Source organism: Patella vulgata, chromosome 9 (assembly GCF_932274485.2).
Source record: "Patella vulgata chromosome 9, xgPatVulg1.2, whole genome shotgun sequence".
Classification (NCBI taxonomy): domain Eukaryota; kingdom Metazoa; phylum Mollusca; class Gastropoda; family Patellidae; genus Patella; species Patella vulgata.
The window spans coordinates 13,118,260-13,183,867 of record NC_065887.2 but is presented as its reverse complement, the minus strand read 5'-3'; the positions used below and the strand labels follow the sequence as shown (position 1 = coordinate 13,183,867).

Genomic DNA, 65,608 nt, shown 5'->3' with positions numbered 1-65,608 from the left:
TTATACAAAACATTGTTAGAACCCAATTACTGTATTTATTAGTATGGGATGTTTCTTTTATGCGTATTGTAAATGTCTCCAATTAAAGGTGTTAAGTTTTAATTGTTTTCCTGTTGTTATTGCTGCATATTCTGAATACAAAGAGTTACAATTTTAAGGATACACAATTACTGTATTTATTAGTATGGGATGTTTCTTTTACATGTGTAGTTTTAATTGTAAATGTCCCCAATTAAAGGTGTTAAGTTTTAATTGTTCCCCTGTTGTTATTGCTGTATATATTTTTGTTTTTATGGCCTGCGAAGCCACCTTCAGTTGAAGCCGGCGTTAACTTTTATTTAACAAACGGTATATATTGATCTACATAATGTGTGCGATACATAGTCTACGATATCACCCTAGGTGGAAGTGAACGAAAAACCCAACGAACGAACGAACGAACGAACGAACCATTCAGATATCTATATTGTCAGTGATATTACATTGGGTGGAAGCGGACGTTAAATTCAACCCTACAACAACCAGATATCTCTACTATTTACTTGATAAAACGAAGTGAATATCCTCACCGGAACGTTACTAAAAGCGTATCAAAGAAGTTATATATTTATTTCGTATGTAAGTAAATCAGCAGTAGTCGAGGATATCGCAACGGCCTTAACCTACGATATCACTCTCGTTAAAGCGGACGTTAACCACGACAGGACTGATAGCAATCTCCCAAACAGACTTGTGAGGAGTGTGATAGAGGTAAGTTATTTGTGTCATCTTTACAAAGTGGATCATTAATTATTTATCACCAATTTATAATCTGTCAATTTTTATGAAATCATTTAAATTTTGGATATGACGCGTAGCATGCTCATATCTATAACACACCTTTCTCCGTAGGTTAGTTTTTACAATACTTTGACAAAAATAAAAACAAAAAAATTTGTTAGTAGAAGCAGCCATGTTTTTGCGGAATGTCTGAAAATTATATGTTGTTTAATTCATTGAAAAGCGATAGTACAAAATCACTAATCGCTTTCAAGGCTATTCCATCGTTGAAAAACTAAATTCTGGAGTCATTGTCTTGACCATAATTAATTTCTTAAACAAATATGTTAAGTTTATTTTATTTATTAGGGTTGGGAAGATTTATTGGCGAGAGAATATTTCTTTAACTGGCAACATGAAAAATGGGATTAAAAATGTTTCAATGCCGAGAAATTTATATTTGTATTCATCTAAAATATTACTCAAGGGCAGACAATAGTAACAAATGATTGTTTATGGTATAATTTGAATCTATCATCTTTTTTTAAAAGGGGGTCACATTCAGTTTTTGAACAACAAAATTTCGAAATTTTAACAAAGAATTAATCAGATGAGAACAATTGTTTTATGTCCAAGGGAAATTTGACAATTAACACTGGAATACAATCGCACGTACTTTATAACACACCTGTATAAATAAACTACTTTCATGAACCCGACAATGTTGAAATAAATGTGATCCTGTAAGATAGTCTTTCTGAGCATAGAAATACGCTCATATTGGCAGATTTGGTCTTTTCTGAACAGTTCTAATTAACCAAGTCAAACAACGTGAAATTAAGCAACTTTGGGAGAGCGCTTAAAGTCCACTGGGTTATTTTGGGACTAACATTATGGTACATACGGGACTGACATAACTCACTTACGCGTATGGGTTTTTAGCATTGATTTTATTAATTTTTTTAAATCTCGTCTGATAGCTACTGACCTTAAAATAATACCGAAATCAATATTGAAAGTAAATAGAATTGGAAAATAGAGGTCCCAATGTTTATCCGATTTAAGAAATAACGTTCAAATATATCACTTGGGTGTAACAGCGATATATTTGAACGTTTTTTCTTAAATCGGATGGTTCGAATTTCATGAATATCGGACCTAAACTTTCCGACAGAATGGTCGCTCCTCGTACGCAAATTGTGTAATAGCATGTAAGTTCTGGACCCTCTAGAGGTCACGATATAAAAAAGACGGACATACGCAGTGCAGTGAGTTATGGGGAAAACTCTGCCCTGACAGCATACTCTTCGTAGGTCATTGCTTGAAGAATATGCCCCGATAGCGGCCTCTCTGCCTAGCCTGGTAAAATTCCAACAGCTATATAAATGGCTTTTCACGTTAACGTTAACGATCGAATTCATAGAGACTGTTGTTCAAATGTATGAAGCTGGTGTGAAAGAAAAGTTCTATAATAATTTAATATCTCTGTAATCGATCGGTTATCAATGTATACGGGTATCTAACTGATGAATTTAAAGTTCACAGTGGTGTAAAACAAGGCTGTGTCCTATCCCCTAGTTTATTCTCTGTTTTTATTAACGATTTAGTTGAAGACATTAATAACCTTAAATCTGGTATTGAAATTGATAACAGTATAGTTAGTTTATTATTGTATGCAGATAACATAACTCTTTTAGCCCCAGACGATGACTCGCTGCAGTATATGCTTGACTGTGGTAATAGAGCTCTTTGTACTATAATTAGTAAATTTAAATGTGTCGGTGGCATGTCATATGATGTTTTTAATACTCTGTATACTAATTTTGGTCGGTGTTAAACTTTTTAACAACCATTAACAACCTTTAACAACACATAACTTTAACTTTTTGCACGCATAAAGTGTCCAACATAGTCCAAAAATTCATTCTTCCTTGTTCACATCTATGAAGTGCAATTCTAAAGATGCTTTTTATAACACAGTTACTTACTTGTATATTGGAATGGGCTGGTGGGTGGATGTGGTCGACGTATATTCTGCTAACTATATCGAAAATGGTAGATGCTGTGGCCCTACATCCCTTGCTTTTTTCACAGCACTGCCATATCACTAAGTCTATACTTAAAACCAGAAACACATAGGTATCTGCCACCTTTTGCTGTAGGAATAAACTTAGATTGTAACTGTGCATTAGCCACCATAGAAAGAAATGAATATAAAATGTCTTGTTGTTTATTAAAGATTTAACGTCCAATACAATGAATATGATGTTATTGACAGGTTGATTTAATTAAATTATTTACACTTGAAAATTGTTAAGAAATGTCTTGGAATGATTTACGTATTCAACTTATTATGAGAAATAATCACAATGAACTAAATTTCGATCACCTGTCAGCTTTATGTTGAACTATAGCCTATTATTTTATTAATTAATGAGTGAGTTGCATTCTGACAAAATTCAAGTTCATGTAATTTAAGTGAACTATATTCATTTTATTAATTAGTGAGTGAGTTGAATTCTGATAAAAATCAATTTAAGTGAACTAATAACTAATAATGACTGGCCCCTGCCTTATTAACGCTTTTAATCCGTTTTTAACCAACCAAAGAGTGCCGCGGTCGACTTTCCAAATTCTGGTGAGTCGGCGATATGGGAAGACCCCACCAGGGGCTATGGAATAAAAAGGGGTTAATTAATGGTAGCAAATTAAGAACATATAGGCTATTTAAGCACTCATTGTATGTCGAACCTTATGTAAAATATATACTCGACAGATCGCAACGTAGTGTTTTAGCAAGACCAATGACATTATTAACAGACAGAAAATGTAATTATTGCCACACGTCAAATATAGAGGATGAGACTCACTTCTTGTGTACATGTGATTGCTAATTTGACCCGAGACGAAAGCTATGGAACGCCACAGCCACCATAAACCCACGTTTCCGAACACTGACACTAACTCACCAGCTATGTTCCCTAATGATCAATTCGCACCTGGTAAAAATCCTAGCTGCCACTGTTAAAAAATGATTTATCATAGAAAATATTTTAACATATGATGACATTTTGATTACTATTATTTTATATGCCCATTTGTTTTTAGCTGCTTAATGTTTTCTTATTCTAAACGATTTATATCGTGATTGCTAACATACTAAAGAACATGTAATAGTAAAATGTTATTTTTAGTACGTTTCAAATTTTATTTTTATCTTTGCTACTACATGTATTTATTTTTTATCTTCGAATGTAGATGATTTATCATGCTTGTTGTGTCTCGTAGGTCTTAAATAAAACAATTCTTCTTCTTCTTCTTCATGTACACAAACTTATATTTTTCGCATCATCCATAGGATTTAATATAATTTGATATTTTTTCAGCCACGTGTCCTACATCTAAGAGATGAAGACTCGCAAGTCAAGACTGAAGCCGAGACTGAAGGCAAGACTGAAGAAATTTAAAAATCTGATAAAGTACACGCCACATAGAATAAATGACCCTTACTATCCCCCACTCGTTAAGGAAGCTGGTCTCTGCAATACCGAGTGTGTTAAAGCATTGTTATATGCTGGGGCTGATGTAAATCTGAGGAAATATGATGAGACAGCCATGGCTAGATGTTTAAAAGCACGCGACGTGTCTTCAAAAGACAAACTGAAATGTGTGAGGTTATTGCTAAGGTTTGGTGCTAATTTGTATGTAGAACAATCAGATGAGGGGATGACACCATTGATGCTAGCTGCGTATCATGGCGAAACAGAGTGCTTAGAAGAAATACTGAAAGTAGGCTATCTCAATGGACTTACTCCAAGTCAGTACGCGACAAAGATGTCAATGTCGTCGGGATCAAATGACGGTGGGTCAAGAGCGAGGTCCGCCAAATCACAATCTGCTCTCAGATTTCCTAATAAATTTGAACCTTTGATTGGTGTACAGAATTTTAGAGAATATGAGGAGGTATATAAAATTCAATACGACCCATTTGAAGAGTATAACCGGCGAGTCGGAAGAGTTTACAGATCACTGTCAGACGAATATTTAGATTCTGACGATGAATCACTGTCAGACGAATATTTCTATTCTGACTGCGAATTACGGTCAGACGAATCATTGCTTAGATTGGGACTCCGCCCCCCATCCTACGGCCTACCATCCTACGGAGAATATCAGGAGGCATATAAAAAAGATGTAGATTTTAGAGATGATGACGGTTTTATGGCTTCTATGTATTGCTTTGAGAAGAGAAAATCGCCTGCCAAAATGATAGCTTGCCTTAAATTGTTACACGATTCTGGAAGTGATTTTTATCTTAAAGCAGGCGATATCAACGTAATAAATCAAGCTCTGAAAGTAAATAGTTCTGTTTTTAAATACTTAACGACTTTAGGCTATAAAATGGACCTGAATGATGATTTATTGAGAGCCGTGGGTCTTCTAAATATTAGTACAGTAGATTTTATGATCAAAGAGGGCGCCAGTTTAACCATGGTACATCCTCTACGTGGTACCACACCCCTCCATATGGTTATTTTGGGACATCATAGAAATAGAGCATTACTCCGCGACGAAAGACACCACAAAATGAAGGAAATGATTCGATATTTAATACAGAATAATGTTAACGTTTCGTTTCATGAAGATGGTAGATACTCTGCTCTGGATCTGTCATTTCTTAAATTAGACGAGTTCAGTTTTGCGCGTGAGTACCTTTTGTCGGAGAACCTTTCTCTTGGGCAAACATCGTACCGATCCCTGAAATCATGTTATGAATTATGCGAACAGGCTGAATTTTTCCAGGGGAAGACAAAATTAGATTTGTTGAAATTTTTACATACATGCGGTTTATCTACCAAATCCTGTCTGACATTTAAAGAAGATGAAGATCCTGGTTCAGCAGTAAACCAATGGTTGGATAAAATGGCGTCTTCAGCACAATCATTGTTTACGATCTGTAAACATCGAGTACGTGGATTATTGGGACGTGACATCAAGAACAAAGTTCCTGGTTTAGACATTCCCACTCACTGTCAAGATTTGCTTCTTTTAAAGGACGTCCTATCTTCAGAATGTTTTGAGGCCGAATTTAATTCGTGCGAATTTAGTATTTCAGACTGAGTTCAATTCGTGCTAATTTCGGAATTGTGGCCAAGTCAAATTTGTGTGAATTGAGGCCGAGTCAAATTGGTTTGAACATTTCGTAATCGCGGCAAATCGCAATTCTAGTGATGCCAAATATAACACACAGAGTACGATAATTGTGTCTCCAACATGGGATACGTTTCAGACATTCTATTGCCTTTGCAATGTTTTGAGTAACATTCATACGAGGGACTCGAATTAAACATTTATTGTGTTTTGACTATATAGAAGTGTTAGTTTTGTATTTTTTTTTAGTAAAATTCATATTTGGGTGAAGTGAATTAATTGGATACTGGAAATACGGGGATACGCATGACTTAGGTTAAAGTCAACACTGGTGAGGCCTGGCGATCATTCCTTGCGGCCATATGTACGCTCCATTTTATAATATTTAAAATTCAGAGGGTATACAAATATAAAACACAATGTACAGGAACTGATCCTCCTACAGAACGGAGAGCCTGACACGATCCCGTGAGCACGTTGTCATGCACCTAAAAGATCCAGTTAAAATTCAAATTAAATATATGGATCGTAGCGACGCTGTCCGAGCAAGAGTTCCCTCTAGCACACTACATGGCGTATGCTGTATTCATTAGCCTGGATGGAGCAATAAAAGTTGAACGTTAAACGACCATTCAATTTACGAGAAACGATTGAGTGTTTAAGATGTTCGATAACTGCGGGTCCTTGCTTTACAGAAGGATTTTGAGTATTTGAATTTCGCCATTGGTGAATATTGTAACTTTTGTATAAATGTTTGAATATTATTATTTGATCATTTAGTGCTTAATACAAACGAGGTAAATGACATAAAGTGCTTTATTTTTAGAGGTAAATCTGCCTATAGCAGACTATTCCTTTAGGCCTGAAATTTTATCTTAATTATTAATTAGACATTTATTTATATGTCAGGTCCATAATTAACTCTGTAGAAATTTGGATGATTTTGATTTTCAACAGATTTAAATACGATTGGCGGATACTGGCTAGTCGCGACTTTGTTTGCGATCGTAACAATGATAATCGAGACTACTCTATTCTCTAAGCAGTCCTAACATCGCTCAGAATGAAGTAATTTGACTGAAATGTTCAAAATGTTCCCTGTTCACTATTATAGCGAGAATTGTCAGCTCTTTATCTTAATGGGGGTTGGATGGCTGAATGGTTAGCGTGCGCGCGCTGTATCATAAAGTCTGTCATTGAGTCGACTGGCGTGGTTTCGAATCGCCTGTCCAACCTCGTGGGTTTTCTCCGGGTCCTCCAGTTTCCTCCCACTGCTAAAGACTCCTACGCGCAAGCGAATTATTGAAAGAAAATTAAAAACCATATGTTAGTCCCGAAATGACCTAGTTTGTGTCGAGTGGACGTTAAACCCCATTTCTCTCTCTCTCTCTTTATCTTAATCTTACATAATGCATCTTTAAAAACAACAGCTACCGATATGTAATACAAACAAATAACTTTAGTTGTTCATAAATGTTGTTTTGCTCCATTTTCAAGGCAACAATTTAAATAAATATACAATCAGTCCAAATATATCCAGAATATTATTCAAAGTTTATAAGAATAATCCGTGTGGAATTAGCCATTTTGTTCATAATAGATTGGCACAGTTCTGTCAGTTCAGTTTTGAGTTAAAAGGGTGATATATACCAGTCATTTGGTTCACAATATCCATAATTATCGCAAAGTTCTGTAAAACTAAATCCATATTTTACAAATTCAGACCATTTATTGCTAGACATTTTGTCAATTAATGACACTCATTTGAGTACACTCACATTTAGATTTAAAAAAAAACTCTTTCGGCCCTTCGTATCTCGAGATACGCGATGGTGCTATTATAGCTATATACAAAGACAAGGCATAAACACGTTAAAACATAAAAAGTTCTTGAACATAAAAATGCCACTGTAATATTCACTGTCACCTTCTTCCTTCGTAAGAATAAAATAAATATAGCAAGTCCAGCTGACTAATGATTGTTATTCTCAATGCTTGTTTAATTGAACTTGATCAACATTTACGTGTTGATTCCATTGAAAAATAATTGTTATTTGTTTAAAAGCGGAAATTCATTACACGAAATCCGGCAAAATTAAACCAGGTGTGGTAATTGACTTCAAGGAAATAGATATATTGTGACAGTGATTTCATTTATCATAACATAATAAACTGCCTTATATCAACTGTAGGATTTCAAAGAACAGTTTATACAAAACATTGTTAGAACCCAATTACTGTATTTATTAGTATGGGATGTTTCTTTTATGCGTATTGTAAATGTCTCCAATTAAAGGTGTTAAGTTTTAATTGTTTTCCTGTTGTTATTGCTGCATATTCTGAATACAAAGAGTTACAATTTTAAGGATACACAATTACTGTATTTATTAGTATGGGATGTTTCTTTTACATGTGTAGTTTTATTTGTAAATGTCCCCAATTAAAGGTGTTAAGTTTTAATTGTTCCCCTGTTGTTATTGCTGTATATATTTTTGTTTTTATGGCCTGCGAAGCCACCTTCAGTTGAAGCCGGCGTTAACTTTTATTTAACAAACGGTATATATTGATCTACATAATGTGTGCGATACATTGTCTACGATATCACCCTAGGTGGAAGTGAACGATAAACCCAACGAACCAACGAACGAACCTTTCAGATATCTATATTGTCAGTGATATTACATTGGGTGGAAGCGGACGTTAAATTCAACCCTACAACAACCAGATATCTCTACTATTTACTTGATAAAACGAAGTGAATATCCTCACCGGAACGTTACTAAAAGCGTATCAAAGAAGTTATATATTTATTTCGTATGTAAGTATATCAGCAGTAGTCGAGGAAATCGCAACGGCCTTAACCTACGATATCACTCTCGTTAAAGCGGACGTTAACCACGACAAGACTGATAGCAATCTCCCAAACAGACTTGTGAGGAGTGTGATAGAGGTAAGTTATTTGTGTCATCTTTACAAAGTGGATCATTAATTATTTATCACCAATTTATAATCTGTCAATTTTTATGAAATCATTTAAATTTTGGATATGATGCGTAGCATGCTCATATCTATAACACACCTTTCTCCGTAGGTTAGTTTTTACAATACTTTGACAAAAATAAAAACAAAAATTTTTTTAGTAGAAGCAGCCATGTTTTTGCGGAATGTCTGAAAATTATATGTTGTTTAATTCATTGAAAAGCTTTCAAGGCTATTCCATCGTTGAAAAACTAAATTCTGGAGTCATTGTCTTGACCATAATTAATTTCTTAAACAAATATGTTAAGTTTATTTTATTTATTAGGGTTGGGAAGATTTATTGGCGAGAGAATATTTCTTTATCTGGCAACATGAAAAATGGGATTAAAAATGTTTCAATGCCGAGAAATTTATATTTGTATTCATCTAAAATATTATTCAAGGGCAGACAATAGTAACAAATGATTGTTTATGGTATAATTTGAATCTATCATCTTTTTTTAAAAGGGGGTCACATTCAGTTTTTGAACAACAAAATTTCGAAATTTTAACAAAGAATTAGTCAGATGAGAACAATTGTTTTATGTCCAAGGGAAATTTGACAATTAACACTGGAATACAATCGCACGTACTTTATAACACACCTGTATAAATAAACTACTTTCATGAACCCGACAATGTTGAAATAAATGTGATCCTGTAAGATAGTCTTTCTGAGCATAGAAACACGCTCATATTGGCAGATTTGGTCTTTTCTGAACAGTTCTAAGTCAAACAACGTGAAATTAAGCAACTTTGGGAGAGCGCTTAAAGTCCACTGGGTTATTTTGGGACTAACATTATGGTACATACGGGACTGACATAACTCACTTACGCGTATGGGTTTTTAGCATTGATTTTATTTATTTTTTTAAATCTCGTCTGATAGCTACTGACCTTAAAATAATACCGAAATCAATATTGAAAGTAAATAGAATTGGAAAATAGAGGTCCCAATGTTTATCCGATTTAAGAAATAACGTTCAAATATATCACTTGGGTGTAACAGTGATATATTTGAACGTTTTTTCTTAAATCGGATGGTTCGAATTTCATGAATATCGGACCTAAACTTCCCGACAGAATGGTCGCTCCTCGTACGCAAATTGTGTAATAGCATGTAAGTTCTGGACCCTCTAGAGGTCACGATATAAAAAAGACGGACATACGCAGTGCAGTGAGTTATGGGGAAAACTATGCCCTGACAGCATACTCTTCGTAGGTCATTGCTTTAAGAATATGCCCCGATAGCGGCCTCTCTGCCTAGTCTGGTAAAATTCCAACAGCTATATAAATGGCTTTTCACGTTAACGTTAACGATCGAATTCATAGAGACTGTCTGTTGTTCAAATGAATGAAGCTGGTGTGAAAGAAAAGTTCTATAATAATTTAATATCTCTGTAATCGATCGGTTATCAATGTATACGGGTATCTAACTGATGAATTTAAAGTTCACAGTGGTGTAAAACAAGGCTGTGTCCTATCCCCTAGTTTATTCTCTGTTTTTATTAAAGATTTAGTTGAAGACATTAATAACCTTAAATCTGGTATTGAAATTGATAACAGTATAGTTAGTTTATTATTGTATGCAGATAACATAACTCTTTTAGCCCCAGACGATGACTCGCTGCAGTATATGCTTGGCTGTGGTGCAAATTGGTGCGGTAAATTGCGAATCCAAATCAATGCTTTAAAAACGAAAATCGTTCACTATCGCCCTAATTCAACCAGCGGGTCATGTAGAAACTTTACTTGTTGCAGTAACATCATAGATTACTCACATGCCTATAAGTACTTGGGGTTATGGTTACACGAATCAGTTGATCTTATTTACACTGCAAAGGAGATAGCTACATCTGCTAATAGAGCTCTTTGTACTATAATTAGTAAATTTAAATGTGTCGGTGGCATGTCATATGATGTTTTTAATACTCTGTATACTAATTTAGTCCAACCCATCTTATCCTATGGATCGGCAATTTGGGGCACTAGAGAATTTAGACGCGTTAATAACGTCCAGAATAGAGTCTGTCGTTTTTTCTTAGGCATGGGAAGTAAAACACCAAATTTGGCAGTCCGTGGTGATATGGGTTGGACATCAAACTTTACAAAACAGAAAGTAGAAATTATTAGATTCTGGAGAAGTTTATCATGTGTAGAATCAACACGCCTTGTTAGTAAGATTAAGGTGTGGTCTTTTAAATTCAGGAAGTCCTGGAATAATACTGTAATAAAGTTAATGGTCAAATTACAAATTCTGATTTATTCAATATACTCAAAACTGATTTTTTATCTCTAAAAGAAGCACTAAATGCGTTAGATTGTAGACCATGGTATCAGAGGGGGGGGGGGGGTAATTCCCATACCGCCGACTCACCGAGTTTTAGGGGGAACATTTTGGTCGGTGTTAAGGGGTTGAGTGGCCAAGAACAATAGACCCAAGCTGAAGGATAAAACTAATTAAGCAGATAATTTTGGGAGCATTTATTTTTTTAAACTTTTTAACAACCATTAACAACCTTTAACACATAACTTTAACTTTTTGCACGCATAAAGTGTCCAACATAGTCCAAAAATTCATTCTTCCTTGTTCATATCTATGAAGTGCAATTTTAAAGATGCTTTTTATAACACAGTTACTTACTTGTATATTGGAATGGGCTGGTGGGTGGATGTGGTCGACGTATATTCTGCTAACTATATCGAAAATGGTAGATGCTGTGGCCCTACATCCCTTGCTTTTTTCACAGCACTGCCATATCACTAAGTCTATACTTAAAACCAGAAACACATAGGTATCTGCCACCTTTTGCTGTAGGAATAAACTTAGATTGTAACTGTGCATTAGCCACCATAGAAAGAAATGAATATAAAATGTCTTGTTGTTTATTAAAGATTTAACGTCCAATACAATGAATATGATGTTATTGACAGGTTGATTTAATTAAATTATTTACACTTGAAAATTGTTAAGAAATGTCTTGGAATGATTTACGTATTCAACTTATTATGAGAAATAATCACAATGAACTAAATTTCGATCACCTGTCAGCTTTATGTTGAACTATAGCCTATTATTTTATTAATTAATGAGTGAGTTGCATTCTGACAAAATTCAAGTTCATGTAATTTAAGTGAACTATATTCATTTTATTAATTAGTGAGTGAGTTGAATTCTGATAAAAAATCAATTTAAGTGAACTAATAATCCGTTTTTAACCAATCAAAGAGTGCCGCGGTCGACTTTCCAAATTCTGGTGAGTCGGCGATATGGGAAGACCCCACCAGGGGCTATGGAATAAAAAGGGGTTAATTAATGGTAGCAAATTAAGAACATATAGGCTATTTAAGCACTCATTGTATGTCGAACCTTATGTAAAATATATACTCGACAGATCGCAACGTAGTGTTTTAGCAAGACCAATGACATTATTAACAGACAGAAAATGTAATTATTGCCACACGTCAAATATAGAGGATGAGACTCACTTCTTGTGTACATGTGATTGCTAATTTGACCCGAGACGAAAGCTATGGAACGCCACAGCCACCATAAACCCACGTTTCCGAACACTGACACTAACTCACCAGCTATGTTCCCTAATGATCAATTCGCACCTGGTAAAAATCCTAGCTGCCACTGTTAAAAAATGATTTATCATAGAAAATATTTTAACATATGATGACATTTTGATTACTATTATTTTATATGCCCATTTGTTTTTAGCTGCTTAATGTTTTCTTATTCTAAACGATTTATATCGTGATTGCTAACATACTAAAGAACATGTAATAGTAAAATGTTATTTTTAGTACGTTTCAAATTTTATTTTTATCTTTGTTACTACATGTATTTATTTTTTATCTTCGAATGTAGATGATTTATCATGCTTGTTGTGTCTCGTAGGTCTTAAATAAAACAATTCTTCTTCTTCTTCTTCATGTACACAAACTTATATTTTTCGCATCATCCATAGGATTTAATATAATTTGATATTTTTTCAGCCACGTGTCCTACATCTAAGAGATGAAGACTCGCAAGTCAAGACTGAAGCCGAGACTGAAGGCAAGACTGAAGAAAATTAAAAATCTGATAAAGTACACGCCACATAGAATAAATGACCCTTACTATCCCCCACTCGTTAAGGAAGCTGGTCTCTGCAATACCGAGTGTGTTAAAGCATTGTTATATGCTGGGGCTGATGTAAATCTGAGGAAATATGATGAGACAGCCATGGCTAGATGTTTAAAAGCACGAGACGTGTCTTCAAAAGACAAACTGAAATGTGTGAGGTTATTGCTAAGGTTTGGTGCTAATTTGTATGTAGAACAATCAGATGAGGGGATGACACCATTGATGCTAGCTGCGTATCATGGCGAAACAGAGTGCTTAGAAGAAATACTGAAAGTAGGCTATCTCAATGGACTTACTCCAAGTCAGTACGCGACAAAGATGTCAATGTCGTCGGGATCAAATGACGGTGGGTCAAGAGCGAGGTCCGCCAAATCACAATCTGCTCTCAGATTTCCTAATAAATTTGAACCTTTGATTGGTGTACAGAATTTTAGAGAATATGAGGAGGTATATAAAATTCAATACGACCCATTTGAAGAGTATAACCGGCGGGTCGGAAGAGTTTACAGATCACTGTCAGACGAATATTTAGATTCTGACGACGAATCACTGTCAGACGAATATTTAGATTCTGACTGCGAATTACGGTCAGACGAATCATTGCTTAGATTGGGACTCCGCCCCCCATCCTACGGCCTACCATCCTACGGAGAATATCAGGAGGCATATAAAAAAGATGTAGATTTTAGAGATGATGACGGTTTTATGGCTTCTATGTATTGCTTTGAGAGGAGAAAATCGCCTGCCAAAATGATAGCTTGCCTTAAATTGTTACACGATTCTGGAAGTGATTTTTATCTTAAAGCAGGCGATATCAACGTAATAAATCAAGCTCTGAAAGTAAATAGTTCTGTTTTTAAATACTTAACGACTTTAGGCTATAAAATGGACCTGAATGATGATTTATTGAGAGCCGTGGGTCTTCTAAATATTAGTACAGTAGATTTTATGATCAAAGAGGGCGCCAGTTTAACCATGGTACATCCTCTACGTGGTACCACACCCCTCCATATGGTTATTTTGGGACATCATAGAAATAGAGCATTACTCCGCGACGAAAGACACCACAAAATGAAGGAAATGATTCGATATTTAATACAGAATAATGTTAACGTTTCGTTTCATGAAGATGGTAGATACTCTGCTCTGGATCTGTCATTTCTTAAATTAGACGAGTTCAGTTTTGCGCGTGAGTACCTTTTGTCGGAGAACCTTTCTCTTGGGCAAACATCGTACCGATCCCTGAAATCATGTTATGAATTATGCGAACAGGCTGAATTTTTCCAGGGGAAGACAAAATTAGATTTGTTGAAATTTTTACATACATGCGGTTTATCTACCAAATCCTGTCTGACATTTAAAGAAGATGAAGATCCTGGTTCAGCAGTAAACCAATGGTTGGATAAAATGGCGTCTTCAGCACAATCATTGTTTACGATCTGTAAACATCGAGTATACGTGGATTATTGGGACGTGACATCAAGAACAAAGTTCCTGGTTTAGACATTCCCACTCACTGTCAAGATTTGCTCCTTTTAAAGGACGTCCTATCTTCAGAATGTTTTGAGGCCGAATTTAATTCGTGCGAATTTAGTATTTCAGACTGAGTTCAATTCGTGCTAATTTCGGAATTGTGGCCAAGTCAAATTTGTGTGAATTGAGGCCGAGTCAAATTGGTTTGAACATTTCGTAATCGCGGCAAATCGCAATTCTAGTCATGCCAAATATAACACACAGAGTACGATAATTGTGTCTCCAACATGGGATACGTTTCAGACATTCTATTGTCTTTGCAATGTTTTGAGTAACATTCATACGAGGGACTCGAATTAAACATTTATTGTGTTTTGACTATATAGAAGTGTTAGTTTTGTATTTTTTTTTAGTAAAATTCATATTTGGGTGAAGTGAATTAATTGGATACTGGAAATACGGGGATACGCATGACTTAGGTTAAAGTCAACACTGATGAGGCCTGGCGATCATTCCTTGCGGCCATATGTACGCTCCATTTTATAATATTCAAAATTCAGAGGGTATACAAATATAAAACACAATGTACAGGAACTGATCCTCCTACAGAACGGAGAGCCTGACACGATCCCGTGAGCACGTTGTCATGCACCTAAAAGATCCAGTTAAAATTCAAATTAAATATATGGATCGTAGCGACGCTGTCCGAGCAAGAGTTCCCTCTAGCACACTACATGGCGTATGCTGTATTCATTAGCCTGGATGGAGCAATAAAAGTTGAACGTTAAACGACCATTCAATTTACGAGAAACGATTGAGTGTTTAAGATGTTCGATAACTGCGGGTCCTTGCTTTACAGAAGGATTTTGAGTATTTGAATTTCGCCATTGGTGAATATTGTAACTTTTGTATAAATGTTTGAATATTATTATTTGATCATTTAGTGCTTAATACAAACGAGGTAAATGACATAAAGTGCTTTATTTTTAAATTTGTTTGTAATATCCAAATCTTAATTTTTTTTATAAATTTGTGTACAATATACATATAAATCTGAATGTTTTGTGTTTATAAATTTGTGTACAATATCTAAATGTTTTGTGTTTTTAAATTTGTTTACAATATCCAAATCCTAATGTTTTGTGTTTATAAATTTGTGTACAATAACCAAAGTGTTTTGTGTTTTTAAATTTGTGTACAATGTCCAAATCTAAATGTTTTGTGTTTTTAGATTTGTGTATACTTGCTAAATCTAAATGTTTTGTGTTTATAAATCGGCGTGACACTATGGGGACAGATAATCGTCTAGGACATGCTTGGACTTCACGTTGTTGGATCAATTATTTCAATCATCAATTAATTGACTCTTGAACACCGTTTATGTTGTTACTAAGTTTATGTAACGAATACAGCAAACTACAAAGGTTATATACACGAAACTACAATATCTATGATAGTTACTTTTTGAGTTATTAAATTATCCACGGTCTGTGTTTAATATCCTTTCTAACTCAGACCTAACGGCTTAAACGTGGCAAGAGCCACATACTTCTTGTTAGTTCTACATAAGGTTCGCGCTAGGATGATGTGTTCGCCCTAGCCTCTAAGCCGAGGAGGCTATAGGTATATTCCCCTTGAGCTCCGAATGATTGTCTGAGGGTAAATCAAACCCGCTCTTTCCTATATAGAAAATGTAATGCGTCATCTATTAGGGCGGGACAATTACCATTTTTGGGTAAGTGTTTCATATAGGCACCGTTTAACGTCAACATCATTCTATTTAATTGGACTAATCCGTGCACGAGGTGACTGGACGATAGTACCCTACTTTCCAGAAATAGGTACTGACATAAGTGTCTGTGAGTTAGACTAAGAAGTAGCAGAGTAATGCAAGCTACTTAATTACCCTAGTTTTCGTCACACATCATGTAGGTAAAGATTTCAATATTAAACAGAACACTTTTCTTAGACCTAAAATAATCCTATAGTATTGGTTCAACATCTAAATCTGAGTGTTTTGCGTTTTTCCTCTTATCAGAACGGGACCTGCGGCAAGGATAAGATGAATAAAACGAGATCCTAAATTATCGAACTGTCATACTAGTTAACGAACAGCCATGTGTATATTTCAGCCGCCAGGAGTAGGTATTTAGTCGGAACTGGGCTAGTGAAGACGGGCATACGCCATACAGTGTGCTACGAGGGAAATTTTGCCCGTAAAGCGGCACTACGGCCTGAATGTTTTGCGTTTTTCCCCTTATCAGAACGGGACCTGCGGCAAGGATAAGATGAATAAAACGAGATCCTAAGATTATCGGACTGTCATACTAGTTAAGGAACAGCCATGTGTATATTTCAGCCGCCAGGAGTAGGTATTTAGTCGGAACTGGGCTAGTGAAGACGGGCATACGCCATACAGTGTGCTACGAGGGAAATTTTGCCCGGAAAGCGGCACTACGGCCTACTCTTATATCGGATTCCAACCATGTGATCTTACACGTGCACGCCAATGTGTACACGGGACCTCGGTTTTATGTCCCATCCGAACGACTAGACAGCTGTCATTGTCAGGCCCTCCGTCCTGCATCACTGACAAGGTGGAACCACGCCGGAAAATCTGGATAAACTTTCCAGGCCAATGCAGGGACGAATAAAACGCATTTTTTTATCCGGCTAATGATGGTTATAAGTTCAAATTCCGGACCGTAACTTCCTGGATTGTGATCACTAACAGAACCAAAAGTCGCATTTTCTTTAGTATGTTCTCTATCCATCTCTTACCTTATGTGGGTAAATCTTGCCTGGCAACCACTGGTTAATACAATATGTGTGAGAGAGAGAGAGAGAGAGAGAGAGAGAGAGAGAGATTGTGTTTAACGTCCACTCGACACAAACCAGGTCTAACATATGGTTCAATTTTATTTCAATAATTCGCTTGCAGGTAGGTGTCTTTAGCAGTGGGAAGAAACCCGAGTACCCGGGAAAGCCCACGAATCGACCCTTCTCCTTGTCACATACAACCGGGGAATTGTAACCACACCAGTGGACTCAATGGCAGACCTTATGATACAACGCGCACGCGCTAACCACCCTCACCCGGGTGAGTGATAGTGTAAGCATTTGTGTTATAACAAATTGGTGGACAGTTTCTGTAATCTTTGCTGGACTAATTCGAAACATTTAATCAAATTCAGAACTGGAGTGAGTACAAGTATTGGACGGACGGATTGACAGTCTGGGTGACCGCATCATACAACATGTTAAAATATCCAAAAATCTAGAAATACACGACATCGTCAGCCGAATCCTCCAAAGAATTACTTGGTAACTGGTAGTGGATCCATAAACACTATGAAACAATTAATGTAGAGTTAAAATTATATAAACTGCTATTTTAAACCGCCATACATGTCCACTATCCTCACTAGTTTCGGTATCCCCAGTGGTTTAATTCTGTTCTACTCCACTAAACCCTGGGTTAATTTATGGGGGAAGACACGTTTTCAAGTTATCCGCCCTTGATGATTGTGCTATTTTTATCGACCAATCTCATAAATCGTTAATTGAAAAGGAAGTTTGCAAAGTTAAGTAACTCTCATCTGATAAGGTTAGGAATTGGCCTAAATTAAAAGTCCAAATTATTCTAATTGCGTATTTATTGACAACAAATTATATAATATATTAATGAACACTGTGGAGTTTTATGTAGGTTTAAGAGTTTTATTGAGAATTGTTCGTTATTGAGAGTTTTACGTCCACGTGATATTGCAGACAAGTTCCTGTGAATCAAATTGCAAAGTATAAGTTCAATAATAATAAACATAACAGAATGAAACATTTCAGATAAGAACGAATATTAATAATAATAACAAAAGCAAAACATATAGATGTTATACATATTTGAAATCTGCGAAACATACTACAGATTTTGATAATACAATTAAATATAAACGAATTAGAAATATATACATTATTTACATAAATCATTCAGTAAATGGACATGAATATGATTATCTACCCTTATTAAAACAAAGGCGAAAAGACAGGTTTGATTGGATCGTAGACTATAGCTACAATCAAGGCCAGGGCAGATAATTTGAAATCGTGGGAATCCTACGGATTAACCATGTGTATAGTGGAGTAGTACGGAATGAGCACACTGGGAGAAAGGGGTTAAATATGTGATTTGTACAGCAATTACACAGTTTCAAAGGGTGATAACTCTGACTAGTAGAACAACTACAAAGTTTCAAGAGGTAAAAAATCTGAATTTTTTTAGGGTTTGGGTTTAAAGTTTGGGGCAAAAATAATCCCAGATTAAAAATTCAACAAGAATCTTTGTCAATTTAAAATAATATATTCACCTCAGTCTTTTGAGTTTCACAAGGAAATAAGTATGATATCCTATCAACAAATCAACAAAATACATTCAGTGTAGACATATAAAAAAGTAAAAACATAGCATCATGGACAAGCCTGGGAATAAGGTACCGGTCACAGTCTTTGTTATACATAAAATATCACAGAAAGTATATACAATGTGATAGTTTGTGCCTAACAAAGTTTGACAGATGCCTCATGTCCAGACTTGTATATATACGTTATGTGATAATTTGTATTCAACAAAGTCTGTGACAGGTTCTTTATGTTCTAGTTTGGTCATGACATGTGGTATCGGAGATTAAATATCTAATCATCAAAGCAGTCACTAGACAATATATCTTTCAACAGTACTGTATTCTGTGCTGCAACGGGTAGGCCAAGATGTAAAACTTTGTTTTTGATATTCCTACCCAACAACTCGCGTACCCTGTGTTTACACATATACATTAAAGATGGCGGCATGGCAGACATATTGTCTAACCATTCACAAATCACGGAATCAGGCTCTTCTTTAAAGCCTGACATTGCACAACTCGCTACATCATCAGGATTATGTTCTCCTTTAAAAGTCAGACATTTTTTTCTAGAGAGGCCACAATCATACAAAAACTTCAATAATTCCAAATTCTTCTCAGTATCATAGGCTGTACACACATCATCACCAACCCAAAACTCATAGCACCAGTCTAAATTACCATATGTGAATTTCTGGATGTAGACATTCTCTGACACGAAATAGTCTAAAGGAAAACGATAACCATACCATCTGTACCAACATGAATACAGCAGAGGTGTACCTCCACCATGGCATACTGTATTAGGATCTAAATTGTTTTCCAACAAAAACTTAAGCACTGGTTTCATTTCGCTATGTGGATTAAGATCAGATGGAAGGCTAGTTAAGGTATAAAATTCCCTCTGAAGTAATTGTAACAAAGCCATATGCAACAAGCCAACAGTGAGGCTGATGTCCCCCGCCGAAATTGCAAAATAAATAGATGACACATATTAATTAATCGCACATTTATTTTTTTCACTAAGTTTCATCACTCTCTATCAGATAGAATCAAGATTATCTTGTCCCAAACCATCGACAAATGAAATCGATTAGCTCTGCTTAGCTTCAGCTCGAAATGTTAATTATTGAACTCAGTCAAGACATTCACCTAATGAACATCTACATATACATCAAGTTTAAACATTCACCTAATAGACACCTATGCCAAGTTTGAACATTCTACCTCAATTAGAAGGAGAGTTATTGTGTTCCAAAGTTTCTACCAATCAAATTGCTTATCACTCTGCTTACCCTCAGCAAAAAATATTCATTATCGAACTTAGTTAAGGTATTCATATAATAAATCTATACACCAAGTTTCATCAATCTCACTTAATTAGAACTAAAGTTATCGTGTCCCAAAGCATCAACCAATCAAATTGCTTATCTCTGCTTACCCTAAGCGGAAAATGCTCATCTTCGAACTCCATCAAGGCATTGACCTAATCAACACATACACCAAGTTTGAACATTCTAGCTCAATTAGGAAGAGAGTTATCGTGCCCCAAAGTATCAACCAATCAAATTGCTTATCTCTGCTTACCCTAAGCGGAAAATGCTCATCTTCGAACTCCATCAAGGCATTGACCTAATAAACACATACACCAAGTTTGAACATTCTAGCTCAATTAAAAGTTATCGTGTCCCAAAGCATCAACCAATCAAATTGCTTATCTCTGCTTACCCTAAGCGGAAAATGCTCATCTTCGAACTCCATCAAGGCATTGACCTAATCAACACATACACCAAGTTTGAACATTCTAGCCCAATTAGGAAGAGAGTTATCGTGTCCCAAAGCATCAACCAATCAAATTGCTTATCTCTGCTTACCCTAAGCGGAAAATGCTCATCTTCGAACTCCATCAAGGCATTGACCTAATAAACACATACACCAAGTTTGAACATTCTAGCTCAATTAGGAAGAGAGTTATTGTGTCCCAAAAAGTGTGACGGACAGACAGACGGACAGACAGACGGGACAGACAGACGGACAGACAGACAGACAGACAGACAGACAGACGGACGAACCCATTTTAATAGTCCCCTGCTTTCTTCAAAAGGCGGGGGACAATAATGTGCAATTGTCTTGTTTATACCTTAAATCAGCCCCAGCTTCTAGCAAAACTTTCATGGAAGATTAATAGCTGCTAATTGTAAACATTCATTCAAGTTAACCGTAATCCCCAAATCTATCAAATACTTAACAACAGGTGCCACTGAACCAGCTCGTAAAGCTTGTTCTATGAAACAGTCAAATGAAAAATTTGATTTTAGAGTGAAACTACAGCCTGCTTCATGTAGATGATGTATACATGCGATGACCCGTGACGATGATGTGGATGTATTTTTTCTAATACAATGATGAAGAGCGTTTCTACCATTTTTATCTCTGTAATCTACAGTGGTACGATATTTCTGATTATAAATATGTAACTTGTTTCCGTGTCCCCAATAGTCTCCACGCCTGTATTTATAATAATTATCATCAACAACTCTCCATTTTACATTCCGTCGACTGAGATAACCCAATTTTAATATTTCCTTTAAACAAAGATCATACCAAACACTTGCTGCTATCATCAGTGGTGTCATACCATCTTTGTTATGTCCAACATATAAATTGGCACCAGCTTTTATTAATAACTTTAAACAGTTCAGTTTGTCATCAGCACTTACATCATCACTGGCTTTTAAACAGCGGCAAGTTGCTGTTTCACCCTCACTATCTTTTAAATCCACCGAAGCTCCAGATTTTAACAGAAAATCCACACAATCAACATTTCCCTGACCAGCTTCCTCTCCTAACAAAGTTGGATAACGAGTAGTGTTGTTAATAATGTTTGGATCTTGTGTAATTAAAGTTTTCATTTGGATCAATCTTGGTCCTAGAACATTCTTTCTGTCAATCCTGAACAGAAAAACAAATCACATGTGAAATAAATTAGAGAGAGAGAGAGAGAGAGAGAGAGAGAGAGAGAAAGAAATGGGGTTTAAATCCACTCGACACAAACTAGGTCAATTCAGGACTAGCATATGGTTTAATTTTCGCTTGCAGTGGGAGTCTTTAGCAGTGGGAGGAAACCGGAGGACCCGGAGAAAACCCAGGAGGTTGGACAGGCAACTCTAATCCTTGTCACGTACAACCGGGGATTCGAAACCACACCAGTTGACTCAATGACAGGCCTTATGATACAGCGTGCACGTGCTAACAATTCGGCCATCCAACATCCCCTGAAATAAAATAACAATAACAAGTAGATTCATGCTGAAGCAATAGTGTTCCCTACAGTACCCCAAAAATTGCAAAAACGGATTTTTCACTAAACTGATCTTTTAAGTCTGCTATATACAGCAGTGTAAGAATCCTCAAGGGGGGTGGGGGTGGTAGATGGCCGAATGGTTAGTGTGTGCGTGTTGTTTCATAAGGTCTGTTATTGAGTCAACTGGCGTTGTTCCGATTCCCCGGTTGTATGTGACAAGGAGTAGGAATACCTGTCCAACCTCGTGGGTTTTCTCCGGGTCCTCTGGTTTCCTTCCACTGCTAAAAACCCCTATGTGCAGGCAAATTATTGAAATAAAACTGAACCATGCTAGATGTTAGTTCCGAAATGAACTAGTTTGTGTCGAGTGGACGTTAAACCCCATTTCCCTCTCACCAACCTTCAATCAAATGTAATTAACAGAATCCGTTAATATCTGTAAATCATTCTTCTTAAAGATACATTATGGGAGATTGAATAAAGAGCTGGCAGTTCTCACTATAATAGTTAAAAACTAGATAATGTAAAGGGAATTTGCTGAAAATTTCAGTAAAATTGATCCTCTCTGAACCAAGAATTTAGCGATTGAATTTTCAGCCTAGCCTCGATCATCATTACTTAAGTCGGTACGATAAAAAACCTAGTCTTGATTATCCTTTTCATGATTAAATCATGAATGAAAGTTAAGCAGCAAATCGGATCATAATCCAGTAAATATTGCAGGCTAGCGTTGACATTGAGAGTTGATTATGGTCTGGATAAGTTAATTAATGTCAAATTAATAATTTAGATAACATTCCAGGCCTAAAGAAAGACATGCAATAGGCAGATTTAGCTCTTTCATAATGCATGTTTAACCTAAGCAGAAAATTCGCGTTATCAAACTAACTAAGCAAATCGGATCATAATCCAGTAAATATCGCAGGCTAGTGTTGACAACAAGAGTTGATTATTGTCTGGATAAGTTAATTAATGTCTATTTAATAAATCAGATAACATTTCAGGCCTAATGAAAGACATGCAATAGGCAGATTTATCTCTTGCATAATGCATGTTTAACCTGAGCAGAAATTCTCATTATCAAACCAAGGTGTTGATGTAATGAAACTACATGTATACACCAAGTATCACCACTCTCATAGAATTAGAATCAAGCATTGACCAATCAAATTACTTATCTCGGCTTAGTCTAAACAGAAAATGCTCATTACCGAACTCCAACAAGTCATTCACTTAATAAACACATACACCAAGTTTAAACACTGTAGCTAATAAGCGGCAAAAAGTGTGACAGGCCGATTCTGCTTCCTTCAAAAGGCAGGTGACAAAAAATCATTTCGGAAAACAATCTAAATACAGACATATATTTTGTTTCGTTTTTTTATACTTTCGATGGCCTACACTACATGTACATGAAGATCTGACCGGTTGTAGTGGAAGGTTTTGACCCTATGACGTCAGACATTGGTTTACCCACAGTTCTGTGCATCACACGCCAAGAACTCGCCATAGCAGACAGTTTATTGGCTTATCCCACTTCAACCAGAACGCCGGTTATATGACAACTCTTCCAGATCCTAGTGTTGTGAAGACAAGTAAAATGAAATTTTGAAGTATAAAAAATAAAACGAAACGAAATAGGATCTGTATTTTAATAAGATGACATCCTCTCCGGTGCAGGTGTAATGATAAGATGACATGTTTTGACTACTTACATGTGTATTCCTCTCCAGTACAGGCGTAATAATCAGTCATTGTTTTTAAGGTGAGCGGGGGATCACGTGGCTAAGTGGGTAAGACGCTAGCTCGCTAGCCTGGAGGTCGGGTGTTCGATCCCTGCATTGGCCGAGAAAGTTCATCCAGATTTTCCGGCGTGGTTCTCCCTTGTCAGTGATGCAGGACAGAGGGGCTGACAAGGAAAGCTGTCTAGTCGTTCGGATGGGACGAAAAACCGAGGTCCCGTGTACACATTGGCGTGCACGTAAAAGATCCCTTGGCAGTTGGAATTCGATATAAGAATAGGCCGTAGTGCCGCTGTCCGGGCAAAATTTCCCTCATAGCACACTGTATGGCGTATGCCCGTCTTCATTAGCCCAGGTTAGGAGCAGAACAGTAGGACGTTAAACTCCATTTCATTTCATTTAAGGTGAGCGATCGCTCTATCGCAGCGCAATTTGCGATACATATTTTGTCCGTTGCTAATCAAAAATTAAAATCTAACGTTTTTGATTCGCAGTAACTGCGAATCATTAATATGCCTGTCATTTGGGATATTGACACAAAGATTTATCCACATTTCTCAACACTTTCAACGTGTATAAAATATCAAATAAATTTTATAAACAAAACGGAATTCTCCGTGTGACATTTTCTTCTCGAACTACCCAGATTCAATTCATTATACTATATAATACAGGGACATAACTCTATGAATCGGGACGATTAAACCGGAAATAGGGAATCAAGTAGTACCACTCACGTTGCGAGACATGCCAATTTCGAGTAATTATATCAGTATTCAATTTGAAAAAAAATAAATTCAGTGTATCCCCCACGTATTGTAAATAAAATATAAAAAATAAATACGTGTAAACGTATTGTAAAATGAGAAATCAAAGTAAGAATTCCCGTAAACTATTATTGTTTATATCGCGTGCGTCTAGTTAATCGAGATTATTCGTAAAATACCGCGTGTTTCCGATTGAACAAAAATAATAACACACGATAAAAAGCAGACGAAATTGTTTTTTAACGAAGAAATAAGAAGCCACTGCCAAGAATTTGCTTCAGATATAAGGCCTAACCAAAAGTCTACATTCATTCAGAAATGTTCACAGCTACCTGTAGAAGTTCTAAAATTCTAAAAAATCTTAAGAATGAAATATAATCATTTGTTATCAATTAAAATTAAAATAATCTTGTTATTTAGGTGTTTTATGTTGAAACTGAAAAACTGCTAATCAATTTTTAAATTTGCTAATCAAAATTGGCAAAATTGGACTTTTTGATTAGCAGTGCTGCTAATCATCTGTGAAAAATTACCGACAGCCCTGCCCCTAACATGCAGTTATTGATCTTCAGAACCATTTCCAATACACACAAAACTAATCATTCCCCTTGATGTCAGATCACTCTCCTTAATTTCTAAATCACTCTTCTCATCGAAACTGGGAGAGCTTTTTAGGGGAGCGATTTTTTCAAATTGTTGATTAAGGGGAGCTTTTTTCGGCACTCTTCTAAAATACAAACAACAACAACTGAATAATAAGACGACAAGTTTTAACTACTTACATGTTTGTCTGTCGAGAATCGTATCTAATATTTCCATGTTCATTATATTCAAAAGATCGGTCATCATCAGGTTTATAGTTACTCAAGGTTCCTCTATTTGATGTAATCTCAACCCTCTCACCACCTTCCCTTAGACATGCTTTATTCTTTACTGTTCCACCAGTTGAATGTTCAACTCGTATCCTTACTCCACATATAGATCTACAAATATAAGAATATTTATTATATGACAAGATATTAACTATGCCAAAACAATAAAAAAAATACAGTTTTATCTATGACTTCTACTTCATGCAAAAAAGTAGGATGTTAAACCCCATTTAATTTTAGAGTGCTGAATTATGAAAACTAATAGACCGCATGCGATCCAAAGACTGCATTCATTCATGCTATATAAATAAGCTTTCATGTAGCTAATAACATACCAGTAAATGGAAAAATACATATTTGACCGAGTTGGTCCATACCCTCATGCTGAAAGGGGAGAGAGAGAGAAGGGGTTTAACGTTCACTCGACACAAACTAGGTCTTTATTAACAGTTGGAGGAAACCGGAGAAAACCCACCAGGTTGGACAGACGACCCTACTTATTGTCACGTACAACCGGGGAATCAAAATCCTGCCAGTTAACTCAATGACAGACCTTATGATACAGCGCGCACGTGCTAACCATTCGGCCACCCACCCTCCCCACATTCTGCATGGGATTAGGGGGCTAGATTACCTTGAGACCAGTGATTCTCAACCAGTGTGCCATGGCACACAGGTGTGCTGAGAGATCTTCCTAAATGTACCGCGAAATTTTGAACGGCACACTAAGAAAATGTGAAAACCCACGTGATCCCAATTGAGTATTAACTGATGCCTACTGATAAGTTCATAGCTGTGTTTTTCTTTATTTAGTTTGAGTCATTCTATGTGTCTAATACTAGTCTCTGTCTACAGTTGTATGCCGTCTGACTTATCATGTTTTTATTTTGCAAAATTCAAATATTTTTCATATATATTTAGTCAGGTGTGCTGCTATTTTTTCATGTATTCCAAGGTGTGCCGTTGGCAAAAAAAGGTTGAGAACCACTGCCTTGAGACACCCTGGAGTAGCTTCAAGCGAGCTACTCTGATGGCAAACATTCAGCCTGATAAAGATTTTGCACAAAATTTTAAAATGTAACAGGTGTGACGTCTTAATGTCATGAAGGCAGGGCTAAACATAATATGCTGTGTACAACAAGAAATCAAAATAAAATAAGACAATTAAAATCGCAAGTAAGTAGGGATCCTTATGGGTCGCGCAAAATGCACGATTAATCTATTCAATTCTATTAAAGTCCTGCTTGATTAACTTTACTGATAATACTCAACCATTTTTTTTTAGCTACGTTCTCGAGTGTGGAAGATTACATGACATTTCGGTCCCGCTACATTTCAGACTTAGACCTTTCAGACTAAAAAATAAATATGGCCTTAACGTTTCGGACTCGGGCAGGTGACATTTTGGAATAAGTTGAAAGGAAAGTTGATCACAACTGTAAAATTTATAATAAGCCAAAAAGGATTTTATAAAAATAACATGCAGGTAAAATTTTACCGCTCACCATCAAGTACGTACAGCACGTGGAGTCGTGGATTTCGCACTGTATAGACCACATTTACTATTCGATAAAAGAAAAACAGCGAAGTATTACTAACACAGATTTTCAACAATATTTTAATTTTATTGTCAAGTCGCTGATCAAACAAAACTAAAGAGAACTAGCAGTGTTATTCTTTTATTAGCGGTCTCAACAATCGTTGATCAATCAAATATAAAAAAAAAAAAAAAAAACAACTATCAGCGCCACATATGATAAAAAAAAAACCCATCTGTTACTAATATATCAATCTTTTAATTATTTATCCGAGTCCGAAACGTCGTCAAACTGAGTCCGAAAGGTTGTCTGTGTTGAGTCCGAAATGACGCGAGACCGAAATGTCGCGCTACTGTGTGCTCATGACAAACCTGAAGAGACCTCGGGGATGCTTGATTCATTCACAAACAGTGTCAATCGAGTAAAAAGTTGAATTCATTAGCAAAAATACCCAGTTTTATAAGAAAGCTTTGTTAATACGTGTATATTCGTTACAAATTCATACAGGAGAAAATTAATAATTGAAACTACCACTCTTTTTTTTTCCGATTTTACTAAAGGAGGGATAACTCTCGCCGACAGCCGAAGCTTTATATTAAATTTGGACTTTGATCAAACGCGCCATATCAGGGACAAAACACATTAGACTTTATTGAAATGTCTTTTATAGTCCAATATCGGCCCATTAACATCCTGCTGTGTCAAAACTGTTTCTTGTTGAACTATTTTTTTCCAAGGCTGTTACTTTTTATTTAATTTTACAAACTGCTGACCTTGATTCCTTCCTAAACTGTCTGCAGTGTTCTCTCTAAAACAAATTTATCACCACGGTCGGTGACGCTGTGATGCATGGATTACAGATTCGTTCTTGACGATTAATAATTGAAACAATTAAAAAAGGTAGATAAAATTGTTCAGATTCAAATTATAGAATCTGTAGGAAACTTAAAATAAAAATCGAATCAAAATTATATGCCCACACAACTATTTTGTTACCGTACTCAGTTGAACATATTTCATACTGACACAGTGTGGCCGCATTGAAAGGAATAATTTAATATATATGAAATCGCCCCCCTCCCCCTCAAAAAAAAAAAACAAAAAAAAAAAATCACGGCACTCACTATAATAATATAATGTAGTTAACTATATATAATTTAAAAAAAAAAATAAACTGAAGTGTTGGACCCGGCTGAACCCGGCCATGACCTTGACTTTGGAAGAGGGCGCTCTGTGTGCCGTTTGATAGGGTAAGTGCAGAATAGTTTGTTTCATTTTGGCCAATTTATTTATTCAATGTCCGTTTATGATCGGGTCCAATGCACAAATCGATTGTTGTCATTTTCTAATCTCATAACACTGCTGCTAAAATGGTAATAAAAATGGACTGGGACCCTACGAACCAACGACGAATTGCATATTTAGCACTTCCCTTGTCAGTGACAGTAGATGATCCTTATTTATAGGAGCTTTTACGCGTGACGTATACCGGTGTCTGTTTTAAGCCTGGCCCTTTTCAACACGGGTATTAACATGGTAAATGCTAGGGAAAATGTTTTTTTTCCCTCTTTTTCTCTTTATACAAAAAGTATTCTTGAATGCCACTCATGTTGTACGATATGTCAAGCTCGTACACGGTCCAGTTGACCGCAGTACGCAAAAGCATTACAAAGATGCATTACTGTATGAAGCCGATTTATATGTTTTGTTTTAATTTTATTGCAAACAATTAATAGATAACATCTGTTTGGTTGTAAAATGCCATGAAATAGAGCATAAGAGTAAATAATAGAATGGGTTAGAGATGGTGACCTGCGGTTCCACGAAATAATTATTCAAGACGATATTAAAATGTAAGCACGACCGTAGCACATCTAATAAAAAAGAGAACAAATAATAATCACGATGTATAGAATGCACTGAGTCCAGTTACATATTTTCATTCAACAGTTGTTCTCTGAACCAAATACTGAATTAGAAATTGATAAAATGGACACAAATGTATCGTTCTTCTTCTTGGTTGCGGCAAGATAAACTTATTGGATTAAAATTTCACTGAGTGCCAAAAGCTGAGCCAAGACGATTTATGTGACAGAAAAAAAAACGGTTTAAAAATATTCACAGATTCAACTTGATCGTCGTTTTATTTTTTCTGTTAGGGCCTATTCATATCCCATCAAGCGGACAATTTATAAAAATGGCTGAAGTTTTACCCCGTGCATCAAACAACTATTTTATCATTGGCTAGAGCCGTCTAAACGCGGGGAAATTTACAATAGCTATTGGCTAACAGCACGCATAAACAATCTTATTTGCATATTGCATACTATTTATAGTATTATTAGCTGGAATCATTTTCAAGTCGACAGCCTCAAAGACCAACATAGTACCGTGTTTTGTGTCGTGTAGGGTAGCATGCAGTGCTATAGCAGGCGATATATCAACATCGCAAAGAACTGCCCAGTCGGCAGTTGAATGTAAATAGGATAGACCATTTAAATCTTTTGTGTTAATAGTCCCGTAATTAATATATAATATTTGTTTGACCGTAAAATGCGTTTGACTTAATTCTAGTTCGGGCCATGAGCACGGATCAGTCATCCACTGTTTCCTCAATTGCAAACGGCCAATTACGGGTCTGGTAAACTTGTCGTATCTTTCCTATATCGAGGTTTTTGTAAATATCGCTTTCTGGCATCGGTCGGTAAACCGTACGCGTATATAGAAATGGCGTTCAGTTCCATTTTATGTAAAAGAAGCTTACTGTACGACGGTATTTTCACAAAATAACACACACTAGCCTATGGGTTTCAGTCTACGAATAAGGCCAGTGTCTGCGCATGACCGAAAATGACGTCAAAAGTAAAACCCGTAAAAGCTCCTACAAATAGAGATAGATTTCACAAATTAAAAACACTTATATGGATATACTACTTCTGAATTTGTTAACATGCTACGTTTCGATACACATACAGATATGCTTGATAACGATATCTGTATGTGTATCGAAACGTAGCATGTTAATAAATTCAGAAGTAGTATATAATAAGTGTTTTTAAAATAGACAGTAGATGAGTAGTGACTTGAAAATATCAGACGCTGTTAAAGGTGAATAGTGGTATAGTAGCACTAAATTTAAGCCAATTGAGTCAATAACTGTTTATTTCACAGACCTTTTAGTATTGATATAGTATGTTTGTATTGCAAAAGTCGGCCACAGTGGTTGTAGACTCTAATATCAAGATAGGCCTACTAAGGCTGTTTGACACCTTCACACATGTATTGTGACCTAAACTCGAATTATCTAGCAAACCTGATGAAATTCTTGGAACCTTAATATTGGAAAATAAAATCATTTTACAGAAAATCATGGACTACATCCCAGAAGATACTAGTATATTTGATACCTTAGTTAACGAGACAAGGTTGGAATCTTTGAAAAAAGTCATTAATTTGAGTTCTGATTGGAAGAACAGCTATGATCGTGATGGTTTTTCACTACTCATGTCAGCAGCAATGTCAGGATTCCACGAATGTGTTTCTGTCATGATAGAAGCCGGGGCTGATGTCAATGGTTGTGGCTCTACAGAAGAAACAGCCCTCCTTTGCTGCTTCAACGACGAAAAGAACAAAAATTCCGATACTAGATTCAAATGTGTTCTTCTGTTACTAGATGGTGGAGCTGATGTCTACCAGACAGATAGGTATGGTGTAAATCCTCTTATGGCAGCGAGCAATATCTGTGATGTTAAATGTTTGAAAGAAATTCTGAAAGTAGGTTACGGAAGACCAATGGGCCAAAATGAAACCAAGGCTAGTAGATGTTCAACAAAAGGTGACGAATCAACTTTAATAGTTGGCACAACTTCATCTAAAGAAGACACAGATACTTCTAAAGCTTTTGAAAATAGACTTACAGAAGACGGAGCATCACCATGCGATCACAAACAACACAAGTTTGGTGCAATACCACTGACAAAAAGAAAACGAAAGAGCTCAGACATGAATAACTGGGAATCAGAAGAGAAGGAAGATAAAACAGATATCAATTTGATTGATCACCCGGAAGGTAGAAACGCACTTCATCGTTGCTTGAGCTCAGATAATACCAGTGCTGATCAGGTTGTTTGATATTACTAACGAATGCCGGAGCTGATCCTACTGCTAAAGAATTGGGCATTATTTGTCCACTGGAGTTAGCCATAACTTCATTAGCCAATACAGCCACTTTAGTAGAGATCTTGCTAGCAGCTGGAGCAGAATTTAATGCCTCTGAAGATTTTGTTGCTGCCACAAAGATCCGTGATATTCATTTAGTGGAGTTATTTTTGGAGATGGGAGCTAATGTTAATCAACGTGATGAAGACGGAGACACTGCTCTCATACATCTAATTGATGGCATATCAAGAGTGTTTTCTAGAAAGAAAGACATAGATGAACGAACTAAAAAATGCTTTAAATTGTTGATAGATGCCAAATCAGATATCAATCTCGCAAACTCGAGAGGTCTTCAACCCGTCCATTTTGCACTTGTGATTTGGTCGTTTTCAAATTTCCTGCCGAATACCTTATTTCAGAAAACTGTTACTTGAACAAAATGTCTTTTGCCATGCAACATCTCTTCTGTTTATTATTTTGGTGTTTGCGACTATTATAAGGCCGATTATGTCTTGAACAAGTACAGATTTTTGTATGATTGTCGACTACCATACCCTCTTTGCCAGACCTTTGGTTCTCTATCACCAACCGCGAAAGACTGGGTTAATATGGTTACAAGTAGCCCAAGACGCCTAGTCTCGCTGTGTAAAATTTCTGTGAGGCAACATCTTGGACTATAATATACTATTCAAAAAAAGTAGGGGATATTTGATTTTGGGGGCATAATACTAAAATATGCAAATGACTACGAAAAAAGTCACTATAGAACCTAACAGAAGAAACATTTCCAGTTACATGTGACGCCCAAACGCACCAATAGCTACCGCATGGAATGTAGGTGATGCTTGGGATCATCATGGGGGTCCAACCCAAGATTTGCACGACTCTGACTTTGAATGTTACAGTCATTGTGGCATTGAATTCCAGGGTGGAAACATCAGTTTAATTGTTTTAGTGACCAGAAAACAAATATTGATATGCGTCGGCTTACCCAAAATGAAAGGTTACGTGCCCTTGGCATGCTACAGATCGGCACAACACAGGCGGTTGTGGCGCGGACGATGAATGTTTCTCAGTCTGTCATAAGCAGGCTATGGTCCAGATACCGTGATACACAATCTGTACAGGACAGACCACGCTCAGGTCGACCAAGGGCGACAACTCAAGCCCAGGATCGATTTATCCGTACCTTGGCCTTGAGAAATCGTGTCATCACAGCAAATCAGATCAGCGCTCGTCTTCAAACAGACACTGGTGTGAGAGTGAGTGGCCAGACGATTCGGAATCGACTGCATAGGGGTCACCTTCGCGCCCGACGTCCTCGCGTGATCCCTTGTTTGAGAGATCATCACATTCAGGCAAGACGAGGTTGGTGTAGGGATCGTCGACACTGGGATAATCGACGCTGGAGCAATGTGATGTTTTCAGATGAGTCAAGGTTCACTGTTGATTTTTTGGACAGACGTAGGAGGGTGTGGCGTCGTCGAAACGAGCGCTTCCAAGACGTTAACGTCATCAGACATGATCGATTTGGGGGTGGTTCTGTTATGGTGTGGGGAGGCATCACTGTTGCTGGAAGAACGGCTTTACATGTTGTTGCAGGGCGTGTTACAGGCCAGTACTACCGGGACAACATCTTGGCAGTCCATGTTGTGCCGTTCGCACGACGTCATGGCCGCCGTTTCATCTTCCAGGATGACAACGCAAGATGTCACAGGGCCAGGATCTTTACAGGTTACCTCCAACAACAGAACATCACCACATTACCTTGGCCAGCACTGAGTCCCGACCTCTCCCCCATCGAGCATGTCTGGGACATGCTTGGACAGAGGTTACGTCAACGTCAACAACGTCCTGCCAATGTCCAAGAACTTGCTGCTGCGTTGCAACAGGAATGGGACAATCTGGACCAAAATGACCTTAGACGTCTCATTAGGAGTATGCCACGTCGGATCAATGCTTGTTTGGCAAACAGAGGAGGATTTACCCGTTACTGACTTGGTTGTGATGCTGTGGTAACTTTGCTGTTTGACCCCGGGTATCATTTTACCCTTATAATGGTCAGTCTGTGCCTTACTTAGTCTAAAGATCATTTGGAATAAATCGATGAATGTGAACTTCATTTCATTTTGTCATTTGTTTCTTCGTCAGTTTCATTAGGTGACTTTAATAACACTTAAAAATCAAATATCCCCTACTTTTTTTGAATAGTATATCTGGGATTGATTCGATTTTGACATGCACCGATTGTTTCCCTTGATACATGTAGTACGAAGAATCGCGATTTTACCTTTTGGATCCTCTAGAGGTCGCAATTTTTATACGTCCTCGCCTAACTCAGGATAATACTACTACCAATATTAATCATTAGGTCTGGCGCTTTACTCGGTCTGTTTTTCAATTCATGGACCCATAATCCGTTCGATCGATGGTACACCGAGTTTGCTAGACGGTTGGGCGATCTGTAAATCTGACAGTTCGTTATTCCGACAGTCCCTTAGTACGATTATCCGATGTTCAAATGTTCCACTATTCCCGGTGTTATAAGGACTGTCCATTATGCCGATGTTCTGTTAGATCCCTATTTTATATACATTATGTTAGTTAACTAACGTAAATCTGACAGCCCGTTCTTCCAATTTACAGCTGTTTGATTTAAGTTCATAGCCAGAACCCAATCCCGATCCCAACCCCATTAAAAAACAACTATTTTGTCAATGACTTGTTGGCTTTTTAAGACTAACATGTTGATTGTTCATTCTTTGGCGTTGTGTTCAATGCGAAGGGATAGAAATTGGCATTGGCATCGGCGTTTCCAATAATCTTCTTTGATTACCAACTGCTAATGTTTTTTTTTTAACGGGAACGCCAATGTGTACACGACCGGACCCCGGTTTTTCGTTCCATCTGAAGGATTATGCACCATTTCCTTGTTACAACTTAGAAGATATATTAACAATACGGTGATGTGTGTTTATCATTGCTGGTATGGTTGGTCGGTTCACTTACTAGCCATTATTGCTGGAATGTTACTAGCCGCTATTGCTGGTTGGTTAACTTACTTGCCGCCATTGCTGGTATGGCTCATTGGTTCACTTACTAGCCGTTATTGCTGGAATGGCTGGTTGGTTCACTTACTAGCCGTCATTGCTGGTATGGCTGATTGGTTCACTTACTAGCCGTTATTGCTGGTAGGGCTAGTCGGTTCACGCACTAGCGGTCATTGCTGGTATGGCCTGTCGGTTCACGCACTAGCCGTTATTGCTCGAATGGCTGGTTGTTAACTTACCAGCCGCTATAGCTGGTATGGCTGGTTGGCGCACTTACTCCTGCTATTGCTAGTAGGGCTGGTTGGTTCACTTACTAGCTGCTATAGATTTCTGGAAAAGTTGCTACACCTACTCAACCGAGTAAGCAGACATCACAACGTGGTCAAATAATGAAGAATAAGAAGAGTTATCAGGTCATAATTATGTTGTATGTTTCAGGTACAGATGTCAATATGGATGATACAGAAGCTATATTTGATGCCTTAAAACATGATGATGAAGCAACCAGGTTGGAAGCCCTGATGAAATGCATTAATTTGAATTCTAATTGGAAAAACAGCTATGATCGTGATGGTATTTCACCACTCATGTCAGCAGCAATGTCTGGATTCTATGAATGTGTTTCTGTAATGATAGAGGCCGGGGCTGATGTTAACGATTGTGCGTCGTCGTCAGAGGAAACGGCACTCCTCGGCTGCTTTGAGAACGAGAGAAACCCAAATTCCGAAAACAGGTTAAAATGTGTTCGTCTATTATTAGACGGTGGAGCTGACATCTACCAACCTGATAGTTTTGGCGTTAATCCTCTTATGGCCGCATGTTATATTTGTGATCCTATATGTTTAAAAGAAATTCTGAAAAGAGGTTATGAAAGAAAACTGAATCAAAATATAACCGGAAATCACAAAACTGAAGATGAAACTGCTTCCGGAGTTTTTGAAGATTTATCTAAATGTGTTGAAGACGACGAAGATGCTCCCACGTCTGAACTTTCTGAGCACATCGATCGAACAGATATAAATCTCTCTGATGGTCTGGAGTGCCGAAACGCCCTTCACCATTGCCTGAACTCAGATAATACAAGTGGTGATCAAGATGCTTGCTTACAATTACTAATGGATGCTGGGGCTGATACGACGATTAAAGAAGACTCTTATCGTCCACTAGAGTTGGCGATAACTTCCTTACCAAACAGCCTCTCTCTTGTAAAAATCTTGCTAGCTGCAGGAGCACCATTTGATGCACAAGATTTTCTTGTTGCATTAAAGGTCCTAAATATAGAATTGGTGGAGTTATTTTTGGAAATAGGAGTAGATGTAAACTACGGCTATAAAGGCGGATACACTGCGTTAATGCATTTAATAGATGATATACCACGAGGTTTAACTAGGAATATAGACAGAGATGAACGAGCTAAAAAATGCTTGAAAATATTGTTCAGTGCCAGATCAGACATCAATCTCCCAAACTCGAGAGGTCTTCAACCCATCCATTTTGCTATTGTGCGCTGGTCATTTTTGAAATTTCCTGCTGAATATCTAATTTCAGAAAACTGTGACTTCAGCAAATTGTCCTATGCTCATGTGTCTTCAGTTTTTTACAGTGCGTTTCGTGATCATTGTAAAGACGAATATTTATTGGACATGATTAAGTTTTTGTATGATTGTGGTCTATCTTACTCACTGTGTCAGTCATTCTGTGCTGCATCATCGACTGTAATGAACTGTGTTGATACGCTAACATGTAGTCCACGACGTCTAGTTACTTTGTCTGTTATTGCCATGAGACAACACCTAGGATCGCATATAAAAGCTAAATGTGAAGAACTAGAAATTCCTAAAATAGTGAAGAATTTAATATTGCTTAAAGACGTTCTTTCTCCAGAATGCTTTTAATAAAATAGACATATCTAGACTCTATTTGTTTCAGTCCATATTTGGTTTTAGTCCGGCATCTATGGTCGTATATTTACCTCACCAATAACATTACACCTCTACAAAGTAATTGGGATCTTTTTAAACTTGGAGTTATTTCCAGGATAGCGGCTGTTCCTCAAATTCTCAGCGCGTTTCGACTCACAATTTATTTTTCTTTTACGTGCGTGCACGCCAACGGGTACAGGGCGTACCTTGGGGTTCGCTCTATATCTAAACGGCTCCACGCGCGTTTTTTGTCAGGCCGACCTTCCCACACTACTGACAAGTGGGAACCAGACTGGAAAATCTTGGTCGAACTCGCTCCTAATAAGTAAGCGAGTGCCAACGTAGCTCCTTTTGATGGGTAAGACGATGGTCGGAATGTGGGTTTTCCGTGGTGATGTATCTTTTCGAAATATATTACATGTACCTATTTTATATGCATTAGTTTTGGCCGAGACATGGTTTTCCCTTGTCAGTAGTGCAGGACGGAGGACCTGACAAGGACAGTTGTCTAGTCGTGCACGTAAATTCTATGTAAGAGTAGGTCGTGCTGCTACTGTCTGGGCACAATTTCCCTCATAGCTCAGTGTATGGCGTATGCCCGTCTTCATTAGTCCAGTCGGAGCAAGTTCATCCAGATTTTCCGGCGTGGTTCCCCCTTGTCAGTGATACAGGACGGAGGGCCTGACAAGGACAACTGTCTAGTCGTTCGGATGGAACGAAAACCCGAGGTCCCGTGTACACATTCCCGTGCACGTAAAAGTTCCATTGACAGTTGGAATTCGATATATGAGTAGGCCGTAGTGCCGCTGTCCGGGCAAAATGTCCCTCATAGCTATGAACTTACTTTATTGCAGTGTTTCGAATTTCATCAGTCAAATAGCTGGCTTCTTTAGTGAGAAATTTTCTTAGTGTGCCGTTAAAAATTTCGCGGCACACTTAGGAAGATCTCGCGGCACACCTTTGTGCCGTGGCACACTGGTTGAGCATCACTGCATTAGTAAGACGATAAGTTTTTCACCAAGATCAATTGTAAGATTTGGTTTTGTCCAGGTTCGAAAACAAACACAGGTGGATTGAAAATATGAATAGCGTACACCATTGTGGCGACGTAATCAATGCAGTACGGGTAACAACAATGAATGTCATGGTGACTTCCTATCGACACCGTGACATATTTCTCTGCAGAATATGTCACCAATGTATGCAATGTACGTCCTACCGTCGACAGACCAAGACAACATTGAAATGTGAAATATTGCGTGTCTATCGCCTTACCTCACCTGTAATTTATATTATTATATACATTACTTTATATTAGTGAAGGGGGGTTGGATGACCGAATGGTTAGCACATGCGCGCTGTTTCATAAGGCCTGTCATTGTGTCAACTGATATGGTTTCGAATCCTCGGTTGTACGTGACAAGGAGTAGGGTCGCCTGTTCAACCTCGTGGGTTTTCTCCGGGTCCTCTGGTTTCCTCCCACTGCTAAAGACCCTTACGCGCAAGAGAATTGTTGAAATGAAATTAAAATCTTATACATGTATTAGTCCCGAAATGACCTAGTCTGTGTCGAGTGGACGTTAAACTCCATCTCTCTCTCTCTCTCTAACAAGCTATGTTATTTCGGGACTGGGGGGGGGGGCGAAATGGTTAGCGCGTGCGCGTTTCATCATAAGGTCTGTCAATGACTCAACTGGGTGATTTCGATTCCCCGGTTGTATGTGACAGGGAGGGTCGCCTGTCCAGCCTCGCGGGTTTTCTCCGAGTCCTCCGGTTTCTTCCCATTGCTAAAGACCCTTACGCGAAATTGAATTATTGAAAAAAATTGAACGATATGTTAGTCCCGAAATGACCTAATTTGTGTCGAGTGGGCGTTAAACCACATTCTCTCTTCTTCTCTTTCCTGACTAACACATGGTTTTATTATGAAAGTAATTAGGCCTATTTGTGTTGGATTGGTCACAAATATCTAAACTAGCTTTAAGACTGGATACATGCATAAGCCTAGATATTTCTTTCTTTTTAGTACGCAAACAATTGTTTGTGTGAATATTTTTTGAATATTTTTTTGGAATCTAACACCATCAAGTTATTAAACAATAAGCGTATAGTACGTTGAACACATTTGTGGGCTGTGGGCGTATTGAAAGGAATGATGAATGAAATATAATAGAATAAAAATCACGATCAAATGTTTTCGATCGTAAAAGATTTAGCACCAAGCCAAGCAGTTTATGTGATATTGCCGTAATTCTTTAATAAAATATAGAAACACATATCTAATGGAACAATATCACGAGTATATTATTCGTTTTAGTTCACCGGTAATTCATATTCATAACTCTCTTTTCAAATTGTGTTTTGAAAACTAACTAATGTGTACCACTGTATTGCATTCATTTCCTAAAAAGTACGTAATGCTGGATTCATTTATAATGTACATCGGTATTTAATTCGTGAATCGTACCACAAAGCACATACACATAGCAATTTTCGATGTCATTAGTTAATCCGACAAGCAGACAATGAAAACACGTTTCGTGCATTCTGACAACATTGTCTGAAAATGGACGACAATAAACATATTTAGAAGGTAACGATTTGCACGTGAATGTGTTAATATATGCTGGAGTTTTTTTTTATATACTGATTTATTATCAGTCTTAATTATGAACAAGAATTTTATAATATTCGTAGAAATAAATGAATTGGCATAACTTGCGAGGAAGATATATTTTCTCCCCGATATTTAGTTTAACGGTAATTCAAATAAAATGACGATTCGGCACCCAACGTTCAATATATACTTTATGTCCCCCAAATTAAATGTCATGTATTAGATAGAAGCGGGAAGATTGTTTACTTATTTCAGTTTCGTAAATTTGACTTTACATTGCAAAACAGATCAACATTTCAAATCGATTCAGTTACCGGTATAAGGCTTAAAAATATCATGTCTTAAATAGCCCCTTTGCCCCTTTAAATATTTATTTTTTTATACTTTAACTTATTAATGCAACACACAAACTGCTTACCGTATTTGTACAGTAGACGATAAATATCCTAAATGATAATCCGGTTCGATTTCTTTCCAATAATTAAATATTAAATTTCATTTTTTCAGTGACAATATCGAAGAAGCTTTCAATAAAACACCTAACAACTAGATCTTTTGAATGGAATTTTGTCCAGACCGAACTTAGATTAATAGTATCAAAGAACACACATCAAAGAGTACAAAGGAAATTGCCTCACAAAAAAAGCATGCATTAGTTAAAGGGGCATGGCGCGATATAAGGGATGATTTTTGTGCCAAATTTAAAAAAATGAATGATTTTATGGACAGAATATGTCAACTGCGAACATGATGATTAAGTATTCTTTTCACACGCTGCATGCACCAACCTTCAAGTCTGTACCGATTCAAAAATTGAATTATCTTTTATATCCACAATTTTTAAAGCCTTAGTTTTATCGTAAATAGAATTAATAGAATCCTTTGTAATCTACTGGTAATGCTATTCATCGTAGCCCGTTCGTAATTTAGTCACAACAACGGTACCTATCTTGTGTTAAAGTCCAGATTGGTCGCGTCCAAATTGTATTTGTTCTTTAATAATGAGGTCAACTATTTTGGATAATGATTACTTACTGACAATTCAGAATAAAAGTATTGTCTACAAGACAACGACATGGTAACAATTTGTTGTTAAAGGGGCTTCTATTATAGTTAATGATCAATTCCTTTTGATGGCACGTGTGAATTCACGTAATTTGGAAACTTGATTGATCGTATGCATTGACTCAGACTATTATCTGACTGATACGTGTTAATGCACATGTGTACTGCAAGGTTGAGGGTGACTTCTGGCGATGTGTGCTTAAAAACAGGAGGTGAAGGCATTTAATTCATTTGTGATTTAAACCTGTATATAGATTACTTCAGGTGTGATTTATCAATTTAAAATGCATGGTGTAACTTATTTGTCAGAATCGAAATGGCTATTTCAATGGACAGTATATATGTGTGTAAATTTTGAATGAGTTTGAAATAGTCGATCGATCCAAGTCTTAAAAATGTCGAACATATTGATGAAGTAATGTATCGGTATAGCCATAATTCTGTTTATTTTATTATTTAAAAGCCTGCCAATGTTTGATATTAGTTATATTTGTCAGCTATGGATGTGCTGGCTGTACATGCGTGGAAATTCGCGGTGGATCTTTCATGTTAATTTCCGCAACGGATTAAAATAATCGCGGAGGTCGCGGAGGAATTTAGAGCGTAATTTTGAGCGTGACCAGAGCGGATTGATTAACTGGATGTCCGCAATTTTTCATTTCCGCCCAGGTCGGACATCGGGGAAATTTAGTACTGTAGCTGATCACGGAAACAGTCGATTTGAATCGAATCTTGCCATGTGAAGCGAACGCCAATCGGATCATCGAAGAATTTTTCCGTTCAAGTCGTCATGAGCTTGGCGTAGAAAACAGAAGGGTGTTCCAATTGAAGCGAAAGCTATTTGCTAGAGTTACGTTCGTTTTCATTAGTTTCTATTCGGCGATAATTTTTGGTTTGAAGTCGAATTTATAAAAATTTAAAAATTGCTTTAGGTCGATTGGCGGAAAAATCTCATGTCTGATAAACTAACTGTAATTTCCTGACCCTTCTGATCCCATGACCTTGACATTTAAAGACGGCGTTGTGTACCGTTTGACATTTAATGTGCAAATAAAGTAAGTGAAAAATCTATGGTGGCTGATAGTGGCCATGTTAAATCTCGCCCTTTTCATAACGCGACAACACGACAGTATTGGCGCAATCATACGACACTTAACTCTGTCGTATCATCGTGTTATTTTTATCCTAACGTCGAGATGTCGACTTATTGGCATAGTCTCTTTCTACAAGTCACAAAAATACAGCTGTACTCATTACACTCATTACATCAGATTAGATACAATAAGACTCGTCAAAAGAGATAATAGGAAAGTGTTGATTAATTATTCGTTTTTCTCAAAATAATGAAACATTTTGCGCCCAAAATTGAATTATTGGTATTATATTCAAAAAATCTAGAATTATAATAGCAGGACAAAAGTGAGCCAGCTATGTTAATTCCTTGAATAAGAAGTGGTGTCGGTAGGTATCGAACAAGCATGTATTGCCTCGTGTACGACACCCACCAATACTTATAGATCACTGAAGCGATAGTTTAGAAGCGATTTCAGAAGATTTCCAATTTATTTTATTAGAGTGGGAAGGGGATTATATAAAACCTCAAATCAGATCACAGAAAATCACTGCATTGGTGTAGCACGCCATCCCAATAAGTGCAGGGGAGGTTTTTTATGAGGTGAAGAAAGCGATTTGCAGCTGTTATTGACCTTATCGCGTATTCATCCGTTTGGCATCACTAATGGGATCGTGGCCTAGATGATTAAAAATAGGCCCAGTATTGCCTTCAGCTATGAACACACTCCGAAAGTCCCCTACGCACCCCCCTCCTCTTATTTTGTTTAACAAATAATTTCGGAATCAATAAAATGGCAGGTCCCTATCAATGATGTTTGATACGACTGGAAATTAATGTGTCTAAAATTGATTAAACAACATAGGGTAGTAAATATTACATTTTGAATCCGTATCAATGATACATTTACTCAAAATGTTCCTTCTAATGGATCACCATTTAACTTGAAAACAAGGGAAGCAGCCGATCGAAGAAAAAAAGATTTTAAAAAACAAGTTTCAATATGACAGTCGTGGTTCGGTCATGCATTTACATCCGTGGGTGTCATCCTTTCTTTGAAAGTAATGATTGTACCAAATTTGAACAAAGTCCATCTAGATTCGCGGCCTGTAGGTAAAGTGTTGACAGATAAAACGTAAAAAAAACCCAGACCTATAAAAATATATTTTCTAAAACTATTTTAATTTTGAAATTATATTATTTTGACATGTGCCAAGTGTTTTAGCGAATAGTTATAGAAAGGGTCTTGTCGATTAAGACTATAGCGCATGTGCAATGTGCAGTTTTAAACTTCCGAGACGACAAGTCGACAAGTCGATGATACGACAGTTTCGCTTTTTGTCGTGCCGTCGTATCATCGACTTGTTGTGGCGATAAGTCGATGATACGACGGCACGACAAAATTGGGTCGATGACACGACAAAATCACGCGATCTTACGACAGTTTGTTCTGTCGTAAGATCGCGTGATTTTGTCGTAAGATCGTGTGATTTTGTCGTGTCGTCGTATCATCGACTTACAGTGGCGATAAGTCGATGATACGACGGCACGACAAAATCACACGATCTTACGATAAAATCGGGCGATCTTACGACAGAACAAACTGTCGTAAGATCGTCTGATTTTGTCGTATCATCGACCTTATTTTGTCGTGCTGTCGTATCATCGACTTATCGCCACGACAAGTCGATGATACGACGGTACGACAAAACACTAAACTGTCGTATCATCGACTTGTCGACTTGTCGTCTCGGAAGTTTAAAACTGCACATGCGCTATAGTCTTTATCTACAAGACCCTTCTATAAATTAAAAAACAAAACTGACACAGTTATATGGGACAACAATCACTGTTTTATTATACACAAGCACAACGTTTCGATAAGTATTCTCTTATCGTTATCATTGTGCTTGATAACGATAAGAGTATACTTATCGAAACGTTGTGCTTGTGTATAATAAAACAGTGATTGTTGTCCCATATAACTGTGTCAGTTTTGTTATGTTTCCAATTGCTAAATGCCACTAAAAGATTATATTACCTTCTATAAATATTCGCTAAAACACTTAGCACATGTGAAAACAATATAATTTCAAAATTAAAAGAGTTTAAGAAAATATATTTTTATAGGTCTGGGGTTTTTTTGTTTTTTTTGGGTTTTTTTTTTACATTTGATCTGTCAACACTCTACCTACAGGCCGCGAATCTAGATGGAATTTGTTCAAATTTGGCACAATCATTACTTTCAAAGAAAGGGTGGCACTCTCGGAGGTAAATGCATGACCGAAGCACTACTGTCACATTGAAACCTGTTTTTTTTTTTAAATCTGTTTTCTTCGATCGACTGTTTCCCTTGTTTCAAGTTAAATGATGATCCATTGGAAGGAACATATTGAGTAAATGTACGTTATCACTGATACGGATTCAATATGTAATAATATTTCTCATGTTTAATCAATTTTTGACATATTATTTTCCAGTTGTATCAAACATCATTGATACCATTTTATTGATTCTGGAATTATTTGTAAAACTAAATAAGAGACGTGGGGGGGGGGGGGGTATGAGGCTTTTAGAGTGTGTTCATAGTTGAAGATATTACTGGGCCTATTTTTACTCATCTAGGCCCCATTCCCATTAGTGATGTCAAACGGATATGCGATAAGGTCAATAACGGCTGCGAATCGTTTTCTCCACCTCATAAAAAAAACTCCTGCATCTATTTGAGTGACGGGGGGGGGGGGGGTATGAGGCTTTTAGAGTGTGACTTGTAGAAAGAGACTAGGACAATAAGTCGACATCTCGACGTTACGATAAAAATAACACGATGATACGACAGAATTTAGTGTCGTATGATTGCGTCAATACTGTCGTGATGTCGTGTTGTCGCGTTATGAAAAGGGCGAGATTTAAAATGGCAACTATCAGCCACCATAAAAATCTCATGTCTGATAAACTAACTGTAATTTCCTGACCCTTCTGACCCCATGACCTTGACATTTAAAGACAGCGTTGTATACCGTTTGACATTTAATGTGTAAATAAAGTAAGTGAATTATAGTTTGATACTTCGTTCCGGTGTATTGTTCAGTGTATCTGACATCTAGCTTTCGTGATTCGGTACAATTCACAATAGGATTACCGTCACTTTCTAATCATATGAAAATGCGAACGGCTAATAATGCTGATGCTATTGAATTTGAGTTCGATTATGACTAGGTCACAGGGCTATTCCTAATGCTTCAGCTTCCACTTTCCAACGATAGTGTCACATCCCGTTGCCATAGATACTTGACAGTTTCAGGGGTAAGAGTGTGACGAATCAGGCCGATTCTAACAATAACCATTTATTTTATAAACCTCCTACTTTTTATCATTGTGTAAAGATATTTCCGATGTCGCCATACTTATTTATTGTTAAGACTCGAATATCAAGACACTAAAATGAAGCCTTACACACTGAGGGTCCGCGCCAACACACCAAATGATAAGACTACCAATAATAATATTTTTCGGTGGTGTTGAAGGGGGAGGGGGTAGAGGTGACATTACACCAAATTTCAGCGGAATCGATTAATAACTTCTTATTTTAACGACCTTTTAGTTTCTTGTTAGAGCTACGTTTTCCGATTGTCGCCATGATGTTTGGGCGCTATTGCACTTTCGTACCTCTACCAGTTCCCGTGGTCATAGGCACTTGAAATTTTCAGAGGATGTTAAGGGGTCCTAGCAATGACCACACACCAAATTTCAGCCAAATCGATAAATAACTTTTTATTTTACCGACCTTTTAATTTCTAACGAGAGAGAACTTCATCCGTTTGACGCCATTTGCTTTGTTTACTAATTAGACTTGAATAACAAGACACCAAGACGGAAACCGACTCGAATAACAAGACACTTAGACGGAAACCGACACACTGCACTAGCTGCCTAACACTGCAGTTCATAAAAATTAATATAATTTTCGTATACTTTAATTTTTGCGCGAAGCCACCATTTTCTATAAAATACTATTTGGTGTTGATCAGTGGATTGGCCTTTAGATGTAAATATTGCCGTGACCTTGATTTTGACCTTGAGGCCAAACGTCCCATCCATCTCGGGCCCTTTGCGTTTATGCTTGCCGTGGCCTTATTTCTAACTGTATTATCAAAGTTAATGTTCGAGGTGAAAGCAGAGACGACGTCCTCCAGAAAAGATAATTGGGTCAAAGTCGTAGATCAAGGTCATTTTACAGAAAACTAAACTCGGACTTTTCAAAGTCAGTTTTGGGACATTTGACCTTGACTTAAGTCCTTGACCTCGTAACCATTTTCGAAGGCTATCACCTTGGCTTGAACCATCGACGTTTACTTTGGTCCTGTCGCACACTGTTCGGTCAGAAAAGGGTCAAACGCAAAGGGCCCGTGTCCGAAAGGAAGTCAATGGGCGTGGTCAATGTGAAAGGTTGTGGTGACCTCCACTAGTCACCTTTAATCATCCGTGACCTTGACTTTGACCTTGAGTCCAAACTTCCCATCCATCTCGGGCCCTTTTCGTTTATGCTTGCCGTGACCCTATTTCTTACTGTATTATCAAAGTTAATGCTCGAGGTGAAAGCAGAGACAACGTCCTTCAGAAAAGTTAAAAAGGTCAAAGTCGTAGGTCAAGATCATGTTACAGAAAACTAAACTCAAACTTTTCAAAGTCAGTTTTGGGACATTTGACCTTGACTTACAACCTTGACCCCGTAACCATTTTCGAAGGCTATCAACTTGGCTTGAATCATGGGCGTTTACCTTGGTCCTGTCGCACACTGCTCGGTCAGAAAACGGTCAAACGCAGAGGGGCCCATGCCCGAAAGGAAGTCAATGGGCGTGGTCAATGTGAAAGTTCGTAGTGACCTCCACTAGTCACCTTTAACCATCCGTGTCCTCGACTTCGACCTTGAGTCCAAACTTCCCATCCATCTCGGGCCCTTTTCGTTTATGCTTGTCGTGACCCTATTTCTTACTGTATTATCAAAGTTAATGCTTGAGGTGAAAGCAGAGACAACGTCCTTCAGAAAAGATAAATGGGTCAAAGTCGTAGGTCAAGGTCATGTTACAGAAAACTGAACTCAAACTTTTCAAAGTCAGTTTTGGGACATTTGACCTTAACTTACGACCTTGATCCCATAACCATTTTCAAAGCCCATAATCTTGGCTTGAACCATCGACGTTTACCCTGGCCCTGTCGCACACTGCTCGGTCAGAAAACGGTCAAACGCAGAGGGGCCCGTGTCCGAAAGGAAGTCAAAGGGCGTGGTCAATGTGAAAGTTCCTGGTGACCTCCACTAGTCACCTTTAACCATCCGTGACCTTGACTTCGACCTTGAGTCCAAACTTCCCATCAATCTCGGGCCCTTTTCGTTTATGCTTGCCGTGACCCTATTTCTTAATACTCTATTATCAAAGTTAATGCTTGAGGTGAAAGCAAAGACAACGTCCCTCAGAAAAGATAATTGGGTCAAAGTCGTAGGTCAAGGTCATGTTATAGAAAACTGAACTCAAACTTTTCAAGGTCAGTTTTGGGACATTTGACCTTGACTTACGAGCTTGACCCGTAACCATTTTCAAAGCCCATCATCTTGGCTTGAACCATCGACGTTTACCCTGGCCCTGTCCCAAAAATGACTTTGAAAAGTTTGAGTTTAGTTTTCTGTAACATGACCTTGACCTACGACTTTGACCCAATTATCTTTTCTGAATGACGCCGTCTCTGCTTTCACCTCGAACATTAACTTTGATAATACAGTAAGAAATAAGGTCACGGCACGCATAAACGCAAAGGGCCCGAGATGGATGGGAAGTTCGGACACTAGGTCAGGGTCAAGGTCACGGATGGTTAACGGTGACCAGTGGAGGTCACCACGACCTTTCACATTGACCACGCCCATTGACTTCCTTTCGGACACGGGCCCCTCTCCGTTTGACCCTTTTCTGACCGAGCAGTGTGTGACAGAACCAAGGTAAACGTCCATGATTCAAGCCAAGGTGATAGCCTTCGAAATCGGTTACGGGGTCAAGGTCAAATGTCCAAAAAATGACTTTGAAAAGTTTGAGTTTAGTTTTCTGTAACATGACCTTGACCTACGACTTTGACCCAATTATCTTTTCTGAAGGACGTCGTCTCTGCTTTCACCTCGAACATTAACTTTGAAAATACAGTAAGAAATAAGGCCACGGCAATCATAAACGCAAAGGCCCTGATATGGATGGGAAGTTAAGACTCAAGGTCAAAATCGAGGTCACGGCAATATTCACACCTAAAGGCCAATCCACTGATCAACACCAAATAGTATTTTATAGAACATGGTGGCTTCGCGCAAAAATTAAAGTAAACGAAAATTATATTAATTTTTATGAACTGCAGAGATAGGCAGCTAGTGCAGTGTGTCGGTTTCCGTCTTAGTGTCTTGTTATTCGAGTCTAAATAGTAAACAAAGCAAATGGCGTCAAACAGATGAAGTTCTCTCTCGTTAGAAATTAAAAGGTCGGTAAAATAAAAATGTTATTGATCGATTCGGCTGAAATTTGGTGTGTGGTCATTGCTAGTCCCCCTTAACATCCTCTAATAATTTCAAGTTCCTACGCCGATGTTTGTTTACTATTTAGACTTGAATAACAAGACACTAAGACGGATTCCAACACATTGAGCTTCGGGCCGTACACAAAAGTTCGTAATAACAAGGTCCATGACAATAATAATAATCATAAATTTCATCGGAGTCGGTGCATTACTCTGCCTCTCCGTTATTCCATTTATGACCCGATAGCAGTGTCGTGGTGACTCACGATTTTGCATGAGGAACAAGATACCGCCAGGGCCCCCCAAAAAAACAAAATTTATATGTGGGTGCGGGTTGTACGGGGGGGGGGGGGGGTCTCCCTAATTGCCTTAGAACAGAGGTGGGGAAGATCGGTATTTTCATATAGCAGCTATGGACGCAGCGGACAGGCATCCCATCAGAGACCGTTCCTAAAGGAACTATATTCCTCTTATTAAAGACTACCTACAAATGTTCATCAATTGTTGTTATTTATATGGCCATGCCCGGTGTGTCTTTTCACCATCGATAGTATTTTCATTCGATGGTCCTCACGTTAGATAGAAGGCTGGGGGGGGGGGGGGCTGTAAATCTGACGGTCTATAAAACTGTCAATCTATCAAACGTTTTTTTTTCTTTTTTCGCGTTGAGCCACTGTTTTCTATAAACGACTATTTGGCGTTGACCAATTGGATTTGCCTGTAAGTTTGAACATCACCGTGACCGTGACGCTTTCTAAATTACTCTCTTTCGCACTCAAATGGGGAATAGTCATTAACGTATATGAACTTTTTCTAGTCGCAACTACTGAAACAGTGGCAAGAATAGCAGTATGCAAACGCATGTGGTATTCAGCCACGTGAATGTGCTACTTTAACATTATAAAAAATGTTTGAAACTTAAATACCGGTACAATTTGTTATGATAGATAAAGCGGCCACCCAACGTCTCTCCCATCCCATGCTCTCTCAAGCAAATGGAGGGTGGGGCGGACGTCTTGGATCACAAAGTCTGTCATTGAATTTAGTGGCGTGATTTCGACTCCTCGCTTGCATGTAGCGTCACCTGTCCAGCCTCTTCGTTTCTCTTCGGTTTAGTCCCATAACTAAAGACCCTACGTAAAAGCAAATTATTGAAATAAAATTGAACAATATATTAGTCCCGAAAAGACCTAGTTTTGTGTTTTTGTGTCGAGTGGATGTTACCCCCCCCCCTCTCTCTCTCTCTCTCTCTCTCTCTCTCTCTCTCTCAACCGGTTAGCTACACAATAAGCCCCATAAGAAAAGTGCATTGGACCAAAGTGCTGCGATACACAACAACCGGTTAGCATTTATCATAAATAACGATACTGCATTGGATAAATCATTTTGAAGAAAGCCAGTATCATGAGACATTTAAATTAGCGACCTCTGGATCCGACGAATTTCGTATTGATATGTGGGACGAAGGGGGGGGGGGGATGGGGTTTAACGTCCACTCGACACAAACTAGGTCATTTTGGGACCAACATATGGTACAATTTTATTTCAATAATTCGCTTGCGCGTAGTAGTCTTTAGTGGACAGGCGACGCTACTCCTTGTCATGTACAACCGGGTAGGCGAAGGCACGACAGATGACTCAATGACAGACCTTATGATACAACGCGCACGCGCTAATCATTCGCCCCTCCCCCATTACTGGTATGACTGGCTGTTTCACTGACTTGCTGCCATTACTGGTATGACTGGTTGTTTCACTTACTTTGCCGCCATTACTGGTATGCCTGGTTGTTTCACTTACTTTGCCGCCATTACTGGTATGATTCGTTTTTTCATTACAAGCCTCTATTGCTAGTAGGACTGGTTGGTTCCGTTACTAACCACTGGTATAACTGGTTGCTTCACTTACTTTGCGCCGCCATTACTGATATGGCTGGTTGTTTCATTTACTTTCTTGTCATTACTGGTATGACTGGTTGTTTCATTTACTTTGCTGCCATTACTGGTATGATTCGGGGTTTTTTTTCATTACAAGTCTCTATTGCTAGTAGGACTGGTTGGTTCAGTTACTAGCCGCCATTGCTTGTGACGGTTTGTTTCATGTACTAGCCGCGATTGCTTGTATTATTGGGTGTTTAACTTATTAGCCGTAATTGCTGATTGGTTCACTACTAGCCACAATTGCTTTTAGGACTGGTTATTTCACTTACTAGCCGCCATTGCTGGTATGATTGGTAGCTTCACTTAATTTGCAGTATGATTGTTTCAGTTACTAGCCGCGGTTTCTAGCAGGGCTGATTGGTTCAATTACTAGCCGCTATTGCTAGTAGGGCCGGTTGGTTCAATTACTAGCCACTATTGCTTTTATGGCTGGTTATTTCACTTACTAGCCACCATTGCTGGTATGGTTGTTAGCTTCACTTAATTTGCTGTCGTTACTAGTATGATTGTTTCAGTTACTAGCCGCTAAATCTAGTAGGGCTGGTTGGTTCAATTACTAACCGCTATTTCTAGTAGGGCTGGTTGGTTCAATTACTAACCTCTATTGCTAGTAGGGCTGGTTGGTTCAATTACTAACCGCTATTTCTAGTAAGGCTGGTTGGTTCAATTACTAACCGCTATTTCTAGTAGGGCTGGTTGGTTCAATTACTAACCGCTATTTCTTATAGGGCTGGTTGGTTCAATTACTAACCGCTATTTCTAGTAGGGCTGGTTGGTTCAATTACTAACCGCTATTGCTAGTAGGGCTGGTAGTGCTCCTACGACTAGTCGGATAGCCGTAAACGGTTAGAACTGGACGGTTAAACGGTTTGAATTCAACGGTTCGGTTATTCGGAGATGTCCCCCATTACATAGAGTTGTGTCTGATTATATTCCTCTTTATAACAAAACTTGTCCGTTGTAATTTTGTATTTGATGTTTGAAAATTTTAGAATGTAACAGTCGTCCAACGATGTCGACTGCTAAACAATGATACTATTAATAGCACTCGTCGTAGTCATACGGCAAAGTCAACGGACCTTGTTCGACTTTTGCTATTGTTAATCCAATCTAAATACTTCTCGGCATTTCTAACTATATTCTACCTTGTTTATTATTTACTTCAAAACGTAACCACCATTCAAAATATAATCATAAAGGCTAGAAAATGACATTATACTAGATTCGTTACGGCATTGAACACGTTTCATATCTCGTAATTTCTCGAATGAATTCTACTTTGGTTTTCAGTTAAATTAACCAATCATAAAAATTCTACTTGCAAGTGAGGAATTATTTCTTTATTGTCCAATCAATAGACGCCTTCTAATTTACTTTATTCTATTCTTAGTAACATTGTGTAATCGTAATATTATCGCCGTCTGTCACGTACGAAGGGAAATTGAGTATTGTTTTGTATATTATCTTTATATTGAATTAAAAAAATGTTTCAAATGAACCAAGTTAACCAGGTAAATAAATAGCTACGGCCTTAGATAGTTTAAATTTTCATTAAAGAATTTTACATGTCTGAAAAAATTCCTGAAATTTTTGCGCGTGTAATGCCTTTTATAACGCGAGTATAGCGTGCGCACGAGTAATGACTCGTAGCTCCTGACAAGCTCTGTTTTATGTTTAAAATTGATACCATACGGTTAACGGTTACTAACCGGTTAATAGCTACGGCTATTCGAATAACAAAAAGTCCTAACCGTAGGAGCACTAAGGGCTGGTTGGTTCAATTACTAACCGCTATTTCTAGTAGGGCTGGTTGGTTCAATTACTAACCGCTATTGCTAGTAGGGCTGGTTGGTTCAATTACTAGCTGCTATTGCTGAAATGACTTTTTGTTTCACGTACTAACCGCTATTGCTTGTATGGCTAGTTGTTTTACTTACTTGCCGCCATTATTACTGGTTCTTTCAGTTAACAGCCACCATTGTCATTACACCTTCTTTACCGAGTAAGCTTTTGTCTATATAAGATTCAAATCAATTTAATGCAGAAATCTTAACTTGGTCGAACAATTAAGAATAATAGGAGTTATCAGGCAATAATTATATTATATATTTCAGATATGCCTACAGATATCGAAATGGATGATACAGAAGCTATATTTGAGGCCTTAAGTCATGATGATGAAGCAACTAGGTTGGAAGCAGTTAAGAAATGTATTGATGAGAATTCTGATTGGGCGAGCAGCTATGATCGTAATGGTATTTCACCACTCCTATCAGCAGCAATGTCGGGATTCCACGAATGTGTTTCTGCAATGATACAGGCCGGGGCTGATGTTGATGAGTGTGACTCGATAGAAGATACGGCACTTATATACTGTTTTGTAGGCAAGAACACGAACCCTGACAACAGGTTAAAATGTGTTCGTCTATTATTAGATGCTGGGGCTGACATCTACTTAGGTGATCGATATGGTTTTAATCCTCTCATGGCAGCCTGCGGTATTTGTGCTGTTGAATGCGTGGCAGAAATTCTTAAAAGAGGTTACCCAAGAAAACTTAATCAAAATGGAACTGAAAAACACAAATCTGAAGCTTGTGGAGATTCACCTAATGACGACGAAGCTGCTTCTAAAGCTGTTGGAGATTCAGATAAAGACGACGAAGCTGCTTGCACAGCTTGTAAAGGCGGATCTGTTGATGAAAGTGATACTAGTAGTCAAAATACACGGACGGAAGGAAAACCAGAAGTCGGCAGAAGCCCCCCATCTTCATCTGCAAGTTCATCAGAATCAGATGTTTCCTTTGATGAAAGTGATAATAGTGGTGGAGATATAACACCGATGTATTCTTCATCTGTTAGTTCACCAGAGCCAACTGTTTCTGAGCAGTTCGATCGAACAGATATCAATGTCTCGGATGGTGCAGAGTGCAGAAACGCACTTCATCATTGTCTGAACTCGGATAATAGGGGCCCTGATCAAGTTGCTTGTTTAAAATTACTTCTGGATGCCGGGGCTGACCCAACGATCAAAGATGGGTATTATAGTACATTGCAGTTAGCAATAACTTCATTGGCCAATAGCATCTCTTTAGTGAAAATCTTGCTAGCAGCTGACGTACCATTTAATGCAACTAAAGATTTTCTTGAAGCAATAATAGTCCTAAATCCGGAATTAGTGAATTTTTTTTTGCAACTGGGGGCTGATATTAACCATCGTTACAAATATGGATACACTGCTCTCAGAAACCTAATAGATGCCATACCAAGAGGTTTGCCTAGGAATGCAGAAAGAGATGAACGGGCTAAAGAATGCCTAAAAATCTTGATAGCTGCCAAACCAGACATCAATGTTTTAGACTCAAGAGGCCTTCAACCCATTCATTACGCTCTTGTGCTGTGGTCATGTTTTAAATTTCCCACAGAGTATCTTATTTCCGAAAACTGTGATTTCAGCGAATTGTCTTTTTCTAATATGTGTGCTGTCTTTTACAGTGACTTTCGTGAAAATTGTAAGGATTTGATGGACATAATTAAGATTTTATACGATTGCGGTCTTTCATACTCTCAGTGTCAGTCATTCTCTGTTGCATCATGGGATGTAGAGGACTATATCGATGCGCTAACATGTAGTCCAAGACGTCTAGTCTTTTTGTGTACGATTTCTGTGAGGCAACATCTCGGAAAGGGTATAAAATGGAAATGTGAAGAACTACGAATTCCAAAAACATTGAAAGATATAATATTGCTTAAAGACATTCTCCCGCCCGAATGTTTCGAATAAAAAAATATATAAAAGGCTGTTTAGTTATGGTCGATATTCCCTCAGGTATTATGGTATTATGGTTCAGTCAAGTATTGATGTACACATTTCTGTCAATCATTTCCAACCTTGTGGGTTTTCTCCGGATCCTCCGGTTTCCTCCCACTGCTAAAAACCCCTACCCGCAAGCGAATTATTGAAATAAAATAAACCATATGTTAGTCCCGAAACGATCTAGTTTGTGTCGAGTGGACGTTAAACTCTCTCTCTCTCTCTCTCTCTCTCTCAATCGTTAGACCCCCCCCCCCAGGCAATACACTCCTTTTTTAAGACGAGAGTACAACATGGATCCAATGGTGTTTCCACGGTTTATTTTAGGTCTTGGGCCGAATTTCCAGGATTTCGTATAATTACTACTGTAAGCGTTGACTCTTGTTGACTTTCATTTGAAAATCTAGTGGGCGCTCCAGAGACCAAAATGCTTGAAATTTATACATAATGTTTCAGGTATTGAGACGTAAAAATAAGAAGTCTATTGTTTTCAACAAAAATTACTTTTATTGCCTTTGATCAATTTGAAAATATTTTATTGTCCCGCATAGGAGCCATAATTATGATTGTCTCGAGATAAACTAGAAGCCAAACAATTTGTACACGCCCACATTTTTATGTGGACGTTTCATGCCATCGCCTCTGTCCGGGCGTCTATGTGCCTCTCTACAACTCTAAAGATCTTTCATTTTGCTATTGTAAAAAACGTTCAAATATATTTTCGATAGACAATAATAATTAAGGATGAGTTCGAATTTCTTTGAAAATCAGACTGAACCATTCCGTTAAAATGGCCTCTCTCCCTTACGCCAATCGTGGGTTTCGTGGCAAACATGTAACACATATACCGCATGTTAAGGATCAAAACGTGAAATCTGTACAAGTTTTTAGGCCCTCTAGATAGTCCAATTGTTATCCGATACGAATGGCACCCGTGAAGGATAGCACGATCTTTAATGAGTGCGCATTGGGCCTTCATTTCCTGAGTTAGATCGGAGTTAAAACAAAACTATTTCAAATCGTCAACAGGGTTGTGCGTAATTTCGTCCCAGAATTATGCCTCCTTTGTCGAAAACTTTTTAGAAGTTATAACATTGAACAGTTTTAGTATTTGTTGTAAAGGCTTAGCGCTTACATTAGTGACATCAAGATATACGATAACCCCTATGGACGGCGCGGACGACTTAGGTGCTGGTAGGATTATAGAGCAAATATATTGAATTTATACTGAAATATTTGGCGTCAAGGAACTGTTTTCAATTGAAATTAGACACCCCACACCTTCCCTCTAAAAAAAGAGACAACTTTGCACACTTTGGGTTCCTAATATATACCGATGTTTCACTGGGCTCGGTCTCCTCAACGGTAATGACAATTTTCATTCGCCCACATTGCAATGTGGTCGAATATTGCCGCCGGTCCGGCGCCCACAATTATTTGTGGACGATCTAGAGGTTAAAGTTTAAATCCGATTGAGACGAGAAAAAGTGAAATAAGGTTTAACGTCCACTCGACACAAACTAGGTATTTTAGGGACTAACATATGGTTCAAATTTTAATTCAATAATTCGCTTACGCACAGGGGTCTCTAGCAGTGGGATGAAACCGGGGGACCCGGAGAAAACCCACGAGGTTGGACAGGCGACCCTACTCCTTGTCACGTTCAACCGGAGAATCGAAACCACACCAGTTGACTCAATGACATATGATACAGCCCGCACGTGCTAGCCAGTCGCCCCCCCCACCCATTAAGACGGAGAAGCCTATTGATTTTCAATGATTTCCGATAATTACTGCCCCGGTCATGGCCCTTCATCACTTTGAAATATCCTGTGGACGCTCTAGAGGCTAAAGTTAAATCGGATTGACTTTAAATATATACACAGCTGAGACAAAGACGACGGAGGATTTGCGATAATTGCTGCCGAAGCCTTGATTACTTCGAAAAATCTACATGCCAAAGTGATCATTCGATTGACTTTAGATTGATACACTGAGTTTATGGTTTTGTGACAAACAAGGATACTGATTTTCCATGATTTTTGCTAACTCGAATAGTTAAATCCATGATATTAAATGTTGTTTATACTAAACGTTAGCCTGGGCAGAATTAAATGAAACGTCCTACTCTTCTGCACCTAACCTGGGCTAATTGAAGACGGGCATACGCCATACAGCCATATGGGGGAAATTTTGCCCGGGTAGCGGCGCTACGGCCTACTCTTATATCGAATTCAAACTGCCAAGGAATCTTTTACGTGCACGCCAATGTGTACACGGGACCTCGGTTTTTCGTCCCATCCGAACGACTAGGCAGCTGTCCTTGTCAGGTCCTCCGGTCTGCATCACTGACAAGGGGAAACCACGCCGGAAAATCGAGATGAACTTTCTCGGCCAATGCAGGGATCGAACACCAGACCTCCAGGCTAGCGAGCCAGCGCCTTACCCACTTAGCCACGTGATCTCCTGGGCAGAACTAGAAGCCAAACCAATTCTAATGATTTTCTGATAATTACTTAATGAGTTGTTACTCTTAATCAGATTTTAGTGTGTTATAAATGTTTGATTACCGGCAAAAGAAAAATATATGCGACAACTCTTGTTGACTGCCCGGGAGACTTAGCTGCTGTGGACGTATGCTTCGTAACCTGGCAACCTATTTTTTTTTACCATGAGACAAATTCCGTGAAAACGCGTTCGCGGTATTCATGATCCGAACTTTTGAAATTTGATTCACGGCAAGTTTAAAAAAAAAAAAAAAAAAAAATCATTGATTCAACAATTTGAAAGTAGTTTTAAAGCGATAATTTCATATTTTTTTAAGAAAGTCAAAACATAATTATTTCTATGTCTTTTACTCAATAGGTTATCAACTCACTATTATACGACCATGGGCATTATTTCCCACCCTTAAAAATCATTGACACAGGAAATAGTAACACAATTACCTCCCTTGTTTTCCTATTGCCTCCATGCATTAGCTACCTTCAAACGTTAGAATTTGAAGTTGAAAATGATAGTTTTGCCAATTTCTCAGCTGGCAATAGTGAATAATAGGATTAATAGGATTATTCTTTAACAAGGTAGGACGGTTTATGGATACCATTTATTTTAAGGCTTTATTTTAATAAATTTTAAAAACTTAAAATTATGAAATTGTAGCTTTAAGTAGGATAACTTCTTGGTTTACGATAGAAAAAATATAGATAGGTGGGGTTTTTTTTGGGTTTTTTGTGGAACCGGCGAACAATCTGATTATTTTATATTTTACAGGTACAGAATATGGGTGACGTAGGAAATATATTTGATGCTTTAAATCATCGTGATGGAGCAATCAGACTGGAAGCAGTACAGAAATGTATACATGATAATTCTGAATGGAAGAGCAGTTATAATCGCGATGGTTTGTCGCCACTTTTCATCGCAGCAATGTCCGGATTCCACAAATGTGTTTCTGTAATGATAGAAGCCGGGGCTACTTTTAATGATATTGACTGTGTGGAAGACGAGGCTCTTCTTTTTTGTATGGATATCACAAATTCTGACACCAGGTTAAAATGTCTTTGTCTATTATTATACGGTGGAGCCGACATCTACCAAACTGAGATAAATGGCGGAAATCCTCTTATGGCAGCCTGTAATATTTGTGACGTTAAATGTTTGCAGGAAATTCTGAAAGAAAAATGAAGCCATATGTATTCGAAAGTCGCAGATATGGGGGTGATAATGTTTCTGGAGCTGCTGTCACTATTTCCAAGGATTCATATGAAGACGATAAAAACATTTAGAAAAAAACTTATGTAGTGGATCACACAGAGACTGGACGAAAAAAGTCGGCGGTAGTAGAATATTCACCCAAAATGGACCCATCTGCTGTTGTAGCCTTAGAAGCTTCGCCTAATGATGAAGAAGCTGATTCCACTGCTTTTAAAGATCCACATAAAGACGCACAAGCTGCTCAAACAACTTGTAAAGATGCACCGTATTTTGATGAAGGAGATAACAGTGGTGATGTTATTACAATAACTCCGACTGATGGAAAACTGAAGGCAAGCAGAGGTCCTACATTTTCATCCATTAGTTCATCAGAGTCAGGTGTTTCTGAGCAGATGGATCGGACAGATATAAATATCCAAGATGACCTAGAATGTCGAAACGCCTTTCATTATTGTCTGAACTCCGATAATACCAGTGATGACCAAATTGCTTGTTTAAAATTACTACTTGATGCCGGCGCTGATCCTGCAATTGAAGAGGGCTCCTTTCGCCCATTGCAGTTAGCTATAACTTCCTTGCCCAATAGCATTTCTCTAGTGAAAATCTTGCTAGTAGCTGGAGCACCACTTAATGCACCTGGAGATTTTCTTGAAGCAATAAAAGTCCTAAAACCGGAATTGGTGGGGTTATTTTTACAACTGGGAGCTGAAATAAACCATCACTATAAAGATGGGAAAACTGCTCTTATACATCTAATATATGCTATACCAAGAAACTTGCCAAGGTATACAGATATGGATGAACGAGCTAAAATGTTGATCGCTGCCAAGTCAGACATCAATGTCGTAGACTCAAGAGGCCTTCAACCCATTCATTTCGCTCTTGTGCTGTGGTCATGTTTTAAATTTCCCACAGAATATCTTATTTCCGAAAACTGTGATTTCAGCAAATTGTCTTTTGCTAATGTGTTTTCTGCCTTTTACTGTGTGTCTCGTGAATATCTAACATGCTAACATGTAGTCCAAGACGTCTAGTCACTTTGTGTGCGATTTCTGTGAGGCAACATCTCGGACTGGGTATAAAATGGAAATGTGAAGAACTACAAATTCCAAAAACAGTGAAAGATATAATATTGCTTAAAGGCTTCTTTCTCCTGAATGCTTTTTTATTAGTAGTATGTAAATGTAAATTGGGTCTACGGACACGTTTTATTACGGATACCAGGGTCGTGTCCAGGAATTTGAGCAGCGGGGGGGGGGGGCGGTCCAAGGTGGAGACTAACGTTAGTTCGTGGGGAACTACACCCAACTTTGATAAAATCAGAAGCTCTTAGACAATATTTCTGCTCATTTACAGTAAAGTGAGTCAAAACAGCGCTATTTTCATGAATGTAAGGGAGAAAGACCACCTCCCCACTCTCTAGACACGCGCCTTGATACTCCATCCATCACCATTGAGTGATTAAAACTGTGATCTGTCTTCTTTTTTGGTCGGTCGAATTAAGCGTACGGGCTGGACTCGATCATTCATTCATTCGTGTGGCCGAAACAGGCGCTAACTTACTTACCAGGTTATTCGGGGGGTTGAACTTAGTACCCCCCATTCCCTTATAAACAATAAATTCTATTTATGATTTGTGGAGCAGTTTATCTCCGTTGATCGATTATCAGTAAATGGTAATTTGTCGTCTTTTTTAAATAGATATTCGTTTTCTCAGGGATAACCTATTTACAGTTAACTCAACTGAATGGTTATTTACGTCTCGGTTATTTTGACACTAAAATAGTGTAATTACTGTTATATTCAAGCCCATATCCCCATGAAATAAATATAACAAACTCTAGCAATTTTTTAATTAATTGGCGAAAAAGAACATAATGTGAAATGAAATGAAATGGGGTTTAATGTTCTACTATTCTGCTCCGAACTGGGCTAATGAAGACGGGCATACGCTAGTATACAGTGTGCTATGTGGGAAATTTTGCCCGTACAGCTGCACTACGGCCTACTCTTATATCGAATTCAAATTGTCAAGGGATCTTTTACATGCACGCCAATGTGTACACGGGACCTCGGTTTTTCGTCCCATCCGAACGACTAAACAGCTGTCCTTGTCAGGCCCTCCGTCTTGTATCACTGACAAGAGGGAACCACCCCGGAAAATCTGGATGAACACCCGACCTCCAGGCTAGCGTGACCCCCAAACATAATATATATATATATATATATATATATATATATATATATATATATATATATATATAGAGGATATTTGTCGTTTTAGAGTGAATAACATATTTTATTTCATTGAGAAGCAAGAAAACTTATATTTTCACGAATGCGTAGCATGAGTGAAAATATAAACGTTTTCTTGCTTAGAGATGAAATAAAATATGTTATTCACGACAAAACGACAAATGTTCTATTTATTTTATGATTTTACAATCATTTTAGGTAAAAACAACATGGACTACTTTGTCCGCTTCTAGCCAGTGGAATAACACTTTTATTTCACTGATAAAACGCGGTATTCCACTACTGATCATAAAATAAAAAACATTATTTATAACGTTTGTATTGAAAGCAAAATCCAATATTATTAGTTCCATAATTTAATGATTAGCTATATGGTTTAAACGTGATAAAACGCTTTGATTTAGGCAAAACAAATTATTGGTTTCTAATTTGATTTAAATTAAATTGGGTTGAGCTGCTATGTTATTGCAATTGGGGTAAGCTCTATAAAATTTGATTAGTCGGCAAAGGTACAAATTTCACTTTCAATTTGGGCTCATTGTCTCGGCAGGGGTACTTCTTTATATTTTCATCCCACAAAAGAAGATAGCCACGCATGGGGTGGAATACGCTCACACGGCTGCTTTGTCTCACCTACGGGGGGTGGCCGAATGGTTAGCACGTGCGCGCTGTATCGTAAGGCCTGTCATTGAGTCAACTGGCGTGGTGTCGAATCCCCGGTTGTACGTGACAAGGAGTAGGGCTGCCTGTCCAACATCGTGGGTTTTCTCCGGGTCCCCCGGTTTCCTCCCACTGCTAAAGACCCCTATCGCACAAGTGAATTATTGAAATAAAATTAAACCACATGTTAGTCCCGAAATGACCTAGTCTGTGTCGATTGGACGTTAAACCTCATTCTCTCTCTCTCACTTACGGCTTATCCGAAAGGAAAACATGGATGTTTAGCATATATTATATTTGACAAGGATCTAGGTCTCTAGGGTTCATCCTTTTTGTGACCACCATTGCTTCCAACAAAATTTGAAAAAATATCTGTTAAAACCTATAGAGTCTATCACGTTCACAAGTTTTTCGCCAAAGGGGGATAACACCTAAACGGAAAGCTGTGATTATGAATATCAACAGGAATCGATGACCTCAATGCTTTAAGCCAAATGTGAAAAAGATCCATTAAAAACTATAGCCTTTATCGCATTCATAAGTTTTTTTCGGAAATGGGGGCATAACCCGCGAATGGAAAGTCGTAGAATGCTGAATATCGATGGGGTTCATCCTCTGATGACCCCAATTCTTCGCACATCGTGTTTACAAATGGAAAGTCGTAGGGCGTTGAAATTCGTTACGGTTCTTTCCATCGTGATCCCAATATTTCCTACCAAATTTGAAAACAATATGTTGAAAACTATAGCCTATGTCGTCTTCACAAGTTTTTTGGAAAATGGGGTATAACTCTGGTAAAATTGTAGAAGGAAGGTTGAATATCGATAGGGTTCGACCCCTGATCACCATGATGCTTCACAGCCTCTATCACGTTCCCAAGTCAATCTGTTAAAAACTGTGAATTTCGCAAATGATATATTGATAAACAACACTGACCAATTGGTGTAGTCTAACTTTAAAGCCAAAAGCCCCGTGTATTGCTGATATGTTTTTCGTTATACATTGTTAAAATAATAAAGCTTACAATATCCATCACTATACTATATCACTATTGGATAGCTACAATTGAGGTCTATTATTTTTGAAAAGAACTGTTCGAGTAACGGATGCAAACTATCATAATTTATCATAAATTATAGTCATTTTCATGCGTTACAAAATAATAATATTTTGACAAACATTTTACCTAATAATGACACCTAAGATTTTAACAGAGTAAGGGGACATAACTTGCGTGCGACGTGAGTAATTCGTGATTTTTGGCAGTGGAGGCTATTCCATAAGTTAGAAAATTTGTGCTTTTTTGGCTAATGTGGGTATTCTATGTTTTAGGTGTGCAGTTAAGGTTTTCACATAGCCAAGTACATGTATAAGTAAAATAGAGCCTTTGAATACCGATTTAAGGTAACACACTTGGTTAGGTGGGAAAATTAAGTATTTTTACTTAACTTTAAGAAAACCTTTGAATACGAACCCTAGTCATTTGAAAAGCATGCAGGTAGTGACGTTTAGGTAGATTTTCTGGTATGTTTTTTATTGCTACCGTGCCAACTACTTACATGTTAATAATTTATAACAAATATTTAAAAAAGGAACAAGGGGGAGGTGAAGTGGGCTATCAGGCATGTAGGTGTCCCCCCAAAATATGGATGAATTGTGTTTTTACCGTATCTCAAAATTTTAGCTTAACATATTGAGTCGTTTGGACGCGAACGTCAAAACCGCTTATCTGGACATGTAACCCTTTTAAGATTCCGATTCAATTTTTTTCATTAGATGACCTGATGATCGATTGCCCTACCTTTAGGGGTCAATACAGTGGATGACTCATGTGTTATACTTGAAAGGTAAATTTCACCTACATGTTATTTTTATAAAATAAAAGTCTGCCTTTATCCAGACACAGCTTGGGACACCGGTCTCCATTTCCGAATGAAATGAAATGAAATGAAATGGGGTTTAACGTCCTACTCCTATACTGGGCTAATGAAGACGGGCATACGCCATACAGTGTGCTATGAGGGAAATTTTGCCCGGGCAGGGGCACTATCGCATACTCTTATATCGAATTCCAGAATATCTTTTACGTGCATTCCAATATCTACACGGGACGTCAGTTTTTCGTCTCATCCGAGGGACTAGACAGCTGTCCTTGTCAGGCCCTCCGTTCTGCACCACTGACAAGGGGAAACCACGTCGGAAAATCTCGATGAGCTTTCTCGGTCAATGCAGGGATCGAACACTCGACCTCCAGGCTAGCGCGCCAGCATCTTAACCACCTAGCCACCGTGACCCCCATTTCCAAAATTCCAAATGAAGACAGGCGGGTTTAAGTTGTTTGAAAACGTATCAGGTAGGCCCTATATTGAGTTAGTTGCTCGACCATAAGGCAGAGTATTTTAACACAAAATTAAGCTGTTTTATTCTCCAAAATATAAGCGCGATTGGCCCTTTAAACCCAAAATAGCGCAATATTTACACACAGATCTGTCAACTAGAAGTACAGTGGCCTCTTTCTGGTGAGGTTTTGATGGAGTAAGAGGGCAAAAGCTCGGTTCGACAAGACGTACAACAAAATATGTGTTATACAAGCTTGATAAAATATATGATTCGACTTACAGTACACATGCATGCACGTCAGTAATTACAAGATTTATGACGTCATTTTGGGGCTCATCATTATTATGCATATCTTTAATTAGCCTAACCATATATCGCTAATTAACATTGATTGGAGTAAAATAATATTACCCTAACGCCATCGTATATATTAACATGCACATACATAAATATTTAGGCATGTGTTAATTGGAGTAGGATAAAGTCATGTTAAAATAGAAATGAAATGAAATGGGGTTTAACGTCCTACTGTTCTGCTCCTAACCTGGGCTAATGAAGACTGGCATACGCCATACAGTGTGCTATGAGGGAAATTTTGCCCGGACAGCGGCACTACGGTCTACTCTTATATCGAATTCCAACTGCCAAGGGATCTTTTACGTGCACGCCAGTGTGTACACGTGATCTCGGTTTTTCGTCCCATCCGAACGACTAGACAGCTTTCCTTGTCAGCCCCTCAGTCCTGCATCACTGACAATTGAGAACCACGCGGGAAAATCTGGATGAACTTTCTCGGCCAATGCAGGGATCGAACACCCGACCTCCAGGCTAGCGAGCTAGCGTCTTACCAACTTAGCCACGTGATACCCATGTTAAAATAGGATGTATATACCGTATAAAATCAAGCTACGAGACTTCAGGGGCCTGTTTCGCGAAATCTTAAAGGCTCAATACCACTCTTGTTGTAACTGAATAATATGTCCCAATCTTTATTCTGGTCAACAAATTGTACTATTTTACAATATTCCAATTAATTGATGATACAAATTTCATCCTAACACACCTAATTTAAAAAATTGGAAAAATTCAACTAAATGATTTGAAAAGCCTGACGTAAAGCTTTTCAAATGTTACTTGGATTTAAAAATATTTTTGAACCCTCTGGACAAGTAAAATAGGATTTAATGGATAATTTACACAACAGGTAGGACACTAACACATCTAGTACTTAGAATAGGGCTATTTTTTATTTTCTGGAGCTGTTAACCCAGCAAGAGCGTTATTGTCCCTTTAACTAAAGATAAAATCCAAATTTTAGTAGATACTTCAATTTTGATTGGGTAAGGACTAAAATCAATGTAGGCCTAATATTATCCAATCAAATGACTAAAATTTGGATTTTTATCTCCGTTCAAATTTCGTGAAACCGTCCCAGTTATTATGCGCTTTGTCAAAGACGTAATTTGATAAAGAACAAAGCGTACCATGGATTAGGGCGTGGATTAAGAAGACATTGCATTCATAATAAAATGATATCGAATGTAACCAAACACGTGATATAAAACTAAGCCTCGGGGTAATGTATATTGAAACTTCACGGCTCATTACATGTACAGGTAAACATTTTAAAATATCACCCCAAATATTAAAGAAATGAGACCGATAAGGAAAGATATGTTATATAAATATTCTAGTCGAAATAAACTATGAAATGAAATGGTGTTTAACGTCTTGCTATTCTTCATCGACTGAACTTATAAAGAAGCGCTAATGTATAAACACCACAGACAAGAAGAGAGAGAGAGAGAGAGAGAGAGAGAGAGTTTAACGTCCATTCGACACAAACGAGGTCATTTCGGGACTAACATATGGTTCAATTTTATCGAAACGACTCCATTTGACTCAATAACAGACTTTATGATGCTGCGCGCACGTGCTAACCATTCAGCCATCCAGCCCCCTCAGACAAGAATAGAGAGAGAAAAGAGAGAGTTTAACATCCACTAAATACAAACTAGGCCATTTTGGTACTAACACATGACTCAGTTTTTTTATTTCGATAATTCGCTTGAGCGTAAGGGACTCTTTAGCAATGGGAGGAAACCGGAGGACTCGGAGAAAACCAACTAGGTTGGACAGGCGACCCTAGTCCCCATACAACCGGGGAATCGAAACCACGCCAGTTGACTCAATGACAGAGCTTATGATACAACGCACACGCGCTAACCATTCGGCTATCCAACCTCCTCAGACAAGAACAAAACTTGCGCTCGATAAATAGTGTTAATTTAGGATAGGTAATCTACTGACTTCGATATTAGACGATAAAAAAATCAAACAGATTTCAAACGATTCCAGACACATAAAATTTGTGGTGCGAAATCAATAAAAGTATATGTAAACTTCAAATGGTTATTTTATATGCAATGTCATGCAGGAAAAAGTAAAATAAACTCGGATGATGTATGTTCACGGGGATTTACTTTATTTAAATCTTTTATCCCACTAATGAAATGTTACAAAACAATCGCATGCAATTTGAGGAATAAACGCAATAGGAATCCCATATCGGTTTCTTAACAGTAATCCCAAACCAGTTCATTATGTACAACAGTAATACAACTCCGGGTTATAGCGAATAGTAATCTCATACCCGCCTATTATGTACAACAGTAATACAACTCCGGGTTATAGAGAACAGTAATCTCATACCCGCCTATTATGTACAACAGTAATACAACTCCGGGTTATAGAGAACAGTAATCTCATACCCGCCTATTATGTACAACAGTAATCCCATTTCGGCTTACTATGTGCAAAAGTAATCTTATAAGGGCCTATTATAGAATACCCCCATATCGGCTTTCTATCTACAACAGTAACCCAAAACTGGCTTATTCTCTACATCAGAAACTGCTTACACACTGGACCCTTTGTTCAGACTCGGGTAAGGACGGCAAAGATGAACTGGGGTTTTTACCCATCGGGGTCGAGAGGAGTCCAAGGGCAGAAACAAACGATACAATCTGGCGTCCCCCACACACTGAAAAAAAACTTGTGTTGAAACAACACAAGTTTCAACACAAGTAAGGTGTCTCTATTTAACAACACAAACTTGTGTTGAAACAACACAAAACTTGTGTTAAATGTTGAAACAACACAAAACTTGTGTTAAAATTTATCAAACAACACAAACTTGTGTTGAAACTTGTGTGAAAATCTACACAATACTTGTGTTGAAATTTTTGAAACTTGTGTTGAAATTTCTGAAACTTGTGTTAAAATTTCTGAA

General features: G+C 37.9%; 2 protein-coding genes and 1 long non-coding RNA gene across 3 annotated transcripts; 2 read left to right on the top strand and 1 right to left on the bottom strand.

Moving 5' to 3' along the window:
* Positions 1–17,514: 17,514 nt before the first annotated feature.
* On the bottom strand, positions 17,515–27,718 carry LOC126832209 (uncharacterized). The gene is made up of 3 exons (XR_007684596.2): positions 27,528–27,718; positions 25,529–25,729; positions 17,515–21,885 (listed from the first exon to the last, which is right to left on the bottom strand). It is a non-coding gene; the product is annotated as an uncharacterized LOC126832209 (long non-coding RNA).
* A 604-nt stretch (positions 27,719–28,322) lies between these two features.
* On the top strand, positions 28,323–36,358 carry LOC126831822 (ankyrin repeat and KH domain-containing protein mask). The gene is made up of 2 exons (XM_050562451.2): positions 28,323–28,406; positions 34,803–36,358. Exon 2 carries the CDS (start codon positions 34,817–34,819, stop codon positions 36,257–36,259), a length of 1,443 nt encoding a protein of 480 aa, XP_050418408.1. The 5' UTR covers positions 28,323–28,406; positions 34,803–34,816; the 3' UTR covers positions 36,260–36,358.
* Positions 36,359–44,026: 7,668 nt separating this feature from the next.
* On the top strand, positions 44,027–53,328 carry LOC126831820 (serine/threonine-protein phosphatase 6 regulatory ankyrin repeat subunit C). The gene is made up of 2 exons (XM_050562450.2): positions 44,027–44,086; positions 51,647–53,328. The coding sequence occupies exon 2, from the start codon at positions 51,649–51,651 to the stop codon at positions 53,311–53,313; it is 1,665 nt and encodes a 554-aa protein (XP_050418407.1). The 5' UTR covers positions 44,027–44,086; positions 51,647–51,648; the 3' UTR covers positions 53,314–53,328.
* The last annotated feature ends 12,280 nt before the right edge of the window (positions 53,329–65,608 follow it).

Coding starts and splice junctions, on each gene's coding strand:
- LOC126831820 (XM_050562450.2), top strand. CDS start 51,649: ATGCCTACAGATATCGAAATGGATGATACAGAAGCTATATTTGAGGCC.
- LOC126831822 (XM_050562451.2), top strand. CDS start 34,817: ATGGATGATACAGAAGCTATATTTGATGCCTTAAAACATGATGATGAA.